At 37.3% G+C, this 72,089-nt stretch overlaps 1 long non-coding RNA gene across 1 annotated transcript; it reads right to left on the bottom strand.

The window, feature by feature from the left end:
* Positions 1–13,730: 13,730 nt before the first annotated feature.
* LOC116738286 lies at positions 13,731–33,041 on the bottom strand. The gene is made up of 3 exons (XR_004344039.1): positions 32,972–33,041; positions 15,453–15,570; positions 13,731–14,127 (listed from the first exon to the last, which is right to left on the bottom strand). It is a non-coding gene; the product is annotated as an uncharacterized LOC116738286 (long non-coding RNA).
* Between the last annotated feature and the right edge of the window lie 39,048 nt (positions 33,042–72,089).

Genomic DNA, 72,089 nt, shown 5'->3' on the forward strand with positions numbered 1-72,089 from the left:
TTCCAAAATCTGTATGCAAATTCAATGGATCTAGAAGAACCAAAATAATTTTCAGAAAGAACTAAATTGGAGGACTACTAATTCCTGATTTCAAAAGCTACTGTAAGCAAGACCGTACAGTACTCGCATGAAGATAGATCAACGGAACAGAACAGAGAGTCTAAAGGTAGAGCATAGTCTATAAAAAGAAAAATATTTGAGACCTTGGGTCTCAAAGTGTAAGATTGCTTAGATACAACTCCAAATGTAGGGTCCATAAAAGAAATACATGAATAAATTGGACTTAACCAAAATTAAAACTGACTTATTTCAAAAGAAAAAGTTAAACATTGTTAGCTTAACTTGATTGCAGGGAAGGAAGAAAGGAAGAATCAGAAAAAAGAGCACGATGCCAATCTAGCTTCTCCTCTCCTTCCTGAAAGGCAAGGAAGGGTATCCATTCCAGTGACATTGGGAACTAAACCAGTTTTCAACAACTTGTGTCCTCATATCCTCATACTCTCATAGAAGCCAATTTAAACTCAAAAGTCTTGCTGAGGAGGTTAGTTTTACGCAGGCCTTAGGAGCATCAGATCTTTCTGTCCGTGTTTTTTCGTTTTTGTTTTTTCCTGACAGCTGTCACCAACAGAGTAAAGTCAATATCGGGAGTCAGAAGCCTGAATCCATGAAGGATATATTCAGAAGTAGTACAGATCCCCAAAACAGGCTTCAGATAACATTCAGGTGGAAAGGTGCCCAAAATGGCCCTCAACATATTTCATGGAAAGAGCCTCAGGTTAACATTTGCCTGTTTATATTCTGAGGAATAAGGCCATACAAAAATTTCATAACAGCTACTAGGAAAGATTCCACTGTAGTGAACCAAGCTCACACAGGATAACTCTTTCAAGGGCAATGATCAAGTAACTTGATATTGCATGATTTTGTTTTAAGTCTCAATCAAGATCATATTTCTCTACTCCTGCTAACTTTCTTATTTGTCTAATGTTTTATTAATGCTATTTCTTCTTGGGAAAAAATACAAAGAGAAGACGATGTTTTTGCTGCCTACTTTGAAAAGTAAAGCTCTGTATCCATTATCATTCTATTCACACTAAAAACAATTACAAAAGCAAGCCATGTATAAGATCTGTGCATTCAATTCAATTTTATGACAATAATACTGTGAGATTCACTCCAATTTGTTTTGACTTTGTTTTTCCTTTAAAATAGTTTTTAACATTAGACAGAATTATTATTATAGAAAATTATTATAGAAAAATAGCAGCAAAATTATTATTATAGAATTATTTTTATAGAAAAAATAGCTGACAAATTAAACCAAAACATTAGTCTACTATATTGCCAGAATGCTTAAACAGATAATGACCTTTAACACCTGTACCTCAATTACAGGTAGTTTATAGATCTAAATGAAAGGGCCAGCATTGTAAAGCACTTAGATAATAATGTAAGGGAATATCTCCATGATATCCCTCTTCCCTCTAGAGAAGGGAAGATTTGTTAAGCAAGACACACAAAAACACCAATCATAACGTCCAAAATTCATATTTATAAACTTCTTTTCATCAAAAGACATTTTAATAGTTTCCTTAAAAGTTAGGCATACACTGGGGCGCCTAAGTGGCTCAGTCTGTTGAGCGTCTGACTTCCGCTCAGGTCATGATCTCACGGTTTGTGGGTTCGAGCCCCGTGTCGAGCTCCGTGCTGACAGTTCAGAGCCTGGAGCCTGCCTCGGATTCTGTGTCTCCCGCTCTCTCTCTGCCCCTCCCCTGCTTGCTCTCTGTCTGTCTCTCTCTCTCTCTCTCAAAAATAAATAAACATTTAAAAAAAAAAATAAAAAGTTAGGCATACACTTATACGACCCAGCAATTCCAATTCAAAGGGTTTATCATAGAGAATTGAAAACATTTTCACACACGTGTGCATGAATGCTCATAGGATCATTATTTGCAATGATCAGTACAGGCATTCCTCAGAGATATTGTGGGTTTGGTTCCAGGCCACTGCAACAAAGCAAATACAGCAATAATGTAAGTCAAACAAATTTTTTGGCTTCCCAGTACATATGAAAGTTATGTTTACACTATAGTGTAGTTTATTAAGTGTGCAATTAATATTATGTCCAAAAAGACAGAGTACATGCCTTAATTTAAAAATACTTGGGGGGGCGCCTGGGTGGCGCAGTCGGTTAAGCGTCCGACTTCAGCCAGGTCACGATCTCGCGGTCCGTGAGTTCGAGCCCCGCGTCAGGCTCTGGGCTGATGGCTCAGAGCCTGGAGCCTGTTTCCGATTCTGTGTCTCCCTCTCTCTCTGCCCCTCCCCTGTTCATGCTCTGTCTCTCTCTGTCCCCAAAATAAATAAACGTTGGAAAAAAAAAATTAAAAAAAAAAAAATACTTGGGGCGCCCAGGTAGTTCAGTTGGTCAAGCATTGGACTCTTGATTCCGGTTCAGGTCATGACCTCATGGTTGTGAGATGGAACCCTGAGTTGGGCTCTGCACTGGGTGTGGAGCCTGCTTGAGATTCTCTCTCTCCCTCTTCCTCTGCCCCTCTCCTGCTTGTGTGCTTCCTCTCTCTCTCTCTCTCAAAATAAATACATTAAATTAAATTTAAATTAAAAAAACAAAAATACTTTATTGCTAAAAAATGCTAACAATCATCTGAGCTCTCGGTAGGTCATAATCACTGATCACAGATCACCATAACAAATATAATAATAATGCAAGTTCGAAATATTGCAAAAGTTACCAAAGGGTGATAGAGTCACAAAGTGAACACATGGTGTTAGAGAAATGGCATCAATAGGCTTGTCCAATGCAAGGTCACCACAAACCTTCAATTTGTAAACAAACAAACAAATAAAAAAACGCACTATCTGCAAAGCATAGTCAAGTGAAGCACAATAAAACGAGGAATGCCTGTAGTTGAAAACAACATAAATGTCCTTCAACAAGTGCCTACATCAACACGCTGTGATCATCTATACTGTAGAATATTACTAAGCAATTACAAAAAGAATGAATTATTGATACAACATTGATGAATCTCAAATGCAGTAAATTGAATGAAAGAAACCAGTCTCAAGAAAGTTATATACAAGATGATTTCATTTATATGGCATTCTTAAAAAGGCAAAAATAGAAAAATAGAAAACAGATCGGTTGTTACCATTGGCCAAAGATGGGAAGATGGTCTGAGTACAAAAGGCAGCACAAGGAAATTCTTTGGGATGTCAGAATTGTTTTGCACTGTGGCAGTTACAAAAATTGTGCATGTTTAAAACTCATAAAACTGTATGCCAAAAACATGAATTCTGATGACTGCAGTTTTTTTAATTAAAAATAAATTTAAAATACAATATTAAGGAGATATGCAAAAGATAGTATAAGGATGTGCCTAGAATCTAGAAAATAAAAAGAAACTAACAGAGGAGAAAACCAGTACAAAATGTGTAAAAGAGTTGAAGAGTTACATCACAAAATTAAAATAAAGAAACAAATGGACAGTAAAGGAAATTATATATATATATTCATTAACAACCAGACAAATAGAATCATAACAAGATATTGCTCACATAACAAATGGTTAAAAATCACTTTAACAAGTGTTTGTGAAAATAAGAAGCAACAGAACCCTCACATAATGAAAAATGGAGGGAAATTATTTCAGTTTAGAATTAATAACATTGAAAAGATATCTGCCCATCAGTTCTAATACTACTAATAAATGTGCCCAAGGAGACACGTACAGAAAAGTTTATTGTAACCCCAAACTGGAAATAACCCTCGTATCATGAATTCATTTTACTACACTATGGCTTTCTAATGTTTTCAACTAGGATTCCATGTAAGTGATACATGTTGGGGATATTGTATCAATGCTCACTCCTACTCTTAGATTGATTCAGGAAAGGCAAATCAGATGTGGGAGAGTTTTCTGGTCACTTCCTAGAAAGTTTAGCTTCAAGTCCAAAAGACAGCTTCAAGTCCAAAAGACAGCCACAAGAAGAATTGGACAGCATGATGTTTTTGGACTCTGTCATATCAGGCTATCATGCCTGGGACTGCTGCAGCCTTTCTACAGTCAGCCTGAAGAAAAAGTTAAGGATGTTAAGTTAATGTTAGTTAAATTACATTAAAGATAGTAGAGCCTAGGGAAAGACAGAACCAGAGTCCCTGATGCCTACATTAGTCCATTTTTATCAATGAACTCCTGAGTCCAACTTACCTCTGCACTTATTTCTTTAGCCACATTGGGTCAGAGTTTCTGTTATTTAAAAAGAAACTATCCAAAATGGTACAATAGACAGACCTATAAATGCCAGTTTTGTCTCTGTGCATAATGTCCATCTAGACAATAATTTGTTACTATGTAACTATGCTACTGTGATCAAAACACCAAGGTAAGCTCTTTCGGACAGATCTCTCCACTTCCCATACAATGATATAATGTGTTTAAAAGCACCCTGGTATATTTCTCATACTATTTCTAACCTTAACAAGAAATTATGAAAGTCTTATTATTGTTACTCTTAAAGACCTACATCACAGGACTTCTTAGCAATGCTATCCTATGTGGCCATGCTTTAAATATGTCTTGCCTTTCATTTTCTAAAGAGGAAATTTTTAAATTTCTAAAGAGAAAATTTTATGCAACTAATCAAGGTTTTACTAGAGAAAAGATTACAAATTATATACAGTCAAAAAATCATCCAATTATGATCAGGTTTAGCATTTTGTTTAAAAACTTCCAAAAACTTTAAGAACCTATGAACACATACTTTTATTAAAAAAAATGACACTAATTAATGCACATTGTTCTGGGATCCGCCTTTTAAACTTACCATTATATTAAGAGAATCTTTTCCAACCACATTATGATTCATCTGTCTGATTTATTTAGAACTATGTTAAAAATGTCTGGATGATTTCAACTAGCATTTATTGTAGAAAAATTAAGTTACTGATCTAAAAACAAAAGGACTTTCAATTTACACTAGGCACCTCAAAATTAGCATTGAGGGAGAAGACTTCAATTAGAATAACAGGCTATTTATTTAAAGAAAATGGCTCTAAAAATATTGTCCATTACTCAAACTAGAAAGTCATGAGCCGTGCTCTGGTTTCACCTTTATAATTAATTTAAAACATTATTATTCTCTTTCATTCCGTAAGTTCTTGGCCAGGAGACACAAAATGATAATTTTTCTTATGAATGTAATATGATATTAGTTTTGCCTTTATTCCTTTTTCTCTCATGTAATAGTGAAAACCTACTTAATGAGCTCTGCCATTAAGGGCTGCCAAAAAGTATCGGTAATCTCACTGGCTTGACATCAGATCTATAAAAATTAATCTATTTAGAGTGTGACTATGGAGACAGGCAGATACTGCCTTACGATATTACCAAAGATCATCTAAACGCTGCTCTCCTGTGCTTGGAAAAGCCCTAGAGGTTAGTGGGCTAAGAAGAGAACCATGAAGGGGCGCCTGGGTGGCTCAGTCGGTTAAGCATCCGACTTCAGCCCGGGTCACGATCTCACGGTCCGTGAGTTCGAGCCCCGCGTCGGGCTCTGGGCTGATGGCCTGGAGCCTGCTTCTGATTCTGTGTCTCCCTCTCTCTCTGCCCCTCCCCCGTTCATGCTCTGTCTCTCTCTGTCTCAAAAATAAATAAAAACGTTAAAAAAAATTAAAAAAAAAAAAGAAGAAGAAGAGAACCATGAAAATATCTATGTACACTGCAACAGCCTGGACTTGTAGTTTGTTTGCCCAGAAAGTTCTTACGCTCTAAGCTGCAGTCCCCAGTTTGTGGCCCACTAATATCATCAGTCTGCAGGACACCTTTGTTTTATTTCTTTTTTTCCTTTTATTTCCAGTTTTCAATCCCATCCAACCCCAACCACCATAAGTAGCACAGAATAAGATGTCTGAATTTTGGGATATAATTATTCTTAATGTGACCTACTGTTTCCACACTTTTCTACAGGCGACCTACGTGGTCTACCCTTCCACCGGAACCTAGTTCTTCCACTATCCAATGTCCAAATGCTTTGTGTTATTTTTACTATATGTACACTTGATTACACATACGCTTGATTAATAATCTTTTGATTACTGCCATAGCTTGCCTCTGAAAACAGACTGTCCTCTCTGACTCCCCCTCTTCTTTGTTCTGATTTTGCACTACTCACCCTCTCACCCCAGAGATACTCGGTGTCCTTCTCTACCACATGGCTCTGTAAAAAAGTGGCCTTTGAAAGCTTTCCCTTCTCTGAGTATCATTACCATAATCTGGATTTTCTCTGCCCTTTCTCTTCCAGCAAAAATGTGACTTCTCTCTGTAGTCTTTTACCCCTTCTGGAGAAATTGCAAAATAACGTTATAAGTTATCCACGCTGACATCTTAAAGACCTTCAGTGTCTGCTGACTGTCTTGGCCGCTTTGAAGTGGATGAGCACCATTATCCGAGACTGGTTGGGGTGCTCAGTATCGGTGGTGAGCATTGAGCCCTATCTGTGGCCACCACATGGGGGCGCCTTTTTCGTTTCAATGGAGAGATCCCACCCGCGCCACATCTTTGTCTCAGACTGAACCTAAGCCACAATACACACACTGTGTACCAGGGAGTCCTTGGAACCTTGTTGGACAGATGTTTGGCCCATTTCTATAACAACAATTGTAATGGATAAAGAACAGCGTTTCTGTGCAACAACAAAATAACAAATACTATTGAGGGCTCACTGTGTCTCAGGGATTTTACCTGTATACTCTCTATACAAACACCCTACAAGGTAGGTGACATTATATCCATTTTAAAGATGAAACACTGAATCTAAGATTAGGGGAAAACTAGTGAAATATGAATAAAGTCTGTAGTTTGAAGTTTTATTCCAATGTTAATTTCCTAGTTTTGATAGATCTACCATGATTTTATAAGATATTAATTTAGGGAAAGATGGGCAAAAGATACAAAGGAATTTTGCACTGTTTTCTAACACTTCTGTAAATCTAATAAAATTACTTCCAAATTAAAAGTATTTTTTTGAATTTTCTTTTTTGAGAGAGAGAGCGTGCACGCGTGTGCTCACCCGCAGGAGAGAGAAAGAGGGAGAGAGAGCATCTTAAGCAGGCTCCGTGCCCAGCACAGACCCCAGGGCTCAATCTCACAACCATGAGATCATAACCTGAGCCAAATCAAGAGTTGGAGGTTTAACCAACCGAGCCGCTCAGTTGCCCCTGAAATTAAAAGTATTTTTTTTTCAACGTTTATTTATTTTTGGGACAGAGAGAGACAGAGCATGAATGGGGGAGGGGCAGAGAGAGAGGGAGACACAGAATCGGAAACAGGGTCCAGGCTCTGAGCCATCAGCCCAGAGCCTGACGCGGGGCTCGAACTCATGGACCGCGAGATCGTGACCTGGCTGAAGTCGGACGCTTAACCGACTGAGCCACCCAGGCGCCCCTAAAAGTATTTTTAAATGATGTTAAGGAGTTTGTTCAAGGTCAGTGTTCCACTATAACTTGAAATACAGTAATAGAAATATGAGATAGGTCTATAGAGAAGCAAGCGGACCTGGGGGTTTAGAAGGAATAAGGGACAAATCAGCACCCACTAAGGGCAGAAGAATGGTATGGAAAGTACCTCGCTGGGAAAGTAGACTACCCTCCTTGTGATTCTCCTAAGCTGGTCGGGGGGACTGTGGGAGAAGAGAGAGAGGGAACAGAAGGAAAGAAGGGTCACTAGGAATACATTTGTTAGGGCAAGACTCACATTTGAATTACTGCTATTGAGAGCTCGCTTCGGCAGCACATATACTAAAATTGAATTACTGCTATTGTATTGTGCTTGCTGCAACTTCTTGAGAGGACACTAATTTGGAAGTTCCACTGAAGACAGTGGAAAATCAGTCAAAGTCACCTGAAAAAACAAAGTTCTTTTCATCAAAAATATGTCCCCGTCACCAATTGGCAAAATAGCACAGACACCCCCTCCCCCCCCACCCCACCCCACACATATACACATCCAATGAGATGCCATTCATTCAAAGTCTCTCTATGGGGACAAAGGTAGAATGCAGTAACTTCCAGTCCTTTTATCAGGCAAGAAACAGCAGGGAGTCTACTGGAACAGTTCTCATTATAGGCTTACAAACTATTTAAAATTTGAAAGAAGGAAATGTGAAACACATCCAACAGTGTTGGTGAACACCGACTGAATATCCAAAAAAGATATAAAGTAGAATTTCCTAAGCTATTTAAGCTTGTCATATCGCCAAATTAAAGTTTTAAAAGACAAATAACTATTTTAATGGATTTTTAGACCCCCAAAAATGACATTACAGAATTTTCAATTGAATGCAATTTTAAGGATGGGCTAGAATATGAAACTGTTGTGTTATCTTTCCAAATATCAGTGCGTTCTAGCAATTTTTTTATTGCAGGAAAAAACACATAATGTAAATACATATCCTTGTAGCAATGTTTAAATGTACAGCACATTACTGTCAACTATATGCACCCTATTGTACAATAGATCTCTGGAACATTTTCATTTCTCATGACTAAAAGTCTGCACCCATTGAGCAACTCTGTTTTCCCTCCCCACCAACCCTGGCTACCACCATTCAACTTTCTAAGTGTCTGATTACTTGAGAACTTCATGTAAAGTATAGTCATGCATTATTTCTCCTTCTGTGACTGACTTACTTCATTTAGTATAATGTCATCAAGGTTCATCCTTGTTGAGGCATATATGCCAGGACCTCCTTCTTTTTGGGGAGTGAATAATATTCCATTGTATTTCTATAGCACATTTCCATTTAAGTTGCTTCCATAATTTAGCTATTATAAATAATGCTGCAGTGAACATGGGTGTAAATCTGTCTCAAAGATCTAGTTTTCAATTCTTTTGGATGTATACCCAGAAGTAGGATTGCTGGATCCAATGCTAATTCTATTTTTAAATTTTTGAGGAAATTTCTTATCCTTTTCCATAGTGGTTGTATAATTTTACAATCCCATGAACAGTGCACAATGGTTTGAATTTCCCCACATTTTTGCTATTTTGTTATTGTGTATTTTTTGATAGTAGCCATCCTAATACATATGGCCCCCTCTGCCGTCTTTCAGTTACCGTTTACATGGAGTATCTTATCCATCCTGTCACTTTCAGCCTATGTGTGTCTTTACCTCTAAAGTGAGTCTCTTGCGGCCAGAAGAGACTTTGATCTTATTTTTTAATCCATGTAGCCACTCTGTCTTCCAAATGGAGAGTTTGATCCATTTACATTTAAAGTAATTACTAATAAGGAAAGACTATTGTTTTAATTATTTTGTGTCTTGTTATTTTCTCTTGCTACGTTCCTTTGTGCTTCATCAAATTTTGCATTGACATGCTTTGATTTTTTTCTCTCATTTTCTTTTGTGTATTTTCTATTCTTTGATTCCTGGTGAGTCTTAAGAAATTATTAATCCAATTGATGGTAATCACTGAAAAACAAAACCAGAGTTGAACTTTCTGAATGGGTGTCCTTCTTTTAATTTTACCTCTCCTTTACTGGAGCAGTAGATAATAGACACAAAGAAACCCCAGAGAACAAGAAATCAGAATGTTCAGGCAACTAAAAATTCACTAAACTGTCTTTTGTTAAAATGCATGATTTTCAAAAAAACTTCCTTTTTCATGATTTCTTGAGCAAGATATAAAATTATTCTCTCCAAGTTTTTTATCTTTTCACTTTTATTTTTATTATTTTAGTCTTTTTAAAAAATGTTTCTTTATTTCAGAGAGAGAGAGAGAGACAGAGCATGAGCAGGGGAGGGGCAGTGAGAGACGGGGAGACATAGAATCCAAAGCAGCCTTCATACGGGGCTCAAACTCACGAACTCTGAGATCATGACCTGAGCTGATGTCAGACACTTAACTGACTGAGCCACCCAGGCACCCCAATCTCCCAGTCTTTTAAAAGTCAAACTTTATTTTGCTTTCTTTCCTATTTGAGTCCTGTTCTTAGAGACAAATTTACCAAACATATGATAGAATACAATATCTCAAGATGCTGGAGGAGAAAGCAGGCAAAAACCTCTTTGATCTTGGCCGCAGCAACTTCTTACTCAACACATCTCTGGAGGCAAGGGAAACAAAAGCAAAAATGAACTACTGGGACCTCATCAAAGTAAAAGCGAAGGAAACAATCAGCAAAACTAAAAGGCAACCGACAGAATGGGAGAAGATATTTGCAAATGACATATCAGATAAAGGGTTAGTATCCAAAATCTATAAAGAACTTATCAAATTCAACACCCAAAAAACAAATAATCCAGTGAAGAAATGGGCAAAGGACATGAATAGACACTTCTCCAAAGAAGACATCCAGATGGCCAACTGACACATGAAAAAATGCTCAACATCACTCATCATCAGGGAAATACAAATCAAAACCACAATGAGATACCATCTTACAACTGTCAGAATGGCTAACATTAACAACTCAGGCAACAACAGATGTTGGCGAGGATGTGGAGAAAGAGGATCTCTTTTGCATTGCTGGTGGCAGTGCAAGCTGGTGCAGCCACTCTGGAAAACAGTATGGAGGTTCCTCAAAAAACTAAAAATAGAACTACCCTATGACCCAGCAATTGCACTACTAGGTATTTATCCAAGGAATACAGGTGTGTTGTTTCGAAGGGACACAGGGACCCCCATGTTTATAGCAGCACTATCAACAATAACCAAAGTACAGAAAGAGCCCAAATGTCCATCGATGGATGAATGGATAAAGAAGATGTGGTATATATACATACAATGGACTGTTACTCGGCAATCAAAAAGAATGAAATCTTGCCATTTGCAACTACGTGGATGGAACTGGAGGGTATTATGCTAAGGGAAATCAGTCAGTCAGAGAAAGACAAATATCATAAGACTTCACTCACATGAGGACTTTAAGAGACAAAACAGATGAACGAAGGGAAGGGAAACAAAAATAATATAAAAACAGGGAGGCGGACAAAACAGAAGAGACTCATAAATATGGAGAACAAACAGAGGGTTACTGGAGGGGGTATCGGAGGGGGGATGGTCTAAATGAGTAAGGGGCACTAAGGAATCTACTCCTGAAATCATTGTTGCACTACATGCTAACTAATTTGGATGCAAATTAAAAAAAAGAAAAGAAGACGCAAATCCCATGTATACTCATAAATATTTGGATTCTGAGTCATGGAAACAATGGGTAAGATATTACATGCTAAAAATGTTATTTTTAAAATTCATTCTCAGGGTGCCTGCGTGGCTCAGTCGGTTAAGCATCCAACTTTGGCTCAGGCCATGATCTTATGGTGTGTGGGTTTGAGCCCTGAGTCTGGCTCTGTGCTGACAGCTCAGAGTCTAGAGCCTGCTTCGGATTCTGTGTCTCCCTCTCTCAGCCCCTCCCCCACTTGTGTGCACCCCCCTACTCTCTCCCTTTCTCTCTCAAAAATAAATAAACTTCAAAAAAATAATAAAATAAAATTCATTCAAAATATGTATTTGGTCCTCCCATGTGCGAGGTCCATTCAAGGTGATGGCAATATGGTGACAGAGACATAGGAGGTCCCTGTTCTCTCAGAGGGTACATTCTGGCATGAGATGGTTCAGATAAAATATGACAAATAACCACCAAAAAATAATAAAATATAGTAAAAAGGGCTATGCAGGTAATTAAAAGAGGTGATGTGTTAGCTACGTTAGAGGATGACTGATTGGACTTCAGGAAAGTCTCAGCTGATGAGATCTGAATGAAAAGGAGCCAACACTGAGACTACTAAGGAGAAGGCATTTCAGGCAGAGGAAATCCGAGTACAGGGTCCTCAGGCAGGGATATGCTTGGTATATTTGAGTCATAGAAAGAAAACTGACATGGCGGGATCTTGATGGGCAAGGGCCAGCATGACTTGAGTTGAAGTAAGAAAGTTAAGTAGGGTTGGTGCATCAAGTCTTATAAATCAGCAAGTGCTTTAAAACCAGAGAAAAGAGGGTGTAGGGGAGGAGAGTGCAAAGATGCAAAAGCCATTTATGAGAACAAGATCTCCAAAAAGCACTCTTTTCCTGAAAGGAGTTGAAGGAGAGTTCACAGTGTATCCAGATCTCCCACTGACACCCAGGGAAAGAGTGGAGCAGGCATATGATACGATGTGATGTGGTCCGGAGACCAGGACCTGGACCAGAGTCCACCTGTGGAGTTTCCAGAAAGACAACGGCAAGCCTTTTATTAATCAACTCAAATGATTTTTAGTAAAGATAGCTTGCTTTGGGGGAGGGGCAAACCTTACTAGAGCCAAGAGTATTCTTTTTCTTCTTCCTCTCTGTTTCTACTTGTCACCATTTACTTTTCTCCCTCCTCTTTCGGTCCCATCCACTCTCAATAAGGTCATTTGTCTTTACTTCCTATAATTATTAGTGCCTAGCTCTTACTAACCTCATTTACATTCTAATTGTTTAGATGATACAGTTTTCATTTTACTTTCAAATGCCTCTGCTCTGTCCTAAACCTTGTTTAACAATAAACAGTCATTATCATTATCACTGCAAATTAACCACCTTTTGTCTTTGTTTTGTTTCAGTTTTCTTGGGGATGTATTCTTTTCTTTTTTTTTTTTTTTTTTTTTTTTTTTTTTTTTTTTTTTTTTGGTTCTCTAATTGTATTTATTTCCTGGAGCATTTATTTTTATTAATGTTTATTTTTGAGAGAGTGGGGGAAAGAGGGGACAGAGAGAGAGGAGCCAGGGGATCCAAAGCAGGCCCCGCGCTGACAGCAGAGAGCCTGATGTGAATTCCAGCTTGAGAACTGTGAGATCGTGACCTGAGCCGAAGTTGGATGCTTAACTATCTGAGCCACCCAGGCACCCCTTCCCTGGGACATTTACTTTGTCAATTTCCCATTCTTTCTCTTTCTCTACACATTCCCTCACCAGCAAGCATTATATCTCAAATTGTCTATACAGCTCTCTTGTCCATTTTTAAACCAACACCAGCAATCTCTAATAAATCCCCAAAGCTGGCAACTTATACACGTTGCACATTTTATACATCTTCTTGCGTTTTACAGGACCTTCCATTCTCTTCCTCACCTCCTAAACCCATGTGCTGGTTATTTTGTTAGTTTTACTTTTTTTAATATACTGTTAAATCAGGACTCCTTTTAATGTCTCAAATATCTCCCTTTTTCCCTTGAAGGCAAGGAAAACTCTCTGAATCACTGAAGTCCTGATAAGCTCAGTTTTTAAACCAAGACTATTTAAATATCCTTCTTTCTAGATTTTCCTCCAACAGTTTTTCATTTTCTTCCCTTTAGGTTTTGTTTTGTTTTTGTCTTAGAGAGAGAGAGAACATGTGAGCAAGGAAGAGGGGCAGACAGAGAGAGAGAGAATCTTAAGCAGACTCCACACTCAGCATGGAGCCCAATGCAAGGCTCGATCCCATGACCCTGGGATCATGACTTGACCTGAACTCAAAGAGACACACACTCAACCAACTGAGCCACCTAGGTGCTCCCCTTTTGAAACAAGAAATGTAAATGGATTGAAAGCCCAGTGGATCAAAAATAAGGAGAAATGGATTCAATTAAATAAATGGTTTACATTATCTGGCTGGCAGGTGTAGAAAAAAATTACTTGACTTGGTTTAATTATCTCTAATATATGAAGATAACATGCAAAAAAAAAGTCTATAGGAACGCTTCTACGATGTTACTAAATAATTTATTATCCATTTTCCAGATCACATCACTGTCTTCTAATCATACAGGAACTCAAAAGAAGCACAAATCGTTGACAAGTGTCCAGTTTGAATGTGTGCAGTTGAACATGTGTTCCGCCCCATTCTCCTTTGCTTTTCTCATCTCTCCACTGACCACGTGCTCCTCTTGTTTCAAGGCCATCTGCTTCATTCACATTCACAGATCCCCCGGAGCCCTAGTGTGCCCTTTGTTTTAGCTGTCCCTTGTCTTCTTACCTCACACAGTGAGGTACCAACATCCATTCAATTAGAAAACACAGTTTTAGATTCTGTTGAAGCGAAAGCTTCACCAAAGTTAAACAGACTAGGAAAACCTGATTCAAGGTTATTCATTTTGCACTTCACTCTGCTGAAACAAAGAACAGAAAAATTTTTAGAGCTGGGATGAGGGAGAGATAGTAGGCCCTATGTGTTTGCTAGCTGGATTTATACAAAGGAAAAGACAACTTTCTCCTATCTTCAAACAGCAGGTAGTTGTATAAGTTAGAGCAAGGCACCCACCAAATTTAGGTTCCTCCTCTCCCACAGAAACTGGGAGCTGGGAGTGCTAGCTTCCTTGATGATTAGATTACATTTCAAAGATATGCTGCTAGGTCTTTGAGAAATACAGTGCTGGGCTATAAAACTGGCTAGTGGGCTTTAAAAAGATTTTTAACACAAAGGGGCAAAGAAAGCATTGTAATTCCAAGTTTTCTAAAGTAAATGCTCTATGAAAGGAGCTCAGGGCCTAGGAACAGGAGAAAGACTGAAGTTAGGCAAGCTAAGGACAATTTTAAGGCAGACGTGGTTACTTCATTGTATCCGTGGCTGCATCCAGGAATAAATATCCATGAAGTTAAAGGCACTGGATTAATATGGCCTTAGCTTTAATTGTAACTGTCTCCTAATTCAACGGTCATGTATTCCCTGGAATAAGCTCATTCAACTTCTAAGCCATAACTACTTGGGTGCCTTCTTGGATCACTGCCTGGGCTGGGCTGAGCACCAGGATAATCCTTGCATTATAATTCAATTCAGTACAACTGTCAAGGGAAAACGGTGTTAATTACACTTTCAAAAAGAGAAAAAACCTTCGAGTCTTTGAGTCAACATTATTCTAAATAGAAATTTGTCTTCTCTCTATTTTTATGAATTTCTACATACTCCTGGAAGGTTTTTTTTTCCCCCAAATAAAACTTGACTTCAATTGTTCCTATTCTAAGATACTGGCATCGGAAAATTAAGTTAAAGTGGAACATAGGGACATATGGTGTGAAAGACTCACAGATGTACAAGTGTAGAGCCAGTTTGGTTCAATGTAGCGAATGGCGAACTTAGTTACTTGTTGTGCCAGATTTTAAATATATGCATTGGGCAATGTCGTCTCTTCACTCATTAAGATAGACCTTTCCATTGACACAGTCATCTAGCTCTTGGGGCACAGATTCAGTGGACGTACATCTGGTCACCCATCCAACTGTTTGCACAACCACCCACATCTTTGCAGCCCAGCTCTCTGAAAAGGAGCAGCCATCTAATGGGAAGACTCAGGAGTGCACTGACTGATGATAGCCTTCTAGCTTCAGCCTAGCACATGGAGGTGGCTGTGTGTCTGATGTCAAAGCCACGAAAGCAAAGAAATCAAAAAGTTTTATTCCCAGGTCTTGTTCAGAAAAATGAGACCTCGATACTTACTGTTCTCCAATATGTGATATTTTCTCCTCACTTCATGTCTTTCCGCAGTCACATCTGTTGGACCAGCACTGCTATGGATCTCTCGTTGCGTTGTGCTGTTTTGCTGAAATTTTTCCACCTGGAGTGGAATTTGTCAATTTCAACTGACAATTTTACTCGAAAACATCATTCCTTCATTTATTTATTTATTTATTTCCTTAGGATTTTATTTATTTATTTATTTTTAATTTAAGTATAAAATTTGTTGTCAAATTTATTGTTTCCATACAACACCCAGTGCTCATCCCAAAAGGTGCCCTCCACAATACCCATCACCCACCCTCCCCTCCCTCCCACCCCCATCTACCCTCAGTTTGTTCTCAGTTTTTAAGAGTCTCTTATGGTTTGGCTCCCTCCCTCTCTAACCTCTTTTTTTTTTTCTTCCCCTCCCCCATGGTTTTCTGTTAAGTTTCTCAGGATCCACATAAGAGTGAAACATATGGTATCTGTCTTTCTCTGCCTGACTTATTTCACTTAGCATAACGCTCTCCAGTTCTACCCACGTTGCTACAAAAGGCCAGATTTCATTCTTTCTCATTGCCACGTAGCATTCCATTGTGTATATAAACCACAATTTCTTTATCCATTCATCGGTTGATGGACATTTAGGCTCTTTCCATAATTTGGGTATTGTTGAGAGTGCTGCTAGAAACATTGGGGTACAAGTGCCCCTATGCATCAGCACTCCTGTATCCTTTGGGTAAAATCCTAGCAGTGCTCTTGCTGGGTCATAGGGTAGATCTATTTTTAATTTTTTGAGGAACCTCCACACTGTTTTCCAGAGCGGCTGAACCAGTTTGCATTCCCACCAACAGTGCAAGAGGGTTCCTGTTTCTCCACATCCTCGCTAGCATCTATAGTCTCCTGATTTGTTCATTTTGGCCACTCTGACTGGCATGAGGTGGTATCTCAGTGTGGTTTTGATTTGTATTTCCCTGATGAGGAGCGACGTTGAGCATCTTTTCATGTGCCTGTTGGCCATCTGGATGTCTTCTTTAGAGAAGACATGTTTTCTGCCGATTTCCTCACTGGGTTATTTGTTTTTTGGGTGTGGAGTTTGGTGAGCTCTTTATAGATTTTGGATACTAGCGCTTTGTCCGATATGTCATTTGCAAATATCTTTTCCCATTCCGTTGGTTGTCTTTTAGTTTTGTTGATTGTTTCCTTTGCAGTGCAGAAGCTTTTTATCTTCATGAGGTCCTGATAGTTCATTTTTTGCTTTCAATTCCCTTGCCCTTGGGGATGTGTCAAGTAAGAAATTGCTGCAGCTGAGGTCAGAGAGGTTTTTACCTGCTTTCTCCTCTAAGGTTTTGATGGTTTCCTGTCTCACATTCAGGTCCTTTATGCATTTCGAGTTTATTTTTGTGAATGGTGTAAGAAAGTGGTCTAGTTTCAACCTTCTGCATGTTTCTGTCCAGTTCTCCCAGCACCATTTGTTAAAGAGACAGACTGTCTTTTTTCCATTGGATATTCTTTCCTGCTTTGTCAAAGATTAGTTGGCCATACTTTTGTGGGTATAATTCTGGGGTTTCTATTCTGTTCCGGTCCATGTGTCTTTTTTTGCGCCAATACCATGCTGTCTTGATGATTACATCTTTAGTAGAGGCTAAAGCTTGGGATTGTGATGCCTCCTGCTTTGGTCTTCTTCAAAATTACTTTGGCTATTCGGGGCCTTTTGTGGTTCCATATGAATTTTAGGATTGCTTCTTCTAGCTTCGAGAAGAATGCTGGTGCAATTTTGATTGGGATTGCATTGAATGTGTAGATAGCTTTGGGTAGTATTGACATTTTAACAATATTTATTCTTCCAATCCATGAGCACGGAATGTTTTTCCATTTCTTTATATCTTCTTCAATTTCCTTCATAAGCTTTCTATAGTTTTCAGCATACAGATCTTTTACATCTTTGGTTAAGTTTATTCCTAGGTATTTTATGCTTCTTGGTGCAATTGTGAATGGGATCAGTTTCTTTATTTGTCTTTCTGTTGCTTCATTATTAGTGTATAAGATTGCAACTGACTTCTGTACATTGATTTTGTATCCTGCGACTTTGCTGAATTCATGTATATGTTCTAGCAGACTTTTGGTGGAGTCTATCGGGTTTTCCATGTATAATATCATGTCATCTGCAAAAAGTGAAAGCTTGACTTCATCATTGCCAATTTTGATGCCTTTGATTTCCTTTTGTTGTCTGATTGCTGATGCTAGCACTTCCAACACTATGTTAAACAACAGCGGTGAGAGTGGACATCCTTGTCGTGTTCCTGATCTCAGGGGGAAAGCTCTCAGTTTTTCCCCACTGAGGATGATATTAGCTGTGGGCTTTTCATAAATGGCTTTTATGATGTTTAAGTATGTTCCTTTTATCCCGACTTTTTCGAGGGTTTTTATTAAGAAAGGATGCTGAATTTTGTCAAATGCTTTTTCTGCATCGATTGACAGGATCATATGGTTCTTATCTTTTCTTTTATTAATGTGATGTATCACATTGATTTGTGAAACATCGTTCCTTTAAAACCTCTTTGACTTTGCCTGAAGCTAAAGCAATCTTCTCTCCCACATCCCCACAGCACTTTGTATATACACTCCCTCCTGGCACTTATCTGCTTTACTCTAATGCTCTGATTGGTTTTCTGTCCCATCTGCTAGATTGTGGGTTCTTCCAAAGCTGGGGACATGTCTTAATCATCTTTCACCTTTTCTTTTTAAGTACCTAGATGAGTATGTATAACGAGAAAGGCTCTCTCTCTAAATGAAGCAGCTTCCCATTGAGCACAGACACTGGACGTGCTTTGGTTTTTGCACCTGTTGTCTCATTTCTTCCAGACACCATTCTTTCAAGGTTTCCATTGCACATGAGGAAAGAGGCTCAGGGATGGTGAGTACTTGCTGGGAAAAGTCAAAAAGAAAGTAGTGGCTTCAGACTTAAAACATAGTATTGTTATTATATTATACAATAAATAATGGGTAATTTATACCAAAATGCATAAACAAAAAAGTCAATTTTTTAATTTAATGCGTATTGGACATCTGCATAAACTGAAAAAGAATCATCAAGTTTACTTCTCTATTAAATTTTGAATTTTTCCTGTATATGTTCATCCACTTTTGCTAATCACCATTGCGTTTTGCCTCACAAAGACACTGAGTTACAGGATGTAGGGGAAAAAATGTTAGTTACCATGTTTGGTCTGAATCATTCCTTGATTTTCTTCACATCAATATTGATTTAAAATAACTACTTGAATTAATCCAAGGCTCAATTTTATAAAACTGTACTAAGAGGGTTACACTTGTTTTGTAGAAATCTTTGTGTGTGAATGTGTGTGTATGTGTTTGTGTGCATATGTGTGTTTATGTGTTCAAACACAAGTCAACCACACACCTTTTTATTTTCAATTTCACTCAAGAGATTAACTCAATCTAACAGAGTATCATCAGTCTTCCAGAGAAGGTAATATCCATGCAGATGGGCTTAAGTGCTTTACATGCTATCATGCTCATTATTTTATTTTAATAAGCTTATTTAGATTTTTTTGATACATAGGTGATAAGAAAAGATATGAAAATATTTAATTTATGCTCAAAATAAAATTACACTCCACAGACTTCCTTCTCCTAAGTCTTTGTTTATAAAATTCTGCTTTCACACCATGCCTATAAGGCTTCTAAGGCTTCTGATTGAATAATTGAATTCCCAAAATGAGGCAAAGCAGAGAAACAAATCATTCATGCTATTCATTTGAATATGGATAAGGTACCACCCTGGAAATATATATATATTATATAATTATATAAATCATATTATATATATATAGTAATTATAGAATATATATATATTTCCTGTTGTAACAAATCATCACAAATTTAGTGGTTTAAAATGATGCAAATTGATTATGTCATAGTTCTATAGGTCAGAAGAATGAATGGGCTGGGCTGTTTCCTCTGTTCTACCTCTCACAAAATCAAAATAAAGTGCCTTTCAAATATTCTTCTTTATATATGTATGTGTTCAAGCTATTCAACTTCTACCATAGTTTCTAGGACTGAGTGTTGATGAATTCACCTGGAATCTCCAACACTATGTCCCCAGCATCTGTAATGAGAGCTTTAATGAATCAATCAGCAAAGCAGATAATGAGAATTAAATAATGTTTTAAGTCTCTCAAAAATATTTTATGCAATTGGTTATAGGCTGATGCTTAAAGAAAAAAAGGAGAAAAATAACTTAAAAGAACCAAAAGTATGAAGGGTTAATGGGTTCTGAGCTCCATATTATTAACTGACCCATTGCAATAAGGGAACTGTTGTAATTATTTCTGAAATAATTTTTTAAATAGTTAGAATACAAGAACAACTGAGCAAATTGTAAGACTTTCCTAAGTATAGTGGAATAAAAAGTTACTTTTATTGTCATTAAAATAAAATACAAATTTTCTTGATAGAGAAATCACTCTCATACTCAAAAGATGAATTTTCTTAGTTCCCAGAAAATTTCACTCAATTGTGAATAGATACAAGGTGGAATGTGCAACAAATAATTGTCACACTTTCAACCTAAAACCACTATAATTATTGTCCCAAGAATTTATAGAAATATCCTCTTCAGGACAGAAGGTTTATCACCCCCAATTTGGGGGAGTACTGACCACCAAGAGCTCTGCCCTTGGCAATTATCCTCTCCTGAAGAGAGTCACTGAAAGTTCTGTACCCAATTATGATTCTGTCACCAATTCCAATGTGTGACAGGATAGTTTCCTAAACCACTAAGCAGTTCTCTGACACTGGGAGAGTCCTACTGTCCTACTGTCTACCTGGGAGTAAGGGAGTCCTACTGTCTACCTGGAGACAGCACCAAGTCCCATTGTTTAAAGGCTCAGTCCTACAAGACTAGACTGCCCTCTGGCCCCAGATTGTCACCTGTGCTTCTATTCAACTGGTTATAGGTCAACCAGCTCTGTGGGTTCAATTCATTTGCCAGAGTGGTTCACAGAACTCAGAGAAACATTTTGCTGACTAGATTACTGGTTTATTATGAAGAGATACAACTTAGGAAGAGGCAGATAGAAGAGATGCAAAGAGTGGGGAAAGGGCACCAAGCTTCCATGCCCTTTCTGAGGGAGCCATTCGCCTTGTACCTCCACATGTTCACCAGCCTGGAAGCTCTCCTGAGTAGTTCTCTTGGGTTTTGGGTTTCATTACATAAACATATTAATGAAATCATTGGTCATTGGTGATAGAACTCAATCTCCAGCCTCTCTCTTGTCCCAGAAGTGGTGTTGGTGGTGGTGGGGACAGGGGGGCCTTGAAGTTTCAACTGTGTGTCTGATCATGTGATTACATGATTAGCTCAACTGGCAACCAGTTCCCATCCATAAGCCCAGTCCAAAAGTTGCCTCACTGGCATAACAAAAGACAACTTTAGCTGTCTCATCACAAGAGATTTCAAAGTGGCCCACAACCCACAATGAAAGTCAGTGAGCTCTAATTTTTAGGAAAAGAAAATTTTATAAGAAAAGTTCTTATACCCTTCATTTGCCAAGAACTATAGTTCTTAAAAGTTTTATGCCTAGAGGTGCCTGGGTGACTCAGTTGGTTGAGCGTCTGACTTTGGCTCAGGTCGTGATCTCACGGTTCATGGCTCAGGTCGTGATCCCACGGTTCATGGGTTTGAGCCCCATGACAGGCTCTGTGCTGACAGCTCATAGCCTGGAGCCTGCTTCAGATTCTGTGTCTCCCTCTCTCTCTGCCCTTCCCCTCTTTGTGCTTTGTTTCTCTCTCAAAAATAAACATTAAAAAATTTTTTTTTTAAGTTTTATGCCTAGATGATGATCAGATGGAGTGTGAATATTAGATCTTATTTAAAGGTTGTAGCAGGTTTATTATCCATAATCCAGTTTTTCTGGATTCTTATTTTGTAAATTTTTACTATTTCCTGATTGTTTGGGTATTTCCAAAGTAGTGCCTGCATTAGTGTACTTTTCTGACAAAGATGTGACAAATAACCCATAAAGATCACATCCTTCAGGCCTTTGGTACTTAGAATTTGAAGTAACAGAGAACCAAGCCCCAAGCCAACATAGACAGGCTGTAGGATCTCCCATTATGACCATAAGTAACAAGTGCAACTACTCCAGGCTTCCAAAATGTTTCCCTTAGTAAACTGGATGAGATGCTGATTTCCATCTTTTTGGTATTTAACATGGCCGTGAGCATCTGGAAAGTAACAGCAATTTGGTGGAAACTCCCCTTTTATAGCAATGTGCAATGTGGAGGCTGATTTGGTGCAAAAACAATAAGGCAAAGTCATCCAAAGTGAAAAACTGGAACCTCAATTCCTCATTGTCCATAACTATCCCACATGTGTCTTAAGAACCACACACAGGAGAACACTGGCCAAGAAGTCCTGGGATTTTGAACTGCTTGCTATGGTCACTCAACAATGGAGTAAAAGTTGGAATGAAAGCTTGGCATTCCTAATTTCCGATAAACGGTTATAGTCATAAAAATACATCTGGATATGGACCAAAAAGAAGTTGCAAAGGGTGGATTTGTTCTTGGACATTAGAGATAACATCAGAGAAAATCAGGAAAGCAGAAAGGAATGTGATAAATTGAATATATAATCTTAAACATCTAGTAAAAACAAAGGTGTTTCAAGGGGTTAAAGTTTGTGAGATCTTCCTGGGGCAAGGAGAAATTAGTTCAGACAGGACAACACGGTTGTATTTGCAAATTGGGGAACAACTTTTGGAACAGACTTGGTGAGGGGAGAGATACAAAGAGAAGAAATCTAACATGAAGGAGGCTGCTGGCCAATTCCCTTCACAAGGAGACTACATCTTTTAGAGGTGGTATGAAAATGAATTTCCATTTTAGCAACAGTATTTAAAATACTGAAGGACCTAACATATATCAAGTAGGCCTTTTCATCTCTGGTTTAAGCATAACTTCCACTGTGCACACACACATGGAATTAAGTTATAGAAACACATAAATGATAAACATTAAGGACAAGGAAAAGGAGAGTGACACTGAAGTCAAGGGTGGCAGCAAAGGGCACATCTTGGCATTAGTGTCAATTCATCTATGTCCTCCCCTGAGCTCCTCTGGGGTATGGGTCATGGCTCACTCACTGGACATTCACAATAAATATTGTGCTCAGCATCTCAGTCAATGTGTTGTTTTGAAAATAAAATGACCTAGGAAAAAAGAATTTTAAGAGTGGAAAATCCATTAGCCAGTTATTTAACTACATTCTGGACCAAATTCTACTGGTGCATCAGCAAGGACTATTGAGTTCATTTGTTCCACAAACGCATGCAAAAATGTTCCTGGGGGCACCATGGCAGAAGGTGATGGACAATGCCAAAGTTATAACCATCAAGCTAGTTTAGGAGGAATGATACATTCTCAAGTACTTGCTATACAAGAAACTATATAACAACTTCTGTGTGTGTTCTCAAAGGCAATAAGCCTACAGACAGAATGCCATTACAAATATGTGACCAATCTGCTGGGTAATGGCGTTCTGTGATATACTTGAAATGGATTTAGTAGACATTTTTTATCTTGCAGAAAAAGAAACAGAGAATTTCTCATGCATTGTTTTCACTTGAGATGTCTTTAGACTTTCACATAGCTCTAGGCCACATTAGTCAATATGAAAAAAATGCACTCAAGTTTTGCATGTGTGACAACCACAGGCTATTGAAGGCTTTTATATCTTGCAGATACTTATCCAGAAAATGAGCTGCCAGAATATGTGATGACACTAGAAGTTACATTTTGGAACCCACTTATATGTATGAGTATTTTTTGCAACTATAGAAACCATGTTTTCTTTTAGTGTAAGCAGAAACATTTGCAAGCTCAGAAGTATCTCATGCCCATTCAATTGGTCCAAATACATTGCAAGACAAGTAGCTCAAAACTTTCCCTCATAGGAAACAGGCGATCTAACCATATAAATAATTCAAGTGACCAGTTTGCATCTCTTCCTTATCAAGAGTTCTGACCTGTTGGCTGCGAACTGTCAAGTTGAAGCATATAATGGCTTTTATAGTTACAGCCAGACAGACATCATCTAACATTTGATGGGCGTCTGCTAGATTCCAGTCACATTGAGCAAGTTATGAAGGGTCATTTCTTGCTCTGCCCAAAATCTGGATGAGGAGGCCCATATCATTTATTTACATATGTTCAAAATAAATGGTATATTCTTTGTAATTTTTAGTTAAATTTTGTAAATTTTAAATGCAAAATTATATCTCTTCTGGTGATTCAAAACTCTTATTACATTTAGTCAAATCATCACGATTATAAAGGATATGATACCTACCAAATAGTTATGCAAAATACATTTCATAAACGAACTTTAGATATTCTGTATTAAAGTAAGACTTCACACTTATAACCACTACTTTTCAACACTGTACTGAGTCTTACCAATATAATAAGACTAGGAAAAAAATGAAGTAAGCAATATACATATTGAAAACAAAAAGATACTTTTTTTCATCATTTTTTTTTAACAGAGAAATGTTGGATGTCCCATCAATATGGTACAAGAACAAAGACGATTCTTCTACATTGGTTATAAACAATTAGTATATAAAATAGAAATGATGATAGTGATTAATGATGACTAACATCCTCTATACAATTACTACATATAAGGCACTGATTAATTTAAGTGATTTTTGGGGGTAGATTCAGGTAATCCTGAACAACATTCCAATGAATTTTTCTCTTGCCATTATCACTTGATAGAAGAACTGAGCAAGATGTTAAATAACATACTGATTCCCCACTGGTTTGTAGTTTAACTACTCCCAAATTCAGTTGTCTGACATTATAGGCCATAACCTTGGTCCTTGTGATTGCTGTCTTCCTTTCCCTGAAATCTTTGATTTTCTATATTTGGACCCCAAACTCCAGCAGCCAAAAGTATAATTGTTAAGCCCAACACTTAGCCTTCTCAGAACGCCAGTTAAAGTACAAATGTGGCATTTGTGAATATTGTGGAGAGATGCTTTATCACAAACACAGGACTATTGCCTTCATGTGTCTTCATCCAGGAAGCTCTATTATCTGAAAGCTCTATTATCTTAAAGACTAAAAACAATTATAAGCTTACATTTCAAATGAAATTAAAAGAATGCATTTCTTCTAAATAGATGAAGTGCAAACTTTCTCCTCCAAAAATTTACTGAGAATCTCCCACCCTAGATGTAGACTACTCATTGCCACAGGCTATACAAAACTGTTTCTAATGTGTCATTAATCCTATAAAATTTTCTGCATGTTCCTCTAAAAGAACTACTCTAAATAACTATCTTTTTTATTTTCACACAAAGCTCTTCTTAAATAATCTTATTCACACATGTGGCTTCATATTCCACCATTAAATTTAAACCCTGAATCCATACCTCAATTCAGTCTTTTTTCAAAAATTTTGTAACGATATATCCAATTACTTTTGGACTTCTTCAACTAGACTACTCAAACACCTTACTAAAATTCAACACGGCTTCTTCTTCTTTGTCCATACTTACCTCCCTCTATCCTAAGTTATTATATCTATCTTGTGACAATATCCACCATTTACTATACATTAAACATGTTTCATCACAAGCATGGATGGCCTTTTATTGGAATTTTTAAAATAGTGTATATTTAACCAATGTTGAAGCTACTTAATTAGCACCATTAACTAAGTACTATAATAAACTGAGTTAATTTTCCAAAAATACTACCATACTTATGCTAATAAAAACAGAAACTAAATCTTGAGTATAAATAATACCCTTGTATTATTCAAATGGTATAATACCTGCAGATGTATCAATGAAATTTCAGAATAACCACGACTTAAAATTCTAGCCTGAGAAATATGAACTTGAAGAAAGATTAGTCCAATAACACTATATTAAAATGAAGAAACCGAAGATCAGAAAAAGTGGTAGTGTAAACACGTTTAATTTAGGGAAGATGGTGGTGTAGGAGGACGCTGGGCTCACTGCCTCCTGCTGACCACTTAGATTCCACCCACATCTGCCTAAATAACCCAGAAAACCACCAGAAGACTAGCAGAATGGACTCTCTGTAGCCAAGCTAGACGAGAGGCCCACAGAGAGGCCCACAGAAGAGGGTAGGAAGGGTGGAGAGGCGTTGCCTGCTACACTGACTGGCGGGAGGGAGCCGGGGCGGTGGAAGGGCAGCCCACCAGGCAAGGCAGAGCCCCCGAGTCTGGCTTGCAAAAGCGGAGGGGCCAGACTACGTGAGTTCTGACAGCCAGTGGGACTTAACATCTGGAATGTTATAAGTCAACAGCTCTGCTCCGAGAGCCGGAGGGCTAGAGGACAAACAGGAGGGAGAGTTGTCGAGCCCCGGAGGACAGAGCTCAGCTTGGCGGGGAACAAAGGCATTGGGAAGCGCCATCTCCCTCGCCCATCCCCCAGCCAAAATCCCAAAGGGAACCAGTTCCCATAAGGAACTTGTTTGCACCGCGCAAACACCCAATGCTGTGCTTCTGTGGATCCATCCCTATGACAGGTCTGCCTCCCTCCCGGTGCCACAGGGCCCCTCCCGAAGCAGACCACCGAAGGCAAAGCCAGCTGAGTCTGCCCCTCCCGCCCCTGTGCACCTTGCGCATCCACCCCGGCTAATACGCCAGATCCCATTGAAGCAGCACCACCCTGGCAGTGTGCAAGCAGCCCAGACAGGGGCCACACCACTCCACAGGGAGTGCTGCCCCTGGGAGAGGGGAAGATAAGGTACACACCAGTCTGACTGTAGCCCCAGCGGTGGGCTGGGGGCAGACATCAGGTCTGACTGCGGCCCCGCCCACCAACACAAGTTACTCCAGACAGCACAAGGGAAGTGCCCTGCAGTTCCCCGCCACTCCAGGGACTATCCAAAATGACGAATTGGAAGAATTCTCTTCAAAAGAAACTCCAGGAAGTAGCGACAGCTAACGAACTGATCAAAACGATTTAAGCAATATAGCAGAAAATGAATTTAAAATAATAGTCATAAAATTAATCGCCGGGCTTGAAAAAAGTATAGAGGACAACAGAGAATCTATTACTACAGATATCAAGGGACTAAGAAACAGTCAGGAGGAGCTAAAGAAAGCTATAAATTAGCTGCAAAATAAAATGGAGGTGACCACAGCTCAGATTGAAGAGGCAGAGGAGAGAATAGGTGAATTAGAAGATAAAATTATGGAAAATGAGGAAGCTGAGAAAAACAGAGATTAAAAAAATCCAGGAGTATGAGGAGAGAATTAGAGAACTAAGTGACACAATTAAACATAATAATATATGCATAATTGGGATTCCAGAGGAGGAAGAGAGAAAGGTGCTGAAGGTGTACTTGAAGAAATCATAGCTGAGAACTTCCCTGATGTGGGGAAGGAAAAAGGCATTGAAATCCAAGAGGCACAGAGAACTCCCCTCAGGTGTAACTTGAATCGATCTTCTGCACAACATATCATAGTGAAACTGGCAAAATACAAGGATAAAGAGAAAATTCTGAAAGCAGCTAGGGATAAACATGCTCTAACATATAAAGGGAGACCGACAAGACTAGTGACGGATCTATCTACTGAAATTTGGCAGGCCAGAAAGCAATGGCAGGAAATCTTCAATGCGAGGAACAGAAAAAATATGCAGCTGAAAATCTTTTATCCAACAAGTCTGTCACTTAGAATAGAAGGAAAGATCAAGGTCTTCTGAAACAAACAAACACTGAAGGAATTCATCACCACGAAACCAGCCCTACAAGAGATCCTAAGGGGGATTCTGTGAGTGAAATGTTGCAAGGACCACAAAGTACCAGAGACATCACTACAAGCAGGAAACCTACAGACATCACAATGACTCTAAACCCATATCTTTCTATAACACTGAATGTAAATGGACTAAATGCTCCAACCAAAAGACACAGGGTATCAGAATGGATAAAAAAAAAACAAAACAAGACCTATCTATTTGCTGTCTACAAGAGACTCATTTTAGACCTGAGGACACCTTCAGATTGAAAGTGAGGAGTTGGAGAATCATCTATCATGCTACTGGAAGTCAAAAGAAAGCTGGAGTAGCCATCCTTATATCAGACAAACTAGACTTTAAATTAAAGGCTGTAACAAGAGATGAAGAAGGGCTTTATATAATAATCACACGGTCTATCCATCAGGAAGAGCTAACAATTATAAATGTCTATGTGCCAAATCCGGGAGCCCCCAAATATATAAAACAATTAATCACAAACATAAGCAACCTTATTGATAAGAATGTGGTAATTGCAAGGGACTTTAATACTCCACTTACAACAATGGATAGATCATCTAGACACAGGATCAATAAAGAAACAAAAGCCCTGAATGATACATTGGATCAGATGGACTTGACAGATATATTTAGAACTCTGCATCCCAAAGCAACAGAATATACTTTCTTCTCAAGTGCACATGGAACATTCTCCAAAATAGATCACATACTGGGTCACAAAACAGCCCTTCATAAGTATACAAGAATTGAGATCATACCATGCATACTTTCAGACCACAATGCTATGAAGCTTGAAATCAACCACAGGAAAAAGTCTGGAAAACCTCCAAAAGCATGGAGGTTAAAGGACACCCTACTAAAGAATGAATGGGTCAACCAGGCAATTAGAGAAGAAATTAAGAAATATATGGAAACAAATGAAAATGAAAATACAACAATACAAACACTTTGGGATGCAGTGAAGGCACTCCTGAGAGGAAAATATATTGCAATCCAGGCCTATCTCAAGAAACAAGAAAAATCCCAAATACAAAATCTAACAGCACACCTAAAGGAAATAGAAGCAGAACAGCAAAGGCAGCCTAAACCCAGCAGAAGAAGAGAAATAATAAAGATCAGAGCAGAAATAAACAATATAGAATCTAAAAAAACTGTAGAGCAGATCAATGAAACCAAGAGTTGGTTTTTTGAAACAATAAACAAAATTGACAAACCTCTAGCCAGGCTTCTCAAAAAGAAAAGGGAGATGACCCAAATAGATAAAATCATGAATGAAAATGGAATTATTACAACCAATCCCTCAAAAATACAAGCAATTATCAGGGAATATTATGAAAAATTATATGCCAACAAAATGGACAACCTGGAAGAAATGGACAAATTCCTAAAAACCCACACACTTCCAAAACTCAAACAGGAAGAAATAGAAAGCTTGAACAGACACGTAACCAGCAAAGAAATTGAATCAGTTATCAAAAATCTCCCAATAAATAAGAGTCCAGGACCAGATGGCTTCCCAGGGAAATTCTACCAGACATTTAAAGCAGATTAATGCCTATCCTTCTCAAGCTATTCCAAGAAATAGAAAGGGAAGGAAAACTTCCAGACTCATTCTATGAAGCCAGAATTACTTTGATTCCTAAACCAGACAGAGACCCAGCAAAAAAAGAGAACTACAGGCCAATATCCCTGATGAATATGGATGCAAAATTTCTCAATAAGATACTAGCAAATCGAATTCAACAGCATATAAAAAGAATTATTCACCATGATCAAGTGGGATTCATTCCTGGGCTGCAGGGCTGGTTCAACATTGGCAAATCAATCAATGTGATACATCACATTAATAAAAGAAAAGATAAGAACCATATGATCCTGTCAATCGATGAAGAAAAGGCCTTTGACAAAATTCAGCATCCTTTCTTAATAAAAACCCTCGAAAAAGTCGGGATAGAAGGAACATACTTAAACATCATAAAAGCCATTTATGAAAAGCCCACAGCTAATATCATCCTCAGTGGGGAAAAACTGAGAGCTTTCCCCCTGAGATCAGGAACACAACAGAGATGTCCACTCTCACAGCTGTTGTTTAACATAGTGTTGGAAGTTCTAGCATCAGCAATCAGATAACAAAAGGAAATCAAAGGCATCAAAACTGGCAAAGATGAAGTCAAGCTTTCACTTTTTGCAGATGACATGATACTATACATGGAAAATCTGATAGACTCCACCAAAAGTCTGCTAGAACTGATACACGAATTCAGCAAAGTCGCAGGATACAAAATCAATGTACAGAAATCAGTTGCATTCTTATACACTAATAATGAAGCAACAGAAAGACAAATAAAGAAACTGATCCCATTCACAATTGCACCAAGAAGCATAAAATACCTAGGAATAAACCTAACCAAAGATGCATAAGATCTGTATGCTGAAAACTACAGAAACCTTATGAAAGAGATGGAAGAAGATATAAAGAAATGGAAAGACATTCCCTGTTCATGGATTGGAAGAATAAATATTGTTAAAATGTCAATACTACCCAAAGCTATCTACACATTCAATGCAATCCCAATCAAAATTGCACCAGCATTCTTCTCAAAGGTAGAACAAGCAATCCTAAAATTTGTATGGAACCACAAAAGGCTCCAAGTAGCCAAAGTAATTTTGAAGAAGAAGACCAAAGCAGGAGGCATCACAATCCCAGGCTTTAGACTCTACTACAAAGCTGTAATCATCAAGACAGCATGGTATTGGCACAAAAACAGACACATAGACCAATGGAACAGAATAGAAACCCCAGAATTATACCCACAAAAGTATGGCCAACTAATCTTTGACAAAGCAGGAAAGAATATCCAATGGAAAAAAGACAGTCTGTCTCTTTAACAAATGGTGCTGGGAGAACTGGACAGCAACGTGCAGAAGGATGAAACTAGACCACTTTCTTACACCATTCACAAAAATAAACTCAAAATGCATAAAGGACCTGAATGTGAGACAGGAAACCATCAAAACCCTAGAGGAGAAAGCAGGAAAAAACCTTTCTGACCTCAGCCGCAGCAATTTCTTACTTGACACATCCCCAAGGGCAAGGGAATTAAAAGCAAAAATGAACTATTGGGACCTCATGAAAATAAAAAGCTTCTGCACAGCAAAGGAAACAATCAACAAAACTAAAAGGCAACCAATGGAATGGGAAAAGATATTTGCAAATGACATATCGGACAAAGGGCTAGTATCCAAAATCTATAAAGAGCTCACCAAACTCCACACCCCAAAAACAAATAACCCAGTGAAGAAATGGGTAGAAAACATGAATAGACACTTCTCTAAAGAAGACATCCGGATGGCCAGTAGGCACATGAAAAGATGTTCAACGTCACTCCTCATCAGGGAAATACAAATCAAAACCACACTCAGATATCACCTCATGCCAGTCAGAGTGGCCAAAATGAACAAATCAGGAGACTATAGATGCTGGAGAGGATGTGGAGAAAAGGGAACCCTCTTGCACTGTTGGTGGGAATGCAAACTGGTTCAGCCGCTCTGGAAAACAGTGTGGAGGTTCCTCAAAAAATTAAAAATAGATCTACCCTATGACCCAGCAATAGCACTGCTCGAAATTGACCCAAAGGATACAGGAGTGCTGATGCATTGAGGCACTTGTACCCCAATGTTTATAGCAGCACTCTCAACAATACCTAAATTATGGAAAGAGCCTAAATGTCCATCAACCGATGAATGGATAAAGAAATTGTGGTTTATATGCACAATGGAATACTATGTGGCAATGAGAAAGAATGAAATACGGCCTTTTGTAGCCACGTGGATGGAACTGGAGAGTGTGATGCTAAGTGAAATAAGTCAGGCAGAGAAAGACAGATACCATATGTTTTCACTCTTATGTGGATCCTGAGAAACTTAACAGAAGTCCATGGGGGAGGGAAAGAAAAAAAAAAGAGGTTAGAGAGGGAGGGAGCCAAAGCATAAGAGACTCTTAAAAACTGAGAACAAACTGAGGGTTGATGGGGGGTGGGAGGGAGAGGAGGGTGGGTGATGGGTATTGTGGAGGGCACCTTTTGGGATGAGCACTGGGTGTTGTATGGAAACCCATTTGACAATAAATTTCATATTAAAAAAGTAAATAAGTACACACGTTTAATTTAGCATTTAGATTTTTTTGAAGCACCAAACACTTGATCATATTGTATGTCATCATAAATTATCATTTTAAATAATTTACAAGTTACAACCATAAATATACATCAGTTTGAAGCTATTATAGCAAATATAATCATTTACAACTATAGTTTTTTATAAAGTATTTTTCTTTTTTTTAAGTTTATTTATTTTGAGAGAAAGTGTGCATGCAAGCAGGGGAGGGGGCAAAGAGAGAGAGGGAGAGAGAGAATCTCAAGCAGCCTCCTCACCGTCAGTGCAGAGCCTACAGAGGGCTTGAACCCACAAACTGTAAGATCATGACCTGATTGGAAATCAAGAGTCAGATGCTCAACCATCTGAGCCACCCAGGCGCCCAAATTTACAACTATAGTTTTATCTAAAGCTATAGTTTGATTTAAAGCTAGGAGCAAATTGTGGTTATCAATACAAAACACTGTACATATAATCTGTAGTGATTTCTCTCTACTCTACAAAATACAACTTTCCACTATCTTAGAAAAAGTAAGTTGGAACACATTTGATAAATAACATACAAAGCAATACTTAATTTGCATCACGTATAGGAAGAAATGTGTTTAAACATTTATTATAGGTTTCTCACGAAATAGAAAGAAAGGCTTTAAAGACCATCTGTTTTCTACTACTATTATGTAAATTTAGTACCAAAATCGATACATAGATTTCCCTGCACTCATGTTCCTCCCACTAACTCAGGGAAAAATTCAGAGTAGATTAATTAATTGTGAGGTTAATTTACTTTTAAAAATTTGTTGCTCATGTAGTCACCCAATACACCAAACACAAGTGAGTTGGTTTTAGAATCAGTCTATTTTAAACCTCTGACCATATTTTGGTTAAAGCCAAAGACTTAGAGATCCTTTATTTTAGTAGAAATAGCTTATCTGGACTTACAGGTAGTTTAAAGGGGGCGTCGTATTTTGTAATAATTGAACGTTCATCATCTGAAAGCCAAGTGTATACAGTATTATTTTGGATCATACCAGTATAGGAATCAATGACTTGGCCGCGTTAGACTTTCATTGGACAGTCTCAGCGCGCCCCCTATGGTACTGTGGTTAAAACATGAAGTAACTAAAATGAAATAACACAGAATTAACTTTCTCTAGTATCACTTGTCACACTCTTTCACTCAACGAAAAAGGTAAGTGAAAACCTGACATTTTATTTGGTTCAGTGGATCTATGGATGAACAGTTATTTTCATATTGGAGAGGCTCCACTGTGAAATAAGCCCGCACACATCGTCTAAACTGACTTAACTTTTTTCTTTTTCTTTCCTTTTTTTTTTTTTTTTTTTTACTACACAATCAATATTTTCCACTACCATCACAAAGTTTTTCCTCCCGTTTCTTCTTCCTCCCTGTGTGTGTATGTGTGTGCCCGGATGTGTCAGCGTGAGCCCAGCGCGCCTCGGTCTCCGTCTCCCTAACGCCGCGCCCAAGGCTCCGGGAAGCAGGTGCCGCGCGGCACGGACTCTTACCTGGGCTCCGACGAGAAGGCAACCTCCGAGCAGCAGCCACCCCCAGACGTGGGGCGACGCTCCCGGCCCGGCCATGCCCGGACCAGCCCGAGCGAGAAGACGGACGCTCACCCCGGAGCCCGGAGAGGCTCCCCACTCGCAACTTGGCCAACGCGGGGCAAACTTGTGGCCGGGAGCGCGGCGCAGCTGGGGCGGCGGGAGCGCGTCTCGGATCCCCGTCCTGCGCGCCGCCGCCCGCGCCTCGGTCGGGTCTGCCGGGGAGAGCGGCTCGGCTCCCGGCCTTGACTCACCGCCCCGCGAGGCCCGCATGGGAGAGGGGGGCGCTCTCGGACCACCACCACCCCTACCCCGAAACAGGCGCGCCCCGCCTGGAGGCAGGAGGGGCGGGGGGACGCTCGCGCTCCTCTCAAAGTCTCTGCGTCCCGCAGCCCAGAGGACCCTGGGAGCTGCTGCCGCCACCCGCAGCTCCCGCCGTCTCTACTTCTGTCCACTCTGTACCGGCTTCCAACCCGCTGTCTCTTGGGGCGCCCTGGGTCCTCGGGGAGTGGCCTCAAAGTTTCCTGCTGTCCAGAAGAGCCACCAGCCAAGGCAGGCCCTGGGTAGTGTGGTATGCTGCACCTGTGTGCTAAGCACTGTCCACAACCCTCTCAAGTTCTCTGCTTGCCTCCGTCTCAAAATACATCAGCACCTCAATATTTATAGAGACATGTCGGTTTGCCGCCTAGAATACTGAACTCATGATGTAGAAACTTAAATTTCTTACACCTATTAATGAAAAATTCTAGCTCGATATGAAAATACGAATTTTTTTTAATTTTTTTTCAATGTTTATTTATTTTTGGGACAGAGAGAGACAGAGCATGAACGGGGGAGGGGCAGAGAGAGAGGGAGACACAGAATCGGAAACAGGCTCCAGGCTCTGAGCCATCAGCCCAGAGCCCGACGCGGGGCTCGAACTCACGGACCGCGAGATCGTGACCTGGCTGAAGTCGGACGCTTAACCGACTGCGCCACCCAGGCGCCCCAAAAATACGAATTTTTAATCATTGGTGGATGATGCTTCAGTTTATGAAATTTAGGAACAAGCTTCTGTTGCCTTTATTGCAACATTTCTCTGTGTGATCCATATTTATTTAACCCCCTGAAGCAAGCTGTACAAAATGCCTCGGATACAGTGATTAACATTGTGCAGTATATACATGCAAATTATCCTTGGTTTATGCAGTTATTGAAAAATAGAAGATGATTTATTTAATGGTCTAGTATTATTTGCTAATGTTCATTAGTTAACTTTAGAAGAGTTATACAAAATTTGTTTGAAACAAAAAGAATCCTTGACAAATATTCAATATTCAAAGGCCAAAAATACAGTAATGTAACTTATGTTCCCTCACTGCTACCACACTACAGATAAACAAGCTAAATTTGAAGCTCCAAGGAAAGTAAAAGCTTATTTTTGACTTATTAAAGAGGCCCCAAAATTTATACTGAGTTTAAAATAGCTTAATACAAATCAGTACAAATAATTTTAAACAATTTCTAACATTAGTATACAGAAGATCTTAATTTTATCAGCAGTATTATGTAAACTTGCTGCAAAATCTGCAAGATAAGTTGGAAGACTGCTTTGCTATATACAAAATTTAAAATTGCTTTGCAATTTATTCAATACTCCTTCATTTCAATATTAATAATACCATGTTGGTATAACAATTAGGGGATTTACTTAATACACACAAATTAAAATGTATTTCTGTTGCAAATATAGTATTTAAGCTGAGATGTGCTATAAGGATTACATACCAACTTTATGTAATATGATAATACAACAAAAAGAATATATAGTGTCTCACTATTATATTTTATATCATTGTTATTGATAAACATTGGACTAAATTAGATATATTCTTTTTTTAATGTTTATTTATTTTTGAGAGAGAGAGAGGGAGACACAGAATCTGAAGCAGGCTCCAGGCTCTGAGCTGTCAGCACAGAGCCTTATGTGGCACTCGAACTCACACACCATGAGATCATGACCTGAGCCAAAGTCGGATGCTTAACCAACTAAGCCACCCAGGCACCCTGAAATTAAATATATTCTTAAAATCACCTGTTCTTCACTACTTTTAAATTCCATATATGGACCATATTATATTTGTTTTGGACAAAACTGTTCTAGAATAAAACTTAAGTTACCTCATGCCCTTCCCAAAGGATGTGCCCTCTCACCACTTCTTTTTTTTGTAATATGAAATTTATTGTCAAATTGGTTTCCATACAGTGCCCGGTGCCCCTCCCAACAGGTGCCCTCCTCAATACTCATCACCCACCGTCCCCTCCCTCCCACCCCCATCAACCCTCAGTTCTCAGTTTTTAAGAGTCTCTTACGTTTTGATTCCCTCCCTCTCTAACCTTTTTTTTTCTTATCCCTTCTTACAACGTTTTACTGGAAGTCCTACTTAATATAATAAGACAAGAAAAGAAAATTAAAAGCTTACAGATTGGAAAGAAAAAAAATAAAATTGTCTTTGGTTGCAGATGACATGATTATCTATGTAGAAAAAAAAAAAAAAACTCCTGGAACTAATAAGTGATTATAGCAGAGTTGCAAGTTATATGGTTAATACACAAACATCAATAACTTTCCTATATGTTAACAATGAAAATGTGGAATTTGAAGTTAAAAGCACACTACCATTTGTATCATCATCAAAAAAATACTCAGGTATAAATCTAACATAATATCTATAAGGCATATATGAAGAAAACTACAAATACTGATTTAAAGAAATCAAGGAATAACTAAATAAATGGAAAGATATTTCATGTCCATGGATAAGAAGACAGTAATATCAAGATGTCAGTTCTTCCCAACTTGATCCATAAATTCAGTGCAATTCCGGTCAAAATCCCAGCAAGCTATTTTGTGGATATTGACAAACTGATTCTGAAGTTTATATGGAGAGGCAAAAGACTCAGAATAGCCAACACAACATTGAAGAAGAAGAGAGTTGTAGAACTAACACTCCCCAATTTTAAAACTTACTGTAAAGCTACAGTAATCAAGACAGTGTGGTATGAGTGAAAAAATAAACCAATCAGTGGAATAGGCAGACCAGAAATAGATCCCCTATGTATAATCAACTGATGTTTGACAACGGATCAAGGGTAATACAATGGATCAAAGGTGGTCTTTTCAATCAATGGTGCTCGAACAACTGGACATCCACAGGCAAAAAAGTAAACTAGATTCAGACCTTACACTACTCACAAAAATGTATTCAAAATGGATTGCTTACTTAAATGTAAAACACAAAACTATAAAACTCCTAGAAGATAACATAGGAGAAAATCTAGATAACAGTAGTATTGGCAATGACTTTTTATATGTAACATCAAAGGCATGATCTATGAAAGAAAGAATTGGTAACCTGGACTTCACTAAAGTTTAAAAAATTCTGTTCTGATGACAAGGATATTTACTCTCACTACTGTTGTTCGACATAGTACTGGAAGTCCTAGCCCCAGAAATCAGACAACAAAAAGAAATTAAAGGCATACATATTGGCAAGGAAGATGTCAAACTTTCACTCTTCACAGACGACATGATATTCTACATGGAAACCCAAAAGATTCCACCAAGAAAACTTCTAGAACTGATCCATGAATTCAGAAAAGTCACAGAATATATAATCAATGTACAGAAATTGGTTGCATTTCTATACACCAGTAATGAAGCAACACAAAGAGAAATCAAAGAATAGATCCCATTTACAACTCCACTAAAACCCATGAAATACGTAGGAATAAATTTAACCAAAGAAATAAAAGATCTGTACACTGAAAACTATAGAAAGTTTATGAAAGAAATTGAAGAAGAAATAAAGAAATGGAAAAACATTCCATGTTCATGGATTGGGAGAACAAATACTGCTAAAATGTCTATAATTTCCAAAGCAATCTGCACATTAAATGCAATCCCTATTCTTCACAGAGTTAGAATAAACAATCCTAAAATTTGTATGGAACCAGAAAAGACTCTGAATAGCCAAGTAATGTTGAAAAAGAAAACCAAAGCTGAGGCATCACAATTCCAGACTTCAAATTGTATTACAAAGCTGTAAGCATCAAGACAGCATGGTACTGGCACAAAAACAGACACACAGATCAGTGGAACAGAATAGAGAACCCAGAAATGGACCCACAAATGTATGGCCAACTAATCTTCAACAAACAGGAAAGAATATCCAATGGAAAAAAAATACAGTCTCTTCAGCAAATAATATTGGAAAAACTGGACAGTGACATGCAGAAGAATGAAATTGGATCACTTTCTTACACCATACACAAAAATAAACTCAGAGTGGATGAAAAACCTAAATGTAAGACAGGAAACCATCAAAATCGTAGAGGAGAAAAAAGGTAGCAACTCTTTGACATCAGTTGCAGGCACTTCTTACTACATATGTCTCCGGAGGCAAGAGAAACAAAAGCAGAAATGAACTATTGAGACCTCAACAAGATAAAAAGCTTCACACAGTGAAGGAAACAATTAACAACACTGAAAGGCAACGCATGGAATGGGAGAAGATATTTGCAAATGACATATCAAATAAAAGGTTAGTATCCAAAATCCATAAGGAACTTATCAAACTCAACACCCCAAAAAACAAATAATCCAGTGAAGAAATGGGCAAAATACATGAGTAGACACTTTTCCAAAGAAAACATCCAGATGATTAAGAGACACATGAAAAGATGCTCAATATCACTCATCATCAGGGAAATACAAATCAAAACCACAGAGACTACCTCACACCTATCAGAATGGATAAAATTAACAATTCAGGAAAGAACAGATGTTGGCAAGGATGCAAAGAAAAGGGAACACTTTTGCACTGTTGGTAAGAATGCAAACTGGTGTAGCCACTCTGAAAAACATTATGGAGTTTCCTCAAAAAGTTAAAAATAGAACTACCCTATGACCCAGAAATTGCACTAGGTATTTACCCAAAGGATACAAAAATGCTGATTCAAAGGGGAACATGCACCCCAATGTTTATAGCAACACTATCAACAGTAGCCAAATTATGGAAAGAGCCCAAATGTTCATCAACTGATGAATGGATAAAGAATATGTGGTATACATATGTACAATGGACTATTACTCAGACATAAAAAAGAATGAAATCTTGCCATTTGCAACAATGTGGATGGGACTAGAGTGTATCTAAGAGAAATCAGTCAGGGAAAGACAAATACCATATTATTTCATTTATATGTGGAATTTAAGAAACAAAACAGATGAACATATGGGAAGGGAATGAAAAATAAAATAAGATAAAAACAGAGAGGAGGCAAACCGTAAAAGACTCTTAAATATAGAGAACAAACTGAGGGTTGTGGAGGGGAAGAGGGTAGGGGGATGGGCTAAATGGGTAAGGGGCATTAAGGAGGGCATTTGTTGAGATGTGCACTGGATATCATATGTAAGTGATGAGTCACTAAATTCTACTCCTGAAACCAACACTATACTATATGTTAACTAACTTGAATTTAAATATAAAAAAATTTCTATTCTGTGAAAGACAATGTCAAGAGAATGAAAAGACAAACCTCTAACTTGGAGAAAACTTTTGTAAGAGACATATCTAATAAAGGATTATTATCCAAAAAAATATACAAAGAACTCTTAAAGGTCAGCAATAAGAAAACAATCCCACTTTAAAAATTGGTCAGAAAACTTATCCACCCTCCCCCAAAAGATATATATGGCCATTTATGCATATGCAAAGATGTTCCACATCATATGTCCTCAAGGAAATACAAATTAAAACAATGATATACAACTACAAATGGTCCAAATCTAAACCACTGACAACACCAAATACTAGTGATGATATAGAGCAACAGAAATGCTCATTCATTACTAGTGTGGTGCAAAATGGTACAGATACTTTAGAAGACAATTTAGCAGTTTCTATAAAATTAAATATACTTTTACCAAATGATCCAGCTATTGTATTCCTTAGTATTTACTCAAAAGAATTAAAAACTTACATCCACACAGAAACTTGCACACAGATGTTCATAGTAACTTTATTCATAATGCCAAAACTTGGATGCAACCAAGATGTTACTCTGTAGGTGAATGGATAAACTGATATATTCAGACAATGTGATATTATTCAATATAAAAAAAATGAGCTGTCAAACCAGGAAAAGACAAGGAGGAAACCTACAAGCATATTCCTAGGTGAAAGAAGCCAATCTAAAAAGGTTACATACTATGTATTTATAAAATATAACATGCTGGAAAAGGCAAAACTATAGAAATAGCAAAAGTATCAGTAGTGGCCAGGGGTAAGGGAGAAGGAAGGAATGAGTAAGTAGAGCACAGAGGATTTTTAGGTCAGTGAAACTACTTAGTATGATACTATAAAGGTAGGTATATGTCATTATAAGTTTATCCAAATCCATAGAATGTACAACACTAAGAGTGAACCCCAACGTAAACTATAGAGTTTGGGTGATAATTATGTGTCAATGCAGGTTCATTAATTATAACATGTAGCACTCTGGTGGAAAATGTTGGTAATGGGGGAGGCTATGCATGTGGAGGAGAAGGAGGTATATGGGACACGTCTATAACCTCCACTCAATTCACTGTGAACCTAAAACTTCTCTAAAAATTAAAGTCTATTTATATATTTATTTATTTGTGAGTATATAAACTGATATGCTCTTTACGAGAGAGAGAGGTTGCAAATGAGTGAGGGGGAGATAGAGTGAGAGGGAGAGAAAGAATCCCATGAGGGGCAGAGAGAGACAGAGAGAGGGAGAAGAGATAGATAGAGAGGAGAGAAAGAGAAGTAAGGCTCACCCAAAGCAGGCTCATGTTCACCTGAAGTGGGACATGAGTTCACCCAATGGGGGATTGGAAATCACCTGATGTGGGATTTGAACTTATGAACTGTGAGTTCTGGACCTGAGTCAAAGTCAGATGCTTGACTGACTGAGCCACGCAGGAATGCAAAATTAAAGTCTGTTAAAAACATATGTTACATCAGCAGAAATACATATCAAAAACCTAGGTTTGGTATATCCTTTCATTTATTTTCCTTTAAGAAATATATTTATTCTCCTTTGAGAAAATATTTTTTATAATATTGCTATATGAAAAAAATGACTTATTTCCCAATGTCCTCACTAAAAATAAAGATTTAATGTGTGCACCAAATTGTCCATTATTTTTGTCCAAGGGTATAATGTCCATTTATACATACAGAGATTGATGGATAATGCAGAGTTCTCGTAACTCTTTATCTAGAGTTCTAGTTAATTTGTAAAGGTTTGTAGAAGTCAGTGCAGCACACTGAGACAGTGCTGCTTGTGGTTTAAGAAAAATGAATTAGAAGGCAGAGGCTCTAAGAGACACATAGGCATGTCTACATGGCAAAGTCAGATATTAAAAACTGTAATCTGTTTCCTATCAATCTATGTGCTTTGTTCTGCAAAAAGTTATACTTCCCTCTTATTGACTCACTCTGAAGTATTTACTGTCAAAATATTATTTGAAATGAGAAAACTTGCCCCCCATCAGAAAAAGAATAAAGTTTTTCACTATGTCCTTATAGAAACTATCAAGATTCATTTTGCATAGGAGATTAGATATAGAAATTTCTCAGCATTTATTTGACATGCAACTTATGTTTGGTAAATAAAATAAACACCCCTTTAGATTTGTATAGGTAATACTGAAAAGAGCCCGTGATCTCTTCTCAGATCAGTTCCAATTCCTTGAAAGTGTGATATGTCAGAACTGTAGTCTGCAGTATGTCTTATAAATTGAAAATATATTGATTCATTACTGAAAGGAATTTTTTCGTTCTTGTCCCTAAGAAAGCACTTTTACTCCTTTAGCAGTGATATTAGTTCCATCATCACATCTCATTAAGAAATTAAGACAATTACTTCATGGAAGGATATGTAAGTATCACAGAAAAGAGGCCACAAGGCCAAACATATTTCAAGCTCATACATCAGTAAAACTTCAAAAAGGTAAAATTTTACCCTGTGTAATCCTCTGGCCAATTCCTGTGATGAATTTTCTTATTGAGCACTGTTACGAATCCAAACATCACTAGATACAAAAGTGCTTATCTTAAGAAAGAAGTCATAAATACTAAGAAGAAAATGAAAATCTGGATGTGATCCTGAGACATGACACCATTTCAACAAAAGTTAGGTACTTATTGTTTTCTTTTACCTAGTGATTTTTTTTGGAGTAAAAAGGGTACATGAGAAATGAAATCCTACAAGAATGATAGGCCATTTTTTCTTTACGTTTATTCAATATTTCAATATATAATAATGTTGGAGATACTTTGAAAAAACTGTTTGTATCATGTACATAGTGCTTCTGAATTCTCCTGAATTCTGCATAATTCTGTGACTTTGTTATCTCAGGATGTTCAAGGTTCTTAGGTCTTCCTTTGTTCGTCTTTTGTTTCCCCATATGGACATCTCTACAATCATGTAAGGAACTGAGGTAGCTTATCCAATTGGTAAGTACAACCTGGACCCTGACTTAGAGCATCCCAAAATTAACTTTATTCAAAGTCAAATAATACTAAAGTTTAATCTATTAAGTACATGTCCATCATAAACTGAAAGACAATGCTATGCTAGGCATTGTGGGATAAATCCTACCAAAAGAAAAGTTAATGAAAAGATTACAATTTATCTGAAAGAAGATTAATCTTTAGAAATCATTGGTATTAAGTACCATTGGATGATGTGAAAGTTGAAAGGAAGTCTGAATTATGTGACATTTAGAATTGTGTAAAGTATTTTTATGCTCTGTATATTTATTATATTATCATCATACCATTTACTTTTTTGTATTTTTAATCATTTTAGTTTACATTCAACAGAGTCATATTTCAGTATATTATTTTCTCTGTATTTAAGTTTTGTTCACGGTGGCTTGATATTTGAAAACAATGCTCTGGTTAGCAGCAACCTATTCAAATTTATAGATACTTTACTTGTTTATTTTTTTTCAAAGACTTTTAACATTACAGTACCATGCAGTGATTATAGATGTAAAATTCATGGTTCCAACCTCCCAAACCAAAATAGACCTGTAGTTATTTGAGTATGTAAGCATGAATCCAAGTGGGCAACATGCCCAGAAAATAAGTCAACAGAAACAAAGTCTTCAAATGAATAGCTAGGAAAAACAGGTTTTGAAAAGCTCCGAGTTGAAGATTGGGATGCTGTGCCTTCTGGCCCAATGCTGCACCACATTTAATAATTACCAGTGTGTGGGAGGTGAATGGCCTGAACTTGGTCATAATCCCTGCAGTTTTGCAAGGCCAGTTCAGCTGGAAATGAGAAAACTATATTTAAGCAAAAGATATCTTAAAGGCAGATCTATCAAAATCTTTTAATAGTTTTTATAGCCTTATATAAAACAAAAATCATGGTGCTCTTCAATCCTGGATATGCCTCCACAATATACTAACTCATTTCTTACAGCATTTTGGTAAAATACACGGCTGTTTGGTTTTTATAGTCTTATAAATGTAATTTCCTCTCAAATCATAGCATCTTACTTTCTAAGAACAAATTTCATCATTCCAACCCTAAAAGTATGTTATATCATCCATCCAGGAATAATAGATTTTTAAATATATATATTTATCTATCTATCTGTATATCTATATCTATCTATGTACCTGTATATGTATCTCTCTATATATATAGACAGAGATATAACAATAAGGCACCATATGTTGCAATAAATGTTTATTAACTGGATAATCTGTCAACGTGTGTGTTACACATACACGTCTGTTAAACAAGTCAAGGTCTCCACTGCCCAAGCCAAGGCTGTCCTGTGGCATGGGACAGAAGTCTACCAACTTGCAAATGTTTTCAATAAACAAAATATGAATGAATGAATAGGAAAGGCATAAGGAGGAAACTTGGAAAAAAATTTCTTTCAAGTCAAAACCCAATACTAACTCCTGATTCCTATATCTATTATGTTGCTCATTCTCAATTAACTGCCTGCCGTTCCTAATATGATTTCCCTACTTATCTGTGCCCTGCTTTGTGACAAGGGAGACTGACCCTTCTGGATTGCCTTACTTGTGCTTTCTTCCCAGCTGGCTTCCGGATGAATAGGAGCCACAGGCAGGAGGGTGGGAAAAGAGAAAGCCCAGGGCATTTCCTTCTTTTCACTCCCTTTTCGAATGTAGTCCTTTCGGTGTGACTTAAATAATAATCATTTTTGCTTTTAGAGCTGTAGGTCAGCTGGGGATTGGTTGATTGAAGGTGTGCTTTGCTAGGTGGCCCTGTGTCCTGCACACTGGTTGCCCCTCACTTAAGGTTTGGGTAGGCTGGGATTACCGAGTTCCACATGTTTCTCACCCACTTCAACCAGTTGGTCTGTATTCTCATGGAACCGATAGTCCAGGCACACCAGACAAGCAGGAATGTGTTTAGGGTTTAGGCTCAGAACTAACACATTGCCACTTCCATCACATTTTAGTGAGCAGAGCAAATCACGTGATCTTTTAGAAGAAAGGCGTGAGGAAACACTCACTTGCACTGGGGAGAGAAACTACAAAGGGCATGGAGGTGGAAAGAGTAAACAATTAGACCTAATGAGTTTCTAGAAATTCCCCCCCCCCCCCACTGTTATTGGCAACCAATCTCTTGAGATGGCTTCTCCATTTGCATGTATTCTACACAGAGATTTTCATGTATTAACAAAACTTTCAATGAAAATATGTTTTGTGACATTTTCTTTTCAAGGTCCTATTTTTTGTTTAAATAGTAATTACCAGAGGGGGGTTTAATTGCTCTACATTTAAAGTGGTAGCAGAATGATTACTCACTACAATTCATTCAAAATTTGTGAATAAAGTACTTTTATATTATAAGAGAAATAAATAAGTTGATGAAATAAATTATGTGATCTTTTCTAATCATTCATGAAATGAGATATTCTTTTTTTTAACATAGATTAATAATAGGAACATGCATAATTCCAGGAGTGATGACCCCTAGAAACATATTTTAATTAAATAGTCTAACTTCAACATTTAAATAAAACTGTTTGGACTAGAAGTTATACAAATAGAGTGAAGGAGAAAAAGAAAGTCACATTTCTGAGGACACATTTCTGATCATATATATTTGATATATTCTACACACACACACACATACACACACATGCCTTATAACAGACTGGTGAGGCTATTTTTACTTCTAGTTCTACTGTAGAAAGGACACTGGGACTCAGAAAGCCCATAAATCACAGAGCTAGTAAGCAGTGGCCCAAGAAATAATATTTCCAGGCAAAATATACATGTGTGAACAAAAAACACACTATAAATACATTGCCTAATATTTTTGGAAAGAGCTCTGAACTTTGTATACGAAGGTGTAGACTTGCAATTTGAATGTCCTATTTGCTGTGTAAACTTGAGTAGTTACTGACTTCTTTAGGCCTTTTTAAAGTAGTGTTGGGGATTGAGAAGAGAAAACATACCATTTATCACCAAATAAATTCAGAACCAGTTTACAGACATAAACAGGAATCGAGCACATGGAAATCAAGCCATCACCTCTAATACTGTAAAATTCATGTTAGAGAATATAGCTTCAATCTACTAACTACTGCCAGTGTATACTTTGGATTAGCCCACCTAAGAGAAATTTAGCTCTTTGAGCATACAAATGTATCCAGCTTACTGTTTCCACAAGACCAGCATGAACCACACAAAAGGAGATTGAGACTTCTTCTTCCTACAGAACTATGAGGAGTGTTCAGGGAAATATTTATTCCCCAAATGGAAAAGGGATCAATATTTTAAATAAGATGAGACAGTATCACATACATGCATGATTAGTGATTCTATCTAAAATGAAACTAAGTATTTTTTTGTTCATAATACTAAGTGAAAAAAAATTACTGTCATTCATGCCTCATGAAACATGATAAAGCCCTGGTGAGATAAGATAAAGGAGCATTTAAAAAATTTTAAATTCCCTTATAAGTGTTCTCATGATGTACAAAAGAGTAGTCTGTGAATTTTAGTCTGTGAATGATATTGGGTGAACTTCTTCATTATGTAACTCCATGAAACTTCTTAAATTTAACTTAGAAATAAATGTTCCTTGGGTCCCTGGGTGGCTCAGTCGGTTCGGCATCTGACTCTTTGTTTCTGCTCAGGTCACGATGTTATGGTTTGTGGGTTAGAGCCTGGTGTTGGGTTCTGCCCTGACAGTGCAAAGCCCGCTTGGGATTCTCTCTCTCTCTCTCTCTCTCTCTGCCCCTCCCTGGCTCATTCTCTCTCTCTCTCTCTCTCTCTCTCTCTCTTTCAGAATAAATAAATAAACTTTAAAAAAAAAAAAAAAGAAAAGAAATAAATGCCCTTGATGTTAACAGAGGCTGGGAAATTAACATTTTAGGGGGAACCTACACTGTGTCAGGGAGACTTGCCCTGTGCTGTTTATTTAATATTTATGACTAAACTATGGGTTAGCTATTACAAAAATCTGCGGCTCATGTAAGATACATAGTGTTCAAGTTTATATTGAGAGCCTGCATGAAATCTGGAAAAAAGCCAATGGAATGCTGAAATTGATTTAGAATAATTCGAATACTTTTCACTGTGTTACAATACACTAGATATTTTCTACAAGGAATACTCTATACCAATTATCTCTAAGCTATGCAGTTTGAATCCATTTTAAGTCTCAAAACCTTCTTAAGGTTTTTAAGAATCCATTAAAAATATTAAGCCAAATATTTACTACTATTATTATATTATTATATTGCCTCTTCAATGACTCTGAAAAATGTAAATATATTCCTAAAAGGCAGGTAATAATTTCATACTTGCTCTTTAGTCCCAAAGTTGATTAACTAAAGAACAGGGTCTAAGTGAATCACTGAAAGCCTTGACTAATTAGAAAAGTTATGATGATATATCGTCATTCAATTGCATAAATGTGCTTTCAGACGGTTCTCCCTTTGTGTCTCCATCTTATAGCCAAAAAAAAAAAAAAAAAAAAAAAGTAGGTGTAAAGAACATTAATACCATACTTGGTTTCATATAAAATGTTTTCCATGGAAACCCAGCAAGGCAGCAACTGTTTTCACTAAACGTCACTTAGGGGCGCCTGGGTGGTTCAGTTGGTTAAGCGTGGGACTTCAGCTCAGGTCATGATCTCATGGGCTGTGAGTTCCAGCCCCACACGGGCTCTCTGCTGACAGCTCAGAGCCTGGATCCTGCTTCGGATTCTGTGTCTCCTTCTCCCTGCCCCTCCCCCACTCGTGCCCCTCCCCCACTCGTGCTCTGTTTCTCTCTGCTCTCAAAATGAATAAATGTTAAAAACTGTCATTTAAAATAACTCAGCCTGGTATTTATTACTTATTAAACATTCAAGACAGGTGATGGTATAAACTGCAGTCACACTTGAGAATCTCACCGAGAGCTGCAGGATGTGTAGAGGGAACGACGGAGTTGGGTCAACATCTTCAGTTGTCAACTGCTTCTTCCGTTACACGGCTTGAAGTGCAACGTACTGATGTGCCAAGTACTGGTCAGTTATGTATATCGTCGCTAACCCTCACAACCACCGTGCAAGGTAGCTATTATTATGTCCATGTTATAAACAAGCGAACCAAACCTTCAAGATGTTTAGTGAGTAGTCCCGGGATCAGAACTGGCGAGCTGGTGGGGCGCCTGGGTGGCTCAGTCGGTTGAGCGACCAACTTCGGCTCAGGTCATGATCTCGCGGTCCGTGAGTTCGAGCCCCGCGTCGGGCTCTGAGCTGTCAGCACAGAAGCTGGAGCCTGCTTCTGATTCTGTGTCTCCCTCTCTCTCTCTCTGTCCCCTCATCCGCTCATGCTCTGTCTCTCTCTGTGTGTCAAAAATAAATAAACATTAAACAAACAACAACAACAAAAAACAGAACTGGTGAGCTGCAAAGGTGACCTCAGATCCCAGGTGATTTCACCTGTCCTCAACACCTCCCACCACATTACACCGAGGTACTGCCTTTAAGAATGAAATTCCAACCAGATTTTTACTTAAGAGGAATTTTGAAGGAACAATAAAACTATTTTAATATCTTAGTATTGAGTAGACATATATATTTCTCTATGTTTCTATAGAGTGATTTTTACTATTTTTCCCCTGGTGGCATTAAAAGAGTTTACTATTTAATATGCTCAATCTATTTTTTATTGAGTTGGTGACATGAAAATGGGGAATTATTATTAATTGAAAATGTTTTGCAAGAGAGATCTATGGAGACCAAAACACTCATGTCCAAGGCTGTCAGGGAATGTTAACAGCCCTGATACCTAGCCATTATTGCACATGTCATAAGTTAATATGATGTTTACTTTGGAAAATGTTTATATAAGTTAATTTTCCATTTAATTAACTAGGATAACTTAAGTGGATGCAAAAGAATACACTTTTGATAATATTTCTGGTTTATGAAGATCTTTAATTTCTCTATGATCACAAATTCCCAGAAAAAGTAGGCAATTTGATTAATTCTGAAAGAAAGACTAGTATTTTACCTCTGATTAAAGATGGAATACATTTCGTACCTTGAGAATTGGCAGCATTTCAGAATAAATATTTTGAATATTCTGAGGGAATTTTTTTTCCAATTTTCATATGAGTGGAATTTCAGGACACAAAATAGCAATCTGTGAGGCAATAAGGCAACGTTTTCTGCTTGATATCATGTTCCAACTTTCAATAACTGTTGGACAGAATCCAAAAAGAATAGCTGAGGACATATATCTCAAGAATGCACTGCAGTCTTTACAAATATTTGAAAGGAAGTAGCAACATATTAAAATACTATTGGAGCAAATATAAATTTCCCCTGGTAAATAGTCTTCATATGCGAGACATTATTTTTTTATTGAGTAAATATGTGAAAATGATAGGGGTAAATAAAAAAAAAATCTATAAGTAATAAAACAGGATTCTGGGCATGCATAGTATTTCCAGGATGTTAAACTAGTCAAATATACTAGTCTGTACATTCAGGACTGGAAAGAAAAAAAAAATGAGCTAAAAAAGAAAATCTGGCAGTAATACTTTATTAGCTTTTTGTCACTTTCCTGCATTTTTAAGGTTCTCATTTTCTTGTGTGTGAATTTATAGTGAAAATGCCAGCATATATCTAACCTTTATATATTCGTAGGGCTCTTATTGTTTTTGTTTTTGTTTTCCCAGTATAACATGTGCATGACAGATCTGGGTTTGTGAATTAGTCACCTTTGTAAAATGCTTTGAAATCCACAGAGTGGTGTAACATAGGAAAAGGAAACATATTTTCATATGACCTGAATTAGCCAGTTCTATCTAAAAAGAGTAGAGTGCTATATCCCTAAGTTGAATTTATAAGCAAAATAAATTAAAACAGCTATCATCTTTTATTAAAAAATGATCTAGATTCTACCAGAGTTCAAGTTGATTGTAGGTACCAAAGAAAGCTATCAATCTTGTCCAGGGGACAAAATGCATTTGCATAATTGAGTAGATTCTTTAAAAGACATTTTCCAGGAAAGGGGATGGGATGGGAGTATATGGCAAGATGGGGAAGGGACAAAAAATGTAGACCAGGGATCCCACATTTATTAAACTTGAATACAACTGAGGCAATCTGCTAACTAATATGAGCTATGGAAACTGCATACTAGATCCCTGAAAATAGCCAAAATATGTAGATGATTCAGATGAAGATTTTCTTTTAGTACTCTTGTTACTTAATTGCCTGTGTGGGTTGAAATGTCAGTCTTAAATATCTAACGAAAAGTCATAGGTACTTTCAAAATCACTTTGCATATTCTGTATGTGTTTCTGTTCATCAATTCTTGTGGTGACATGAAGTTTTAACTGCAAATATACTGAAGGTTTGCAAAAGTATTTAATCTTCAGTTAATGAGAGCCCATGGAGAAAATGACTATTTGTCTCCTTTGAGTTTATTTAAATTTCCAAGAGGGAATTTTAAAGTATATATTGTAATTCAAATAATAACCATTCTAATATAGCATAGATAATAAAATCCCTTCTCAAGATTTCCTAGTTAGTTTTCTTTGTAAGCTTCTTAAACAAATATCTGTTGTAATAAAAAGGGCTGCTATTTCAACTAATAACAGTTAATACTACTCATATAATTTTTGCAAAAATACAATCATTGCTTCCTATAGTACATTAGAAGCATCATACGGCTAAACTTTAATAGTAAGTATGGTGTGATTTTGCCCAACTGTTAGAATGTATGCTGTCCCAGTACAGACTTCATTTACTGCTTTCATTTTTACCACTGTGATAGAGTCTTTCACTTTACAAGGAGCAGGGCATGCCACGGTCACCAGACAGAGATTTATTAACTGTATCCCAGAAATTAGAGAAATTGAGGAAACCGTTTGAGCCTGTGGAGGACTGGAGGACCACTTGTAACATTCAAGAGACAATGACAACTTGGATGAACAAAAAGTGCTTGTTTGTTTCATCATCCCTTTGAAAGCCAGCTTCCCCTTCCTTCCCACTCCAGTGACTCCACTCTGCTTACAAACCAGCGCCCTGTCAGTTTCTGCCCCAATAACTCATGTTTACATGCAGCTCTTACTTCTGCTGCTCTCTCTAGACATCACAATGTCCAAGAAAGAGGATCAGAATAGATTCTGTAGTCACCATCCAACACAGAGAATTCTTACCGGGTTAGAGTCCTCAAACCATGTCACCTCTTAGGTTGCGAGGCTTGGGTACATCTATCTACATAGCCAATAACCAAAGAGTCATTCTTGAACAGCTCTGAGATATAGACAGATATCCATGAGTGAATTTATCAAGGTGAGATTCTAGTAGGCAAAGATGGCAGCAACTCCAGAAGTACGGTTTAGGGTGGCTTGTTCCCAGGAACATGATCTGTCCTGATGATGCCGCCTCTGAATATGTGTGTCACTGCAACGGGCGGCCCCACAAAAATATGCACCCTTGTCCCATATTCTTGCATGCTGAATTAATATGACTGGAAGATCTATCCTATTCAGAACATCTATCCTGACTTGTTGCAATCAGTTTTAAGGAGGAAGTTGTGGTTGAATTTTTCAAAATCGTTTGAAGGAATAATAAAAACTACTTTTTATTTCCATGCAGAAAATTTGTATCAAAATCAACCATAAGTATCTGATTTGAGTATAACTCCAATCAGTCTGAGTGATATCTTTGCTTTGATGTTATGTTCTTTATGAATAGAGCAACAAATTAATCCATCGTTTTTGCTACTATTTGGAAAAATATATTCCTTTATTCTGTCAAAGGGCTTGCTTATTACCCAAATTTACAATATAGACATCATTTGTTACCATAGTGGAAAATAGTGAAATTACGATGAAATTGGAAAAATCTTATATACTAACATTCCATTCATTTTTAAATAAGCTTTATATTTTAGATAAGTTTCAGGTTTACCGTAAAATTGAGCAGAAGTTGCAGAGATTTCCCATATATCCCCTGCTCCCTCACATGCAAAGCCTCCCCCATTGTCAAAACCCCCAATCAGAGTGGTACATTTTTTACAACTGATGGATCTACACTGAAACATCGTTATCACCCACAGTCCATAATTTACATTAGGGTTCATTCTTGGTGTTGTACATTCTATAGGCTTGAACAAATGTATAACGGCCTATCTGCACAATTATAACATCACATAGAGTATTTTTGTTGCCCTAAAAATTCTCTGTGCTCCACCTGTTCATCCCTTCGCTCTCCCCTGCCCCAGCAACCACTGATATTTTTATTGTCTCCATAGTTTTGACTTTTCTAGAGTGTCATACAGTTGTAATCGTACAGTATACAGCCTTTTCATATTGTCTTCTTTTGCCTAGTAATATACATTTAAGTTTATTCCATTCATTTGTATTTGATGACGTGGATGAAGAATAATGGCAACTCAACAGCAGAATACTGTGCAATCTCATTTGAGAAATACTGAGAAATAGGCTTTATGATGGTATTCATGTAAAATTTTTAATATGAGACCTAAATAACAAAGGCCATAAGTGATAAGAAAGCAGGACACAAAGTGGACTTCAAAGGGCGTCTCACTGTTTTCTATGAACACAGAAAAAATAATTTACTCAACTGTTTCAGAAATACAGAAAGCAGGCATGCCTGGGTGGCTCAGTCAGTTGAGCGTCCGACTTCAGCTCAGGTCATGATCTCGCAGTTCACGGGTTCAAGCCCTGCGTGGGGCTCTGTGCTGACAGCTCGGAGCCTGGAGCTTCTGATTGTCTCTCTCTCTCTCTCTCTCTCTCTCTCTCTCTCTTTCTCTCTGCTCCTCCCCTGCTTGTGCTCTGTCCCTCTCTGTCTCTTAAAAAATAAAATAAAATGTTTAAAAATTACAGAAAGCCTATCATGCAATCAAACATGTCACAAAATGGCTTCTATATCTGATTGCTAGAAATAAAAATATTTTTAGTGATATTCTGCAAAGTGACCAACATTTGCTTACTTTTATCAAAACTTCACTACTGTTCTGTGATTCCAAAGGGAAAAAAACAAATACCTCTATGCTATAATGACAATTACCAGAACACTTCCCTACTAACGACGTAAGTTGCTGGAGGCTTATGCTACAATCTACTTACGTTTCCTTCCTTTCCTATAATAATAGTGATTTATTTTCATAGAGGAATAAGACATGTACACTTATAGAAATCCTACATGAAGAAATTAAATAATATTTGTGGAGTATCTTAAAAAGATGTAAAGTTGTGGTTTAAATAGCAAGGTGCACTTGAAGTAAAATGGAGCAGTGAATACGAGGCAAATGAATGGTAAGTGCTATTGTTCATGGTAAGTTAGTTCTCGAAAACTTGAACTCACCATTTGTATTACTTAAAGTCATGAGAACAATATCTAAATGTCTGTTTCTCAGCAGCTATAAAAACATTTGACAAGCTAAAACCCTAAAACCTCACATCCCTTTCCATTTGTATATCAAGGCAATAATGTCCCCTAGTTCCCCACCATGCTATTCATTAAACATCTCTATGTAGAGAGATCATGACAATGCCAAGAACTTACGGAAAGGAGACAATTTAGTACAGAAAAAACTTACTATAGAGATGGAAATTTAATGCTGAAAAGTAGACTTAACTTGAGAATCTCTAATTTTTACTAACAATAGAAATTACTGTCAAAATATGGGACCTTTGGACCTTTTGCTTCAAACACGGGAGAAACTATAGCGGAAGACAGAATATGTACGGTCAGTCACTTTATGACAAACGTGAGGCAGTGAGAATGCTTCAACATTTCTTTAAATCATGCGGGGTTGATGTGATTTCCATTTGAGCAAAGCAAATCTTGAGCCCTTTGCTTCATACTTTCGGTGATTCTGAAATCTGGGAAGTTTTGACAAAATAAAGATTCCTGGACCTCCATCTCAAACTAAATTCAAAATTTGAGAAGTGAGGAATAGAAATATAAATTTTTAAAATTTCCATGTCATTTTTTGATGAAGTTGGTACATTAGTAAGAAAAATAAATAGACTTTTGGGGCACCTGCATGGCTTAGTCGGTTAAGCATCTGACTTCAGCTTAGGTCATGAGCTCATGGTTCATGGGTTCGAGCCCCACATTGGGCTCTGTGCTGACAGCTCAGAGCTTGGAACCTGCTTTGGATTCTGTGTCTGCCTCTGCCCCTCCCCCTCACGGTCTGTCTCTCTCTCTCAAAAATAAATAAACAGTTTTTAAAAAGATTTAAAAAAAAAGAAGAAATAGACTTCAGAGAAGAAATTATTTTAGCACCTAAAAATTAAACCTACTTATTCCTGCGCTCATTTGAAAGAGCTATTTGTTATCTGACATGTTTCTCTTCTCTTTTGAGCTTTCTCTTAATTAATCTGTGTAATCATTTCCAACGTGGAAATTATTGTTCCTAATAAAAACCATGGAAAGATTAATTAATTGGATTCTGTTTTTCTTTTGTCTATTCAAAAATGACTATTGAGCAGTTGCTGTGTTCCAGGCATTCGGGTCCTGGAGCATATGGTCACAGGCATGTGAATATTAAAGTGTGCTCACAAATCCATAAAGCATAGCTGTGTTATGAGCTGTTTGGGAGAATGCAGCAACCCCAACCTAGTTCACAGCGTCAGAATGCTTCCTCTACCTTTCACAACAAACCTTCTTCGTTAAAGCACAGGGCACATTTATGCCATACTTGTTGGATGTTCTCTGAACTAAGCAAATCCAATCAGTTTGGTTTATTCTAAGATTAGACTTCCGGAAGATGGCAAGTTTTACTTATTATATTGATCCGTAGTTAATTAAACTAAACACTAATGATTTTAAGCCTTGGTACATGGTTTTACCGCCTTTGCCTTTATTATAAAAGGTAATTTGGTCTTATGTATTAGTCATTTGGAATCTGTTATTAACTTTTATGATGTTAATGGTTAAAAGTACAACATGAAAGCATGAATATAAATTCACAGGAATTAGTCTGCAATTAATTAGCTCTAGGACTTACAGTATTGAATGTCAAAGTTGGAGACCAAGGCATTCCTAGTTTTCCTGAAACAGTTCTGTAAACTACCTGCTTCACTTAGAAAAGCTTGTTAGAATATAAAGATAGTCTTAATGGGTAATTTAAAAGACATTAAAAGTACAAGCATTTGTTCTCACTTAACATTTACAATTGAAACTAGTGACAATAGATACTATGTCTCAATCAAATCTTAAGAAGAATTATTTTTCTGGAAATTTTAAACTGGCAGGAAATACCACTTAACATGTCATACTCTTAATAAAATGCCACAAAAGACAGGACTATAACGCGAAGAGTAGATTTTGAGTAAATTTAAAAAATAAATGACAGTTTAATTAGGTATCTTAGTATCCCACATTCGAATCCAAGATGTTTAGTTGCTTAGAATAACTTGACAAAGAAAAACAAGGCTAAAGATGTTGTTTCATTTCTTATCACATTTCAGTGTAGTGTAAAGATTAATAATGTAAAAACTGAAGTCCAACTGTCTATGCGTAAACCCTGGCTCACCAGTTCCTAGCCTTATGACTTCGGGCAAGTTATTTAACCTCTATGCCTCATTTTCCTCATCTGTACAACGGGTACAACGGGATGTTGAGACTACCTATCCCATAAGTTTGTTTTTTTTTTTCAAGAATTCAATGAGTAAATACATTAACAGGATTTATTAGCATCCAATATTGACATAGTTAGCACCCAACAAATGCTATCCAAAAAACTGGTTGGGAAGGTTTGTTAGCAAAAGCAAATTTTGTTAGCTTGTCACTTAATGGTCTCAGGGGAATTTTTTTTTTTAATTTAGATATTATATATTGTTTAATCACTTTCTTTGTTATTCTATGAACACAATCATATATATTCATCACCTAACTTCCATTTTAAAATAATGGAGAAATTAATTTCTCAGAATACTCTGAAACTCTCCTAAAAGTCTTTAAAATTAGCCAGAAAGAAAAAAAATTAAGGTAGACTAACCCTAAACTTTTCAGGGTTACAGACTATGTAAAAATTTCACTCTGCAAGTGTATCAGTGACATGAAGTTCAGGGTATATAAAGTCCACAGTATGAGTGCACTCGCCAGCTACAGCAGGTGTGTTGGTGTCACAGGGAAGGCAACACCTCTACCAGAATTTCACCAGGATATTCCATCAGTCACAAAATGCAAGCAAAGTCAAGCGCATTTCGGTACAGCTTTCCAACCTTCGGGCAAAACAACACGAACATACATTCCATGGGCCCGTGGAACTAAACATACAAAGAGCATTAACTTCTTTTCTAATCTATTACCGAAGTACCAAAAATTCATTAAAGGGCACCTGGGTGGCTCAAGCTAAGTGTCTGACTCTTGATTTCGGTTCAGGTCATGATTCTGGGGTCGTGGGATTGAACCCCATGCCCAGGTCTGCGCTGACGGTGGCGCCTTGCTTAAGAGTCTCTCTTTCTCTTTGCTCCTTTCCCCTGCTCGCATGCTCTCTCTTCCTCAAAGAAAGAGAATTTAATTTAAATTTCTCTAATTTCTTTAATTTAAAAGAAAAAAAACTAACTGAATTGTAGGAGGATATTTAAATTATCTTTTTTTTTTTTTAATTTAAACAATTTTGGGGGGTGCCTGGGTGGTTTAGTCAGTTAAACGTCTGACTGGCTCAGGTCATAATTTCACAGTTTGTGGGTTAGAGCCCTGCACCCCCCCCCCTCCCCCCGCCAGCGGCTCTGTGCTGACAGCTCAGAGCCTGGAGCCTGCTTGGATTCTGTCTCCTTCTCTCTCTGCCCCTTTCCCGCTCATTCTCTCTCTCTCTCTCAAGTATCAATAAACATTTTTAAAAATTAAAAATAAATAAATAAATAAACTCTCATGTACGTGCAAGAGGGTGCAGGTGCTAAAATATTAAAACAAATTTAGACTATTTTTGTGATTTAAACTTATTCACCTTTACTATTAAACGCGTTTCTAAATGCATATACAAGTGGAAGAAAAGCAAAAATCAGCTGCCCTCCCACACCCAGAGACAAACAGTTGTTTGCATACCAACCCATCTCCACACTCCCTTTCCCATCATGCCTCGCCACACCTCCGCAGCCCAACCCCAGGCATTTGCTCATACAATAAGACCCTACTCCCTGATATGTCTTCCGTGGGATTTTCATTAATCATAGGCCCTTGAGCAGTAATTTCAAGAGAAGAAATTTCAGACCATGTGCTAGATCCATCTTATTTCTTTCTATAAAGACTTTAATTTGAAATAAAATTTTAATATTTGAAATGCTTCCAGCTTTAACTAAAAATATCTTTTTGAAAATTTCTAGCTTTATTTACACGTGTTCTCGTTGTAAATGTGGTGTTTACATGTGTTGTGCAAAAAGAACACATTGATTTTTTAAAATTACCTTACCAATTTCAAAACCTGCCGGTTGTGGTAAAACAATTTAAATTAATTAAAAATAATATTCATTTGGAGTCTACTAGGGCTGCCTGACTCCAAAGTCACATATTTTACTTCTACACAATCCTGCTTAAAAATGGCAGAACTTGATTCAACTCCAAAGTGTCCAAGTCTTTAGTCCTAAATTCATTTAATAGGAATTACTACAAATAAAGATATGACTCTGATGGAAAATGAATGGAAAACATTAGTTCGTATACCTAACATGAAATCACAGATTTTGCCTGGTATGAAATGATACATTTTTTATATAAAATTAAAAATTAAAAACCATGCCTATTATAGTTAAAACCCATTCTCATTGTACAACAAAGTTCTTGTCTTTAAATAAAAAAGGAGGGGCGCCTGGGTGGCTCAGTCGGTTAAGCATCCGACTTTGGCTCAGGTCACGATGTCGCGGTCCGTGAGTTCGAGCCCCGCATCGGGCTCTGTGCTGACGGCTCAGGGCCTGGAGCCTGTTTCAGATTCTGTGTCTCCCTCTCTCTGACCCTCCCTCGTTCATGCTCTGTCTCTCCCTGTCTCAGAAATGAATAAAACGTTAAAAAAAATTTAAAAAAAATAAAAAAGGTCAGTTGTTCAATCAAAATTTGAACTTTCTGAAAAGAAACTGTTTTATGAAAAAATAGCAAAAATTTCTTACATAATACATAAGAAACTGTTTATTGCTTATGTATGACATAGTTTATTTTATATGTACTAACTCAAGTACATTTATCACCTATAGACATTCATATTTTCAATGTAGTCATATTTCTGTGGTTGTTGCTTTTGCTACATCTATTAATCTGAGTTCCTGAGAGTTACTTTCTATAAACAACTTTTTAGATAAATGTTTCATGTGTTATTCAATAGTTTGATGATAGTAAAACATCATTAAACCAACATGAAACACAACTTGAGCTTTGTATATCACAGACTGTAAGTATTTGAGAGTTCCCACCCCATTTGTTAAATGACCTTAGCCAAAATGCTTTGCTATTAAATTTTTCCCATAAATATATCATGTTAAATTTATTAATATTTAAAATTATAGATGACTATTTAAACATTTTGTGTACCTGACACTAAAATTTAGGTATTTAGAAATATTTGAAAGAAAATACAAGATGTCAAACTATTTTAGAAAGGTATCTTCTGCCCTTCCTCTCCCCCACCCCATCACCTAACCTATTCTTTAGAAGATTGTATTTTTGCTTGTCTTAAATTTTTCCTTGATTTATTGAGACTGGGCAAAGAAAGTGATTTTTGCCTGGCTCAGACCCTTCGAAAACTATCTGCTTCAAAAGCAGGTGGGCCTTGCCTTACTCCACCATCTAGCCAGCAATTACAACAGAAGATATCCAAGTTTTTCTTCATCAGGCAGATGCGAAGGCCCATCTTTCTCTGTTTGGGCCAACAGACCAAGTAAGTATGAGGCAGTAAATTAACTCCCTTCGTACTTTTCTGGTAAATCTGCTCTGCAATTTAGGTCTTTTGTTTTTGTTCTCTAATTTAGTTTCAGATGGGATTTCCCAAAGGACAAATGTGATGGAATATTAGGCCCCAGAGGGTGGCTGATGGACCAAAGCCAAATTCCATTTGTCAGAATAGTCCTCCGTCTGAGTCCGTCTCAGACATGAAGAGAAATAATATCATTATCCCATCTACAAACTCCAACATAAATATTTGTTGCTAATCAGTTTTATCTCACATAACTAGTTTCTAAAAGAATGCACTGTTCTACTCAAAGTATAACTTTAAAATCTTCTCAGTATTTCTTGGGTGATGTCATTACATTTGAGAGTTGGACAGACTGTCAAGATACAGTTCACTGGCCACTTTCATGCCATTAAACGTTAACTAACATCTCCAAGAAAATGTGCTTCTTGGAATTTCCTGTCTTGGTGAAAACTGTGTAGATTTAAAATGCATGAAGATAAAAAATCTTGCAATAGCAATATGGAACATCTTAAGAACGTGAGAGAGGAGTATATTCTAAGGCACTCGTGATGAAAAGTGCAGAAACAGATACAGAGAGAGTTTCCCCATTCTTGGGATTCATAATACTGACTTAATTTACTTCATCGTTCGTAAACTTATCTGACCATTAAACCTACCACCCTTTAATTTTTCTGAGGAAAATTAACAGCCCTTTGAACTTTTTTTTCAGGAAAAATTCTCAGGAGAATATTTGGTGACTTGAACCTGTATAAGAATGGTCTATTTATGTAATGGATTTCTGGATAGAGTGAAAGATCCAAAGTAGCTTTGTAGAAGGAGTAGAACTATATAAAGCTGCAAGAATTTTGCTTTCCGGTGTTCTTTTTAAGGAAACATACCACTTTGATAGAAGCCTTAAGAGCCTTTATACAACTATGAGCCTAACTTTAACCCATAATAATTTTATGCTCACTTTTCCAACAATAAGTATTCACCCTCCTGGGGAGGTGATAAAACGAGCTAGCAAGAGTAAGCATGGCATCCCACTTCATACTGGGTTGAGTTACGTTCTTGGTTAAATGGGTTTTGTGGGGAGTTAGTACCTGTTATTTTTCTTCTTTTTTTCACCAGAACATTATCTTTATAAAATATGGTGTTTTATTCGAATCACAAGTCATTGTTCTTCCTGAACAAGATGTTGCATCTGATTGTAGGACGTGGAAAAGCAAAATATTAAGCACTGTGGAAAAATAATCACCTTTTGTGAAAGCAGTTTGTTTAAAAAACTGTTGCTGAAAAAACAATTGCAAATTATTTTCTGAATGCTTTTGGGTGACCACTTTTGGACCGACAAAATGGAAATTATTTTCAACTTTCTATCATAGCCTTGATGAGAAATGGATTTTAAAATCATTAATGCTTAAGTAATTTTAATTGCAAACATGGCATAAAAAGGAAAATATTGTATTTAGGGAAAATAAGATTTAAAACATTGGCATACGTAACAGTGTTATAGTAATATTAGTATACCATGGTCTAAAATGACACATAAATATAAAACTCTTACATTTGATGAGTTATACATATCTTTCAGGATACTTCAAGTTTTAGATTTCATAGTTGTATATAAATAATTGTTAACTTCATTTGAATTATTTGCTCATTTATTCTTTAAAAAAATTTTTTTTTTCAACGTTTATTTATTTTTGGGACAGAGAGAGACAGAGCATGAACGGGGGAGGGGCAGAGAGAGAGGGAGACACAGAATCGGAAACAGGCTCCAGGCTCTGAGCCATCAGCCCAGAGCCGGACGCGGGGCTCGAACTCACGGACCGCGAGATCGTGACCTGGCTAAAGTAGGACGCTTAACCGACTGCGCCACCCAGGCGCCCCATTGCTCATTTATTCTTTATATTAGATAAAAAGTAGAACGCCATGATAATGTAAGGAACACAAATTTGTAAATCATGTAGAAATTTTACAGTGGATTGCTGAATAAAGAAACAAAAAATTATACACACACACACGTGTGCGTGTGTGTGTGTGTGTGTGTGTAATTGAAATGCTGATTTTGTTTTGGAAAAAAGTCTAAATTTCAATACTGAATACCATAAATTTCACATGAGGTTATTATTCTTAGCAAACTTGACTTTGGAAGTAAAATCAGAAGTTTCAAAGTGTTAATCTCACAACAGTAATACTGAAAACAATGATGTTTAAAGATCTTTATTGGATCTTGAGTTTTCACTTAGAAAGAAAAATCTCACATGAATTAGGAATTAGGATACAAAATGTCCAAGGGAAGTTAAAAGAAACATATATTATGGAATATAGTTAAAGTTCAACATGAGCCATAAATTCAGTTGATTCGCAAAGCCAGTCAACAATTAAACAAGTAGAGTAAAAGCAATGAGGAATACAGACCTTGCCCAAGAGGGTGTCCTGGTTAAGGGGTCACAGGTTCCTTGTTTTTGAAGTTCTGGCCAATTGTTTCCTTGCAGGAATTTACCAGAGTTTTGATTTTTCAAAATACTCTAAAAATATAGATTAATATTTATAATTTTCTGGTGTTTAACGGTTAACAATAGGTGGTTGCCTACCCAAAATCCATTCTCCCCTTTCTCCTTCCTAAGAGCGTTGGATATCATTCTGAAATCTATTTTTTCTTCCTCCCCCCAACCACACACACACACACACACACACTCATGACCCAAGTGCCTTGGAAAAGCTGAAGTTCTGCTCTTGAACTGAGGTTTGATTAGCTTAAGGATTAATTCCATTCCACTCTCAACCAGAAATAAAATAGCACATAAAATACCCTGAAGCAATTATTGGCCGAGCCAACCAGCTGTGTAAACTCAAATATTTAATTACAAAATATTGGGAACTTGATGTGATCGATCTTCCAGCCACTGGTCAACTGACCCTAAATCCACGCTATTTCCTGACTTTCTTTTCTGTGCGATAATATTCTTCCCTATTATTTAGGCCAATTTGAAAAATGTTTCTTCCACTTTTACCTAAAATTATCCAAAATGGTTCAACAGATTGAAAAACAACAAGATAGGGGCGCCTGGGTGGCGCAGTCGGTTAAGCGTCCGACTTCAGCCAGGTCACGATCTCGCGGTCCGTGAGTTCGAGCCCCGCGTCGGGCTCTGGGCTGATGGCTCAGAGCCTGGAGCCTGTTTCCGATTCTGTGTCTCCCTCTCTCTCTCTGCCCCTCGCCCGTTCATGCTCTGTCTCTCTCTGTCCCAAAAATAAATAAACGTTGAAAAAAAAAAAAAAAAAAAAAAAAAAAAAAAAAAAAAAAAAAAGAAAAACAACAAGATAGAACAAGTAAGGGCCAAACTTAATCCACAGGCTCTGCAGTTATGATGCCTAAAATATATACAGGCCAACCATGACTCCATTTATATGAAATAATATCTTGGAGACAATTTGATTCATTTGTGTTTTCCCCTTAAAAATCCAAGAACAAAAGTGAAAATGAACTTAAACTGCCATTATCAGAATGGTTACTTGTAAAAGTCAATAACAATTGCAGAAATGAAATAGGATGTTGTTTTTTTTTTTTTTTTTTTTTTTTTTGTCTTCAGGTTATTATAGCATTTTTATCAAGTAATGATGACAAACTTTTTGGAGTTTGAGTCAGGATTTTATAAACATAGAGCATTCAATCAGCCTGAAAGCCATCACTTTAGCATAAAGAATGTGGCCACATTGTGGCCAAACATTTGCTGTGAGGGCCTCATCTCAGGTTGACAATTTAAGTACTTTTCAGAGCGAAGTAGCAGTTAGAAAGTACCTTTATGTACTCTCAAGTACCATAGGTAAACTTTTAGTAATGAAATTATAGAGCCTTTTTTTTTTAAATTCTCTTGATAAAGGTTATTTATCCTGATAAATTGAGAAATAAGAGCTGCAAATTTTACAATATCCAACATTATAAAGAATATTTTGTTTCTAAATCTGTTGGATGCGATGAATTGTGAAGAAGAGCAATAAACTATTGCTGATAAATAAACCGATACTTTATGACAACACTTCCTTCGTATTTCAGATAAAATTTCCCTTCAATGAGTCACAAAACACACGTAATGCTCTGGAGCTGACTGTGTATCAGCAAAAGTAAAAGAGGCAAAAATAATCTTACAGCAAGTCCACAGCTGATGGTATCCAAATTTTTTCAAGACTAGATTACTATAATCTATCTCGATATTATTATCATAGAAATAGAATATGTATCAGTGAAAGTCTAGTCTGGATACAGAAATGTATCTGTTGTTTCAACAGGGAGAGAATTTACTATCAAGAATTATTAACTGGGTGTTATTAGGAAACAAAGGGCAAAAGAAGAACACAATGGTAGCACTTTGGGAATCAGGGCAGAAAGAAGTTAATCGGAGGGAACAAGAGGAACAGTTTGTAATTTTGAAACATAGATGCTTGGATGACAGCTAGAACAAAGCTGAGACTCAGATCTCTGAGGAGGGGGTGCTGTTTGGCTGCTCTTATGGCCTCAGAACCTTAGATGTGGAGCCAGACATCTGAGGAGAAAGCACCAAAATTGGTGCTGACATTTTTGAGAGGCATAATGAGGCTGGTGCAAGGGGCTGGGAGAAGAGCCAAGTGGGATTAGCTGCTCCTGCTAGAATGAAATGTCACTGTAGCTGCAAGACACAATGCTAAGTGAAATAAGCCAGCCACAGAAAGACAAATAATTTCATGATTCCATTCATATGAGGTATCATCAGGCATTCATTCATTCGCTTGGTTAAGGTGGTTCTCTGCCAGGTTTCTCTACTTTCATTACTTTTTTCTTTATATTTAATGGGTATGTATATTTGCTGAAGATGTTTTCAGACTGTGCAAAGATGCCGTGTCTCAAACTTTGTGCTCGCTAATTTTAGCATCTATCAGTGGGTCTTGACCGCGGCAAGGATTACTGTGGTGGTTTTAATGGTGACTTTCCATTCTCCTCTGTCTCAACCTGCTTGGCGGCCAAGGCCAAACACCACAGACCAGGTGGCGCAAGCAATACTAATGCCCTTTCTCAGGCTTCTGGAGGTTAGAAGTCCCAAATCAAGGCACCAATAGAGTTTGTTCCTGTGTCCTCACATGTTCTCTGTGTGAGTATGGAGAGAGACATCTCTGGCCTCTTCCTCTTCTAATAGGGACACCAGTTCTATTGGATTAGAGCCCCATCTTTAAAACCTCATATAACCTTAATGACTTCCTACAGACCCTACCTCCAAATACAGTCACATTGGGTGCTAGGGCTTTGACGTAGGAATTTTAGGGGGACACAATTCAGACCACGGCACCCTCATTCTCTGTACATGAATTAGTGGTACTGTTCTGTAAGGAAGGGGTGTCCTTTCTTATATTTATGCATTTAAATAGTTATTTATATCATTATGAAATCGGGATATTTATTTTATTCATTTTTATCCCTGTATATGATTCGTGGGAGTGTAGCAAAAATACAAATGCTTAGTAGCCCAACTGTTTCTAGCTTTGGCAGTTGGGAGCTCCAACTCTGTATTTTTGAATTTTAATTTTAGATCTAGGTTTTATCTCTGTTATATTAATCTAGATTATTTTTATCACTATTACTTCAATACAAAATATTTAATTTCTAAATCTATCCATCCTGTCTATTTTTTCATTTTTTTTTTACTCCAATTTCAGGGTGAGTGCCTAGAATTTCTCCTCCACATAAATGATTACATTGTGTCAGATCAATTTTACTTTTAATGTAGATGTTAAATATAACGTTTTATTTATTTATTTTCTTGAGGGTCTTTTGATGCTTTTAATTATGAGTGAAAGATGCTGTTCTAGGTACTGCATTAATATCTTAATTTAATGAATATTTTTCCCACTCCTTCACAACTGAAGGAAGCAGATTGAAATTATCTTAACCTTATTAAAGTGCTCAAAGCAAGTGTACCTTTTCACAGAAGTGTGATAGGTGGATTTGTGACCCCTCTTGTGCAAAAAATAATTTTGTCCATGACCTAATTCCTCATACCTGTGAATTTGTTACCTTAGGTGGCAAAGGGACTTTTTGCTGATGAAATGAAATTAAACATCTTGATTTATTTGCAACTGGTGACATTTTTCAATATGCTAATTTTTGTACTTGATAATTTGAGTCTAACCTTTGTACTTTTCCTCTATAGTAATAATGTGCTAATTAATATCTAAGGCAGTGTCTAAGTAAATATGACAGTATGTGAGGAAAAATTTAATTCAAATTTAGACAAATTTCATGAGTATCAAGATCATCAAAATTATACCAAACTGACAATAATATACACATTTTGACTAAATATGAGAATCAAATAAATAAATGAGATTTATTTCATATGTGGAAGATAATCAGATAATCTTCCAATTGCTGTAGTAGTGGAAGAGAAAAGAATATCCCCCTCCCCCATAAATCTGTCAGGACTTTCCTATGTGTATTCACAATAACCCAGAGTAACTTACAATCATGAAGTCGGAGATATGTATATATTTATATCATGAAAAAGTAGAATTCTATGTTCGTAAGAATTAGAACAAATAATGTATGTGTGTGTGTGTTTGAAATCTGTGCCCGTGGTAAAAAGATTTCTACTTTGTTGGAAAGACAACACTGTAGTTTAACGTTTAGATGTTATTTAAAATCCTGCCATATTACTAACATGACCAGAGGTGTTGAACAACTTATTAAACCTTGCTGGGCTTGAGGTCATTACTGCGATAGAAAAAATAAAAATATATAGCCCTATCTTATAACACTGTTGTAAATTCCAGTTGAAGTATTTTTTTCCTCAAATTCTAAAATACAATAGAAATTCTAGATGATAACTTTTACAGTGTTTTTTTTTTTCTGTCACCATTTGTTGAAGAGATTGTCTTTTCTCCACCATATTATTGCCTTTGCTCCTTTGTCAAAGATCAGTTAACTACATTTGTTGGGTCTATTTCTTAGCTCTTTGTTTTATTGGTCTATTTGTCTATTGTTCACCAATATAACATACCTTTATTATTACAGTTTTATAGTAAATCTTGATATTGCAAAGCATCAGTCCTTCGACTTTGTTCTTCTCCCTAAATATTGTGCAGACTATTCTGAGTATTTTATTTTGGACCTCAAAGAACGACTTGGGAAGTATTTCTTCTGGTTGTATTTTCTGGAAGAGATGATAGAGAATTGGTGTAACTTCTTCCCGAATCGTTTGGTAGAATTCAACAGTCAGTAAATCTGAGTCTGGGATTTTCTACGTTTGAAGATTAGTAGTTACTTATTCAAGTTTCAAATACTCACAGGCCTATTCACATTGCCTGTTTCTTCTCATGTGAGCTTTTCAGTCTCAAAAAACCAGTGCTACAGATCAATTATGAACAAAATATTTTATAAGAAAAAGCATTCAATTTGAAATGTTGAAAAGGTTTATATAGGAGGACGTTTTATCCTGCAAGTTTGACAGCTAGTTGCTTTACTGCCACACAACTTCAAGAGACTCTTTTAAAAGAAGCTAGTTCAGGGGCACCTGGGTGGCGCAGTCGGTTAAGCGTCCGCCTTCAGCCAGGTCACGATCTCGCGGTCCGTGAGTTCGAGCCCCGCGTCGGGCTCTGGGCTGATGGCTCAGAGCCTGGAGCCTGTTTCCGATTCTGTGTCTCCTTCTCTCTCTGCCCCTCCCCCCCGTTCATGCTCTGTCTCTCTCTGTCCCAAAAATAAATAAAAAATATTGAAAAAATAAAATAATAAAAAAAAATAAATAAAAGAAGCTAGTTCTTTTTGGCCCCCAAAGAATATAAGATGTGATCAAATCTTCTTCAAATAAAAATAAAATCCCATCACACAACCAGTGTAGTGTTTATCATTTAGGCATTTATGCTAGAGAATGGGGGAAACACTAGTGAAGAAAAATAGCAGATACTTCAGCTATCAGCTGAGGTACAAAAGAAAACAAATACAAGCAAGTTTCATAACGAGGGAATGGGAAACAGACAAACTTAACAATTTTAATTTCTTTGATGCTTGTGTATTTGTGGTGATGAGGTTGGCTTTCATCATGTGCTTCCCTCAGCATGCTTTTGAGATTTATACTTACTGTTGTATGTGTCATTATCCAGTTCTCTTTCACACTGAGCATTTTGCGATTTGAATATTTTGCTACATGAGTATATCACAATATGTTTATCCATCCCCTTGTCAATGCTTGCTTCCATGTTTTGGCTCTTAGGCATAACGCTGCCATGAACGCTCTTGTACAAGTCTTTTAGCCACGCGGCTATGCGTTCATTCTTCTTTGGTCTCTGCGTAAGGATGGCATGACTAGCTCAACTCATATGAAACTGTCAGATAGTTTCCCAAATGTTTGTAAAATCTTACATCAGCAATTCCATCAATGTCATTGTGATACCACATTGTCTTAATTACTCTACCTTCTTTGTCTTTCAAAATTGGATCAACCATTTAAGGTCCTTTGCATTGCCACATAAATATGAATTGTATTTCCATTAGAATCTGAAGTGGTTCCCTGAAACATGGGGATTCGCTTTTGAGTGTCTAGCTCTGGGAAACCATTTCCACTACTTTGTGAATGGGAAATCAAATAGTAATGTGGATGCACCTCCTAACTCTAACATCATCGCCAGGGGAAAGACTAAAATTGCGTTTCCTACATGGAAAGCCAAGAGCAGTGTGGTTCTGACTAAAATGCACAGTCCACCGCCCTGAATCCTTCCTCAGTAATTGAAGTCCATTACTGCTGTGCCACAGTCTCCAAATACTCCTAATCACTACTGTGACTCAGTACTGTGACCCCAACTATTTCAGTACTGCTAAAAGTCCTTTCCTTCTCATCTTCCACTATGCGCCTCAAACCCTATTCATATTCCTGGAAACACTGTCACCACTGCATGAGCTTTATGTCTTCCAGAGAGAAATTAGGGAAGTAAGATAATTCATTTTAATGGAGGAATAAAATTAAATACATTAAAATGGTTTAATTAATGTCTATAATAAAGACAGAATAGAACAAATGAACTTCTTAAGGATTTAATATGACTCTAAGATAAACTATTTATATTACTATTTTTCCTTATCTGTATTTATTTTTCTTCGCTTCAGGCAAAAATGTGAATTTAAAACTATCAACGCATAGAAAAGCTTTTCAAAATGGTTCCCTGTGTGGCTGAGCATGTAAAAAGATTTTTGTTTTCCCTTCTAAGGGGCAGTTAGGTGAGAAAATTGATTAACAGAATCTATGAGTGGGAAGAAAGTAGATGTGGTTACTGGAACAAGTCCTTTTAAATATGAATGATCTGCTGGGCCCATATAAATCTGTATACCAATACTAAGGATTTTCTACTAATTAGAAAATGAATAAAATTAACCCAATAAAATACATAACACTTTTAAATAACTTCTCAAAATTCCTGTGAAAATGTTAAATTAGTAGAGTAATTATGTAAGAAGACACGTCGAAGAATTGGCTCCTTTATTCACTTATAAAAAAGACTGCAAAAATATCTTTACTCTTTTGAGATAATCTAGATATGTGACTGAAGATAGGACCTCTTATTTGGAGAGAAGGCATATCATCCAGGATAGGAATAATAATGAATACAAACTCCATAAGAGCAGAGTGGAGGTTCTTAGAGTAACATATTTTGATGGAAAAGTGGCAAGGGAGTCCTCATCAAACTAATATGATTTCAAAAATTAACTTTTCTATTTGGTGTCAGCCTTCAATGTGTCTCCATTGTCACAACAAAAAACAAAAGACTTGTAAGGCTTGCACACTGACACTCAGGCAGAATGTCATTTGGTTTATTATCTTGCTCACACAATTCAGTAATCACATCTTTGACACAGATGGGGGGAAAAATGCTCCTGGCTTTCATACAATCTTTCCACTGTGGTTAAGAGAGATTCTAGTGACTTTGAAATTTTATTTTAGGTTTTTTTTTTTTTTCCATTTACACTGGAATGGAGGGATAATAAATTGATCTCAGTCAAAATACTTCATCCTTGTCAAATTTTTAGGCTAAGGAAAGTTTCTAAAAGGTAACAGAATGACAACCTCGGAAGAGCAAGTTTTTGCTCAGTAAATAAATGTGGGAAATCGTGTTTTCATTACTTTGTATTTTGTTTCTATTTTTCTTATTTAGTGTGTCTTTTGAAGCTATCACCTCATTGAAAGCTCAGAAAGCTGAGAGAATACGAACGCTGATTTAGTCATATAAAATGTCCTTTGAGGGGAGCTAGGTGGTTCAGTCGGGTAAGTGACCGACTCTTAGTTTCTACTCATGACATGATTTCACAGTTCGTGAGTTCGAGCCCCATGTCAGGCTCCACACTGAAGGCATGAAGCCTGCTTGGGGTTCTCTCTCTCTCCCTCTCTCTGCCCCTCTCCTGCTCACGCTCTTTCTCAAAATAAATAAACTTTAAATGTACAAAATGTCCTTTGCTCTTAACAAGTGACGTGAGTTCGTTTACTGATATCCACGCTTTGACCACAGGGCTCAAAGTTCCAGGTTCACATTCACTGACTTTGATGAACAAAACAGAGTAACACAGAACAGTCTCTGAGCTACCTCATTGAAACCATTCTTATCCTCTTTTGGTTTAAATGGTAACAGCCAGCATTTTTTAAAAGAGGAAAAAGAAAACAGTGAGGAACTGCATGAGGGTTCTGTAGGCAAGGAAATCATATGAGTGGCACCAAAGACAATTTTCCCTTGTTGTCGCCTTGCAGAGGGCACTGGCTTGGCTCGGGCATCTCAGGATGAATGTGGCTGCTGACATATGTGATATTTCTGGTCGTTCTTGGATTATGGCATGTCTGTTTTAAATTATTACATAGGGGCCTTGTTTAGCCTCCAATTCTAATCTTCTTAAGCAGACTCCATTCCCCATTCAGGATTGGATCCTCCCTCGACTCTCTGGAGCATCCCTCTGTAAGCCTGCCTACTAGAAACAGGACTTTGAACCCTTCTAATCTCTCAGGTTACATCACAAAAGGGAGCTTGCCTTTTAAGCCTCCTTGCCTCCTACCATACACTCAGAAGAGGACTAATGACTCAGTCACTTTATGTAACGTGGAAAATTACATTCCTCTAGCCTGGCCTCCTTCTTTAAAACTTAACACCCTCAATATCTAACTTTGAACATATTCAGTACTGGCTCTTAACTTCTCTCCCAAAGGTATATAACCATAGAAATGTTCTGCTGAGAACTCTCTGCCTCTTTAGGCTACCACTAGTCCCCTTTTCTTCCTTCCACAAAATGGAGACAATCACAAGTAGAACTTCAGATGTTCTGTGAAATACAACTTGAGAACTAATGGATTTGGAAGCATATGGTATTAATCATATTAATCAATATAAATCAGCATTAGATCGTATAAATCAGTATTAAACAGATTTCCTACAGTCTGCAAAATACTCTCCGAAAATTCCCACCACTCTTTTTGTGGGAAGGAAAGAAAGTCAATCTTGTAAGGTATTTATTTAGTTAGTTAATTTCTATTTCTATTTCTATTTCTATTTCTATTTCTATTTCTATTTCTATTTCTATTTCTATTTCTATTTCATACAATGGTGAATAGCTAATAGACACCAGAAAGTATATGTATAATTCTTGGACTTTGTCTCTGTGAATGCTGGGTTCTCGTCTCTATAGCCAGCACTTTCCTTTTGATTTTTAATTTAAATTAAATTAAATTCGCTTTCAAATCTGCAGCTTGAAGAGGAACAAGAAATCTGTGTGCTGCTCTAGCAGAGTCAGCTGACATCAACATCTATCGATCATAACAGGATCATTGCCTTCTCAGTATGCCTGGGCTCACTGAATTCTACAGCGTCTCCATGAGGTTGACATCATTATACACTCACATTCCATAGAAGAGAACAATTTCATGTTAATTAACCTGCCCAAAGCTACATAACTCTCTAAGAACTGAGCCAGGCTTCCAATAAAATCTTTCTGACTTCAAAATGAAGGTTTATAAAACATACTTAATAGGACTCTTCTAATGGGTATTTCTCAGAAAATCAAGGCTGATCTTACAGAGCAGCCACCTGGGTAGAATGTCGCAAAACCCCTATCCAGAAACATCTCCATCAGGTATCCACACAGAAATCTAAAATTCGTCTTTCAAATTATATTGTTTGGTTTAAAGAATTAGCCCTTATTTTATGTACCTCTTAGGGGCAATATATTAAATCTTACCCACTAATTTGCTCTTTATTCTCACACACCTCTCTTTCTTTCCTCTTTTCTGAAGAAAAAATATCTCTCCTACTTGCCAACAAATATTGCTTTCCTTTCCTCCTTCCTCCAGGGCCATAGATCTTGAATAACGCCTCATGGCCGAGCCCTGGCTTCTAAGTCTCTCTTCACTCAGAGGAACGTGGCCTTCATCTATGTCTCATATTGTGTCTATTAAAGTTACAAGTCCCAAGGCTAACACATTATCTAAAAACGCCTCACTCTTATATCTCAAGTTTTCTTTTTACTACCTCCCTCCTTCCTGCTTCGTGAGCTACCTTGCTTTAAACGTGGGGTGGTAAATAAAATCACTGAACATTTTCACCTTTTACCTGAAACAATGAGTAATTTAATCCGTTGAATTTAATTTAGCTTTCTAGTGCTGCCAAAACAAAGTATTACAGACCGGGTTTGTAGATGGTTTATAGATGGCCGTATGTTTGCCAATGGACTATGTTTGGAGATAGGGTTTCTAAAGAGGTAATTTAGTTCAGATAAGATCATCCGATAACGGCCTAATCCAATATGACTGAAGTCCTTATAAGAAGAGGAAATTTGGACACAAACATACACCAATAAGAATGTGTGAAGACAGGGAGAAGATGGCCATCTTCAAACTGAGAAGAGAGGCTTCAGAAGAGATCAATCTAGCCAATGTCTTACATTCAGATATTCAGCCTCCAGGATTGTGAGGAGAAAAACAAAACAAAACAAAACAAAACAAACTTGTTTAAACTCCCTGGCTGTGGTACTTTGTTGTGGCAGCTCTAGCAAATAGTCCACTGGTCATTTTAACAGAAAGTAGCTTTGGGAAAGTGACACAAGCATAAAACGGATATGAATGAGAGGAAGAATTATAAGGAAGCCAGAAAATAAGAGAAGCAAATACCTAGATCTTTCAAGTCATATTTATCATATGATGAACCCAAATAGAATAGTGTGTTTCTTGAGTCATCTCTTACACATTCAAGAACCCTATTTAAAAACAGAATATTATACATACCATCATTCGCAAATTGCCAGAAAAGGGAAAAACTATTTAATTTTGTTTTTGGAAAATGTTTTATTATCTATCATATTTGAAAATGAGTGTCTTAGATATACAAATAATTCACATTTGCCTAAAACATTCTAATTTGGAATAAATAATCATTCAGATTGGGGCTAGTCTGATGTTCTTTTTTACTTTCTTTTTTGTAAGTTTATTCATTTTCTTTAGTAATCTCTAGCAGTAGGTTATGATCAAACCTAGATACTCTGTTTCCTAAATCAAAAGTAGGCATACATTTTCTGTCACCTGGCCTGATAATAAGACATACAGTAAAAATGAAGATAATTCTGGAAAATCTATGCTATGTGGTTATTGTGATCATTGTTTAGAGAAAGTCATAGAGATCTACAAATAGGTGAGGGCAAGAGGGAAGTTCATTCAGGCCAATATAAAGCCTATTGACTATGATCAAGGAATAATCCTTTTAGAAATAGAATATGTCACTATCACATAAAGTCAAAGTTAAGATCCAGATGTCAGACAAATGTAAAAACATGGGCAAGTTCAGCCCAAGCCAGGAAAGCAAAAGAAAAAATGTGCATAATAGGCTTATGCATTCAATTTTCCAGGCCAATCAGAAGGGGCCCATGGAAGCTAACAGCCAAGTGCACAGTTTAAGCTAAAAATATGTGTAAAAAATATGAATGTACTTTGAATCACAAACTGGGTTCATTCTTTAAGGCTTGGGACATGCATGTCAAGATACAGCAGATGTACAAACTGCCCCATGAGTTTCAATTCCAGAGAAGAAGATAGCTAGTCCCTTGGTGGATTTTAGCCACTTTTCTGGGAGGGTAAATGACAGCTGGCCAACGATGATGCTTCCAAGACTACAACAGCCTTCCAAAGGTCCCGGTGAGGACAAGAAAAAGCTGGGAAGCTGGGTTTAACCAGGTAGGTGAGCAAAGAGTAATATATAAAGTTACCCTCCTCCAGAACCAACTTCATGCACTTCATAGACTCAAGAAAATGACAGAAACATTTGGGAAGATCGTAATTAGGAATACAAATTCCACATGGCTCAGTCAGTTGAGCATCTGACTTCAGCTCAGGTCATGATCTCACCTTTTGTGAGTTCGAACCCTGCAATGGGCTCTGTGCTGACAGCTCGGAGCCTGGAGCCTGCTTCGGATTCTTGTCTGCTTCTCTCTCTGCCTCTCCCCTGCCTGTGCTCTCTTTCTCTCTCTCTCTCAAAAATAAACAAACATTAAAAAAAAAAACTTAAAAAAAAAAAAAGGAATACAAATTTCCGGACTCTCTCTGAAAAATTTTAAGGCAAAAAGGAAAGAGTAAATGTAAGGGTAACAGGATA

The sequence above is a fragment of the Lynx canadensis genome, chromosome C1 (genome assembly GCF_007474595.2).
Source record: "Lynx canadensis isolate LIC74 chromosome C1, mLynCan4.pri.v2, whole genome shotgun sequence".
Lineage (NCBI taxonomy): Eukaryota > Metazoa > Chordata > Mammalia > Carnivora > Felidae > Lynx > Lynx canadensis.